The 72,089-nt window shown below is 32.5% G+C and overlaps 1 protein-coding gene and 1 pseudogene across 2 annotated transcripts; one reads left to right on the forward strand and one right to left on the reverse strand.

The window, feature by feature from the left end:
- Positions 1–22,448: 22,448 nt before the first annotated feature.
- Positions 22,449–43,023, forward strand: LOC128186210 (baculoviral IAP repeat-containing protein 7-B-like). Of its 2 annotated transcripts, none has more exons than XM_052855998.1 (10): positions 22,449–22,461; positions 30,069–30,125; positions 32,045–32,098; positions 34,102–34,155; positions 34,245–34,298; positions 34,592–34,616; positions 41,291–41,388; positions 41,542–41,628; positions 41,780–41,804; positions 42,820–43,023. In XM_052855998.1, the coding sequence occupies exons 2-10, from the start codon at positions 30,093–30,095 to the stop codon at positions 43,002–43,004; spliced, it is 615 nt and encodes a 204-aa protein (XP_052711958.1). In that variant the 5' UTR covers positions 22,449–22,461; positions 30,069–30,092; the 3' UTR covers positions 43,005–43,023. The 2 variants fall into 2 exon arrangements, with proteins under 2 accessions (XP_052711958.1, XP_052711957.1); XM_052855997.1 differs by lacking the exon at positions 22,449–22,461 and adding an exon at positions 23,067–23,144.
- Positions 43,024–63,447: 20,424 nt separating this feature from the next.
- LOC128186219 (uncharacterized) overlaps positions 63,448–72,089 on the reverse strand; it is a 9,522-nt pseudogene continuing 880 nt past the window's right edge.

The raw sequence follows: 72,089 nt of genomic DNA on the forward strand, positions 1-72,089 counted from the left end.
GAAAAACATGTCAAATTTGAACATTTTTCATTGAAATCAACTCTGTCTTCAGCTACCTGGTTGTGTTTGAATTTAATTCTAATTTAAGGCAGATGTCTAACTTGTAGGTTGTAACTTACTGTTTTAGCATGGTTAGAAGGAGACTAGAAATCAGAATAGATTAGATATTCACTAAATATGATTGTTAGCTTACTTTTTTCATTAAAACAAGAAATCACAAGCAGGACAGCTGTCTATTTGTTAATTAAAATGGTACAAATCATACAATAAACAAATAAAGATCAAATTTTAGAATCATTGATGATTGTTTTCAAATATGTGTGAGAAATTACTCAAGGAAATTGCCACACGTTTCATAAAATTAGGTAAAACATTTCAAACCATGACTTTTTATGAAAATCAAAAGATTGGGAAGGGGGGGGGGTATACATGTAAGGGTATTTCTAAGTGATGTGAGGCTTTTATCATGATTATATCATGTAGGCATATGTTGTATTGAATAAGGTTTCTTTTTAAAGGTGGTTGAACAACAGTTGACCTCTAAAAGGTCAGGTAAAGATGTTTTACTATGGAGAACCCTGTAAATCTGTGTTTACTAAAGGAAATTGGAAATGGTGGGTTCACTTAAATGGCCATATTTTTATTAAACCTCAATGGAATTGGCAATATGTGGTATTCTTTTTCTCAGAATTGCATTAGCTTTCTTATTCTAAGACAAACCGTCTTTTCATAAAAATGTTAGTGTACTAAGTTAAAGGTACAAGGAACAGTTTCGGATAAAGTACCGTCAATATTTTTGTAAAATTGAGAGTGACTGTACTTGAAGGTTTATCATTGTTGCGTAGATTCATGAAATGAATTTTAATGATTATCAATAGTTAGAGGGATGTTTCTTGTTGGAATTGGTAAGCAATATTAAGGCCCCTAATTTTAAGTACATGAGAAGCAGAAATAAATTGTGAAACTTGCGGCTATGACAGATGTGTTGACTTTACAGTGAAATTGAAGGTTACAAACGGGAGGTTATATAACATGAAATGTAGGTGGATGGGATATTATATGCCTATTTCGTATTTACTGGGTATGAGGACAATATAGCAAGTTTATTGTCCCCCAAGACAGCAACTATTTAATGAGGCAAAGCCAAGGGAAATAGTTGCTGTGGAGTGGGACAATAAATTTGCTATTGTCCGAATAGTCAGTTAATTGGTATTTCATTATACAGAAGAAAACTTTATTTGTCAGCGATGCAGAATTTCTTGATGATAAACAAATTAGAGTTAAATCAAACTTTGTATTTAATGCGGCGATCTTATTAGGTCAGAGGTGTTCCGAGTTTAAGGTGATATGGGACACTTCCATGTTGTGACGTATTGTTTATCGAAATAAACAATAAAATAAAGTGTAATTATATAAGTACATGTAGTTTCTTTTCAAAAATGGTCACCTAACTCCTTAACGCAGTGGGTTAGAGGGTTTACTAGGAACCTGTAAGTCATGAGTTCGAATCCCGCTGGGGTTTTTACAATATTTACCTTTTCAAATATTTTTAAAAGCTATTTTTTGGTTAAATATTGTAAAATTTGAAAATTCTAAACCGGTGAAAATTTTTCAATTATATAGTACTTTAATCCACATTAATATCGACAGATGTCCCATACCACCTTAAAAAGGAGGGAAATCAAATTCTGCTGATGAATGGTTTTGATGACTATTCACCAAGGGCAGATAGCATGGATACTATTTTAAATTAGATAAAAAGGCATGTTTATGCGGGCGCCTTGTAGTGATCAATTTGTCCGTCTGTCCATCCGAGATTGCTTGACTGGAGCATAGCTTCTCTCCCCTTGGCCCAATCTGGCTCATACCTCATCCACAGGGTTCCTTTGGTTGAAGGATGCGCAGTGACCTTGAACCATGTTTTTAGGTATAAGGTTAAGGTCATACATGCGCGGATCCAGAAAATTTTTCCAGGGGGGGTCCGAAGGATAATTGTGTTTGCCAGGGGGGGTCCGAGGCATATTTTCGCGATAATTTTACTATGTAAATTTAATAAATTTTCATTTTCCAGGGGGGGTCGGGACCCCCCCGACCCCCCCTCTAGATCCGCGCATGGTCATAGCAGAATTATATATATAAAATCCTTGTCTGGGGCATATCTTTTTTCCCTTTGGTCCAATCTGGCTAATACTCACAGAGTGTCTCTATGGTTTAACGATGTGCAGTGACCTTGCATGAAATTTCTAGGTAATGGGTGAAGATCATATCGGATCATGCAAAAATCCTTTTTTGAGAGCATATATAATTTCTACTAACCCCTATTTAGCTCAGACTTCACATAAGCAGAGCTTTTGAGTAAAGGGTGAAAGGGTGTGAACCTATTTTCAGTGAAAAGAAACTGTGAAGGTCATAGCAGAATTATATTTTTAAAAATCCTTGTCCGGAGTATATCTTCTCTCCCTTTGCTCCATTCAGCCTCATACTTCACCCACGTGATGCCTTTGATCAAAATATATGCAATGACCTCGAATGATATTTGTAGATGAAGAGTCAAGGTCATATCAGAACACACAAAAATCCATATTTTAAGAGCATAGATATACTCTCCTTTTAGCCCTTATTTGGCTAATATTTTACCTTTACAGAGTTTATTGGTTAATGGCGTGCAGTGACCTTGAACCAAGTCTGTCAATGTGAAGGTCATAGCAGATCTTTTTAAAATTAGTTTTAGACAGTAGATTATTTTCCAAATATGCTTAATCTTGGTCAGATTGAACAAAAATGCATGTATGTTAGGGGGAATGAAATTGAATTAAAAGTTCTATGCCAGCTGGAAAAATTTCAAGTTAAAGGTCAAGGTCAAAGCATAATTCTCTGAAATAACATAAGCGGGGCCCTTTGAAATGTTCACCATTTTAATGTTGTCTGGTTCATAGTAATTTTACATAGAAAATATTCACAGAGGTACAGTAAAGTAAACTTTACATCGATAAGTTTCTGACAATTAATGACGCAACGAGCACACAGTACGAAAGGTCAACCCTTTGAAAAGCAGTGAAGAGGAAAAGTTGCTCAGAATTATGTTTTAAACAAAATTGATTTTTTACGTAAATTTTAATTTTGCATTCTGGGTTAAGAAAAAAGATATTAGTTCAAGGTAAAGTTAACTTGTACCTAAAATGAAGTCAAATTTGTTAAGTCGTACTTAAACACATTGGTTTTTTTTGTTAAGTCGATCTTGAAATGGTTAAGGGTTTTTGGTTAAGTCGTACTTAAAACCATTCGGATTATGTTAAGTTGTACCAAAAATCATTCGGTTTTTTTAATCTTTTTGTACTTAGGTTTCTTTGTTACTAGATTAAGAACTCTGCTTCTTAGACGTACTTCTAGCGTTGCTTTCGACATTAGCGGAAAACCCACTCGTTGCTTTGCAACGAGCTTTGCTCTAGTTATTATTATTATTTTTTTCCCAGTTTTTGTCCACAAGATATCTCAGAGATGGCTGGATAGATTTACTTGAAATTTTCAGGATTGATTGAAAATGATCATATCTCTAGGCGATTTTTTCATTTTTTGAAAATTCATTTCCTGTCGTCCGTTTCCTGTCCCGCAACAAAAAGCTTGTCACATCGAGATCTCAGAAACGATAAAGATTTGAACACCCAAACTTTGAGGGATGATAGACCTATAGTTGTAGATGTGTTTAAACATTTTTGTTTTGTTCGGCGTAACTTCCGGTCGTCACCGGAAGCTCTTCAATTTTTTTTGTTTTTACGTATTTAATTTATTTTCCATAGAATAAAGATATTAGTATAGATCCTTACATATGCCATCTATACAATGTTGAATAAACAAAAAAATTCTACTTCCGGTGAGATATCTCGATTATCTCAGGAAGCTTTTTTAAAACATATTTTGTACCCGCAAGTTCTCAGGTACTGTACGTGATCAAGACACGAAACTTTTACTAAACATAGACATTTGATTGAAGATGTGTTTAAACAGTTTCATTTTGTCTTCCGTCACTTCCGGTCCACAGCGGAAGAGTTCAAACAAATCAAACTGTTTATCCGTTAAACTGTTTTAATTTGATAGTTTTAGCTACTTCGATGAATAATAATGTAAAAGAGGAAAGTAACAAGATATAAAAAATTGAAATTTCATTAAGCACTTCCGTTTGTCCGTTTCCTGTCCCGAGACAAAAAACCTTATATCGACGAGATCTCAAAAACGGTAACGACTTCAACAACCAAACTTTGTAGGATTATAGACCTGTGTATGGACACGTGTTAACACTATTTTATTTCATCCGGTGTAACTTCCGGTCTTCACAGGAAGTACACCCAATTTTGATATTTTTAAAAATATTTTGGTTATTTAGCGTCTAAGTAACATTTTATCTATAGAAATACAAAAAGTCATCTACACATGGTAAAAAAATGTTCTACTTCCGGTGAGACATCTCATATATCTCAGATAGCCTTCTTTTTTAAAAACAAAGAATAAATAAGATCTCAAAAACTATGATAGATCAAGACACAAAACTTATATATATTATATTCATTTTCTGTTTACAAGATAACTGGATTTCTTGTGCAGATTAATACATGAGGAACGGAAGACCTTTTTGTTGCTATAGCAACAAGAGTCTAGTTTATTATTATTTTTTTTTTTCCTTTTTTTGTCCACAAGATTTCTCGGAGATGGCTGGATAGATTTTTTTTGAAATTTTTTGGAATGAAAGAGAATGATAATATCTCGAGGCGTTTTTTTTATTTTTTCAAAATTCATTTCCGGTCGTCCGTTTCCTGTCCCGCGTTGAAAAAGCTTGTCACCACGAGATCTCAAAAACGGTAAAGTTTTGAACACTCAAACTTTGTGGGATGATAGACCTATAGTTGTAGATGTGTTTAAACTATTTTGTTTTGTTCGTCGTAACTTCCGGTCGTCACCGGAAGCACTTCAAAAATAATTATTTTTACGCATTGAATTACTTTTCCATAGAATAAACATAGAACTATAATTCTATACATAAGTTATCTATGCGATGTTATATCAACAAAAAAGTTCTACTTCCGGTGAGATATCTCAATTATCTCAGGTAGCTTTTTTAAAACACATTTTGTACCCGCGAGATCTCAGAAACTATAAATGATCAAATCATGAAACTTTCATGAATGATAGACATTTGATTGAAGATATGTTTAACCGGTTTTATTTTGTCTTCCGTCACTTCCGGTCCACACAGGAAGAGTTAAAAAAAATCAAGCTGTTTATAAGTTAAACGGTTTTCTTTTGATATTTTAAGTTTTTTTGATTAACAATTATGTACAAAAGGCAAGTATACAAGAAATATTTAATGCAATTTACACTGCGCACTTCCGTTTGTCCGTTTTCTGTCCCCAGACAAAAAACCTTATTTCGACGAGATCTTAAAAACGGTAACAATTTGAACAACCAAACATTGTGGGATGATAGATCTATGTATGTACATGGGTTCACATTAGTTTGTTTTATCTGGCGTAACTTCCGGTCGTCACAGGAAGTACACCCAATTTTGATTTTTTTAAAATATTTGGTTAATTAGCATGGAAGAAACATTTAAGCTATAGAAATACAAAAGTTCATATACACATTATAAATAAACAACAAAGAGTTCTACTTCCGGTGAGACATCTCAAATATCTCAGGTAGCCTTCTTTTAAAAAAACAAACTACCCCCAAGATCTCAGAAACTTTGAGAGATCAAGACACAAAACTTTTATGGATAATGGACATTTGAACGAACATGTGTTTAACGGGTTCCATTTGGTCGTACGTCACTTCCGGTTTTCACTCGAAGTGATAAAATAAAAGCAATAAAAGGTTTTTTGTTTTTAAATTCGATTTTTTTTTTAGCATATTACTCAATATGATGAACAATAACTTATCATAGGTAAATGTACTAAAATACGTATTTTCAATTTCTTAAACACTTCCGTTCGTTCCTTTCCGGTCCCGAGACAAAAACCTTTTCTCAACGAGATATTATAACTAACAAAAACTTGAACATCCAAAATTTGAGGAAATACAAGGCAATGTATGAAGATATGTTTACTATGTTTTGTATGATCCGGCGTAACTTCCGGTCGTCACAGAAAGTACTCAAAAATGAAGTTTTGTCTTTTTGTTTTGTTTATTTCTTGGGAATTCCTTTTTAGTATAAATAATATCCATTTTCTGTTTACAAGAGAAATGGATCTTTTGTACAGATTTATACATGAGGAACGGAAGACCTTTTTGTTGCTATAGCAACAAGAGTCTAGTTATTATTAAGGTCTTCCGTTTCCAACGGAAGACCTTATAGTGATTGTAAGGTTTTTTATTAAGGTCTTCCGTTTCCAACGGAAGACCTTATAGTGATTGTAATGTTTCTTTTTATTAAGGTCTTCCGTTTTCCAACGGAAGACCTTATTGTTTTCGTTCGGTTTCTTTTTCCCTATTATTATTATTTTTTTTCTTACAAAATTTGTGCAGGCGATTTCTCGAAAATGGCTCAGCCGATTTTCGTGAAACTTTCAGATCTAATAGATATTAATCCGAACTTATTATACATTTTTTTATTTTGATGACGTCATTTCCGTTCTTGAGAAAATGACGTTTTAACGATTTTCAGAGGGTCGGCTTGTCCAGGGATCTCCTCCTAAACGGTAAAAGATATTGAGTTCAAACTTTCAGGGATTGTAGACAAGAGATTGTAGATGTGCTATTTGGCGTTCATATTTGTCATGCTCAAAAGGCGTTTAAGCTCGCCTGGTCCCGAAAATTGAGACTAAAAAAACGTCGTAATTTTTAATGGTTTTCTTAGTTTATCTCTTTTCTGAAAAATATTTTGTTAACACTTGTAATGCAAAAAAGATTTATATTTACAAGACCTTTCATTTGATATCAAGAAAAAGGGGCTGGCCCCTCAAATTAAAAGACCAAAGGGCTCTAAAGTCTTTCATCTGTAGCTCTTTACTGAGTGATATTTTGTGAACAGTTATAGAAGCAAATGTGTTTATTTTACAGTTATGTATCCAATAAATATAATGATTTTATCGTGTGTTACGTAATTAGGGGTTTTTAGGGGCCAAAAGTCCAGAATTTTGATCACCCATATATCAGTAAGGAAAAATATTTTGAAATTAAGTATAGAAGTAAAGATGCTCAAAATGATATACTAAATAATATGCAATTTTCAAAATTTCGTTAAATGGCCCCTATAAGGAGTTATGGGATCGGCCCCTAAAACGTTCTTTCCCAAATATCTCAAGAACGGTAACGAATTTCTAAACACTTGTTGAACAAAATGTGTTGAGATTTAAATGACCTTTTATTTGATATCAAAAAAAAGGGGCTGGCCCCTCAAATTAAGGGACCAAAGGGCTCTAAAGTCTTTCATATGTAGCCCTTTACTGAGGTATATTTTGTGAAAGGCTATAGAAGCAAATATGTTTATCTTACAGTTATGTATCCAAGCAATGTAATGATTTTATCGTGTGTTACGTAATTAGGGGTTTTTAGGGGCCAAAAGTCCAGCATTTTGATCACCTATATCTCAGAAAGGAAATATATTTTGAAATGCAGTATAGAAGTAAAGATAGTCAAAATGATGTACTAAATGATATGCAATTTTCAAAATTTCGTTTAATGGCCCCTATAAGGAGTTATGGGATCGGCCCCTAAAACGTTCTTTCCCATATATCTCAAGAACGGTAACAAATCTCTGAACATTTGTTTCACAAAATGTGTTGAGATTTAAATGACCTTTTATTTGATATCAAGAAAAAGGGGCTGGCCGCTCAAATTAGGAGACCGAAGGGCTCTAAAGTCTTTCATTTGTACCTCTTTACTGAGGGATATTTTGTGAAAGGCTATAGAAGCAAATATGTTTATCTTACAATTATGTATCTAAGCAATGTAATGTCATGTGTTATGTAATGAGGGTTTTTTAGGGGTCGAGAGTCCAAAACTATGACAACCTATATCTCAAAAAGAAAAAAATATTTTGAAATGCAGTTTAGAAGAAAGATGCTAAAAATGATGTACTTAACAACATGCAATTTTCAAAATTTGGTTCAGCGGCTCCAATAAGGAGATAAGGGACCGGCCCCTAAAACTTTTTCTTCTAAGATATCTCAAGAACAGTGACGTTTAAACACTTGTTGAACAAAGCTCTTACACCTGTAACAAAATAGTATCTGGTCCCCTAGAATGTAGACCCTGTTTTTTATTCTAAATCATGTTTAGCTGTTAAATAGCAAAATCAAGATAGAACATATATCTTAAATTCTAAAATCAGACGGAAGACCTCCTCGTTGCTCGCAACGAGATCGTGTCTAGTTATTATTATTATTTTTTTCCCCTTTTTGTCTTATGAATTTCTCAGAGATGTCTTGATGAATTCTTATAAAATTTTCAGGAATGACTGAAAATATTAACATCTAGAGGTTTTTTGTAACAGATTTTCTAAATTTACTTCCGTTCGTCCGTTTCCTGTCCCGCGAGAAAAAGCTTGTCACATCGAGATGTCAGAAACGATAAAGACTTGAACATCCAAACTTTGAGGGATGATAGACCTATAGTTGTAGATGTGTTTAAACATTTTTGTTTTGTTCGGCGTAACTTCCGGTCGTCACCGGAAGCACTTCAATTTTTTTTGTTTTTACGTATTTAATTTATTTTCCGTAAAATAAAGATATTAGTATATATCCTTACATATGTCATCTATGCGATGTTAAATCAACAAAAAAATTCTACTTCCGGTGAGACATCTCAATCATCTCAGGTAGCTTTTTTAAAACATATTTTGTACCCGCGAGATCTCAGAAACTATAATTGATCAAGACACGAAACTTTCATGGATGATAGACATTTGATTGAAGATGTGTTTAACCGGTTTCATGTTGTCTTCCGTCACTTCCGGTCCACACCGGAAGAGTTCAAACAAATCGAGCTGTTTATCAGTTTAATTTTTTGTCTTTGATATCTGTAGTGTGCTCGATGAACAATAAAATGCAAAGGGCAAGTATACAAAAAATAACTGAAAAATTTACAATTAGCACTTCCGTTTGCCCGTTTCCTGTCCCGAGACAAAAAACCTTATTTCGATAAGATCTCAAAAACGGTGTCAACTTGAACAATAAAACTTTGTGGGATGATAGACCTATGTATGTACATATGTTTACACTATTCTGTTTTGTTCGGCGTAACTTCCGGTTGTCACCGGAAGCTCTTCAAAAATAACTATTTTTACGCATTAAATTCTTTTGCCATAGAAAAGATATATAAGTATAAATCTATACATACGTTATCAATGCAATGTTATATCAACAACAAAATTCTACTTCCGGTGAGATATCTCAAATATCTCAGGTACTTTTTTTGAAACACATTTTGTACAAACGAGTTCTCAGAAACTATAAGTGATCAAAGCGCAAAACGTTCATGGATGATAGACATTTTATTGAAGATATGTTTAACCGGTTTCATTTTGTCTTGCGTCACTTCCGGTCCATACAAGAACAGTTCAAACAAATCGAACTATTTATCAGTTTAACTGTTTTTCTTTGATATTTGTAGTGAGCCCGATGAACAATAATGTACAAAAGACAAGTATACAAGAAATATTTAATACAATTTACATTGAACACTTCTGTTTGTCCGTTTCCTGTCCCGAGACAAAAAATCTTATTTCGACGAGATCTCATAAACGATGTCGACTTGAACAATCAAACTTTGTGGGATGATAGACCTATATATGTACATTTTTTAAAACTATTTTAATTTGTTTGGCGTAACTTCCGGTTGTCACCGGAAGCACTACAAATAATATGTATTTTCTTTATTTATTTCTTTTACATGGAATGAATATATCAGTATACAATCTTAGATGTGTCATCTTTATAATGTTAAATTTTCAAATAACTTCCTTTCGGTGAGATATCTCAAATATCTCTATGTAGCTTTCCCTTTTACAAATTTGATGCCCGCAAGATTTTTGTCACTGTAAGTGAATGAGACACAAAGCTTTCATGAATGATAGACATTTGATTGATGATATGGGTTTTATTTTGTCAACTGCCACCTTCGGTTTTCACCGGAAGGATTCAAATAAATCATATTTTTAACAACCAAACTTTGTAACCTGTTTTGTTTAGTTTGGCATTACTTCCGGTCGTCACAGAGAGTACTTCAAAAATTGATTTCTTTTTCAATCTCGTTGTTTTACATGGAAGTAACGTCTGGATATATCATTTACAATACTTATCATATTAACTATTTTCTCTATGTAAGAGAAACAATGTCTACGGTTAAATTGATTCATGTATATCAAAACGGAAGACCTTTTTGTTGCTTTTGCAACAAGAGTCTAGTTTATTAAGGTCTTCCGTTTCCAACGGAAGACCTTATAGAGATTGTAATGTTTTTTATTATTATTTTTTTCCCATATTTTGTCCACAAGATATCTCAGAGATGGCTGGATAGATTTACTTCAAGTTTTCAGGAGTGATAGAAAATGATCGTATCTCGAGGCGTTTTTTTCATTTTTTCAAAATCGACTTCCTGTCGTCCGTTTCCTGTCCCGCCACAAAAAGCTTGTCACATCGAGATCTCAGAAACGATAAAGATTTAAACATCCAAACTTTGAGGGATGATAGACCTATAGTTGTATATGTGTTTAAACACTTTTGTTTTGTTCGTCGTAACTTCCGGTCGTCACCGGAAGCTCTTCAAATTTTTTTGTTTTTACGTATTTAATTTATTTTCCATAGAATAAAAATATTAGAATAGATCCTAACATATATCATCTATGCCATGTTAAATAAACAAAAAAATTCTACTTCCGGTGAGATATCTCGATTATCTCAGGAAGCTTTTTAAAAACATATTTTGTACCCGCAAGTTCTCAGGTACTGTACGTGATCAAGACATGAAACTTTCACTAATCATAGACATTTGATTGAAGATGTGTTTAAACAGTTTCATTTTGTCGTCCGTCACTTCCGGTCCACAGCGGAAGGGTTCAAACAAATCAAACTCTTTATCCGTTAAACTGTTTTAATTTGATAGTTTTAGCTACTTCGATGAATATTAATGTAAAATAAGAAAGTAAACAAGATATAAAAAATTTAAATTTCATTAAGCACTTCCGTTTGTTCGTTTCCTGTCCCGAGACAAAAAACCTTATATCGACGAGATCTCAAAAACGGTAACGACTTCAACAACCAAACTTTGTAGGATTATAGACCTGTGTATGGACACGTGTTAACACTATTTCGTTTTATCCAGCGTAACTTCCGGTCGTCACAGGAAGTACACCAAATTCTGATTTTTAAAAAATATGTTGGTTATTTAGCATGGAAGTAAATTTTAGTTACAAAAATACAGGAGGTCATCCACACATGGTAAAAAAACCCAAAAAAGTTCTACTTCCGGTGAGACATCTCAAATATCTCAGGTAGCCTTTTTTGAAAAAACAAACTACCCCCAAGATCTCAGAAACAGTGAGAGATCAAGACACAAAACTTGTATGGATAATGGACATTTGAATGAACATTTGTTTAACGGGTTCCATTTGGTCGTACGTCACTTCCGGTTTTCACTCGAAGTGTTCAAGCAATAAAAGGTTTTTTGTTTTGTTTTAACATTAGAATTTTTTTAACATTTTACTCAATGTGATGGACAATAACGTATCATAGGTAAATGTACTAAAATACGTATTTTCAATTTCTGAATCACTTCCGTTCGTTCGTTTCCGGTCCCAAGACAAAAACCTTTTCTCAACGAGATATTATAACTAACAAAAACTTGAACATCCAAACTTTGAGGAAAGACAAGGCAATGTATGAAGATATGTTTACTATGTTTTGTATGATCCGGCGTAACTTCCGGTCGTCACAGAAAGTACTCAAAAGATGACGTTTTGTCTTTTTGTTTTGTTTATTTCTTGGGAATTCCTTTACAGTATAAATTATATCCGTTTTCTGTTAACAAGAGAAATGGATCTTTTGTACAGATTTATACGTGAGGAACGGAAGACCTTTTTGTTGCTATAGCAACAAGAGTCTAGTTATTATTAAGGTCTTCCGTCTTCAGCGGAAGACCTTACTGTTTTTCTACGCGTTCTCATTAGGGTCTTCCGTTTCCAACGGAAGACCCTCTTGTTATTCTACGGTTTCTTTTTCTTTATTAGGGTCTTCCGTTTCCAACGGAAGACCCTCTTGTTATTCTATTGTTTCTTTTTATTATTATTATTATTATTATTCTTTTTCTTTATTTTTCTGACTTTTTTAAAGCTTAATATCTCAAAAAGTTTTCAACGGATTTACATGAAACTTTCAGGGATTATGGAACGTCACTGTCCCTTCAAGATGTTAAATTTTGAATTACAACGTCACTTCAGTTTTTACGTTACGTCAATTTTTAAATTTTAAAAAAGTGATTTTGTCCAGGGCGTTTTTCAAAAACGCTTGAAGATAGAGACTTGAAATTTTCTGTGTTGAAGCATTGATCGTTTTCATTTGGACATAAGGCTGGAATTTAGTTTCCGTTACTTCCGGTTCAAACCGGAAGTGTTTTAAAAATTTTGAATTTTCGAATTTTTCATTTGAATTTCAAATGTTTACGATGTTTGTAAAGTTGGTCATGCTGAATACGAAACTGAAATCCGTTTGAAAATCAGACGATGCATTACAGAGATATCGGGGTTTAAAAATTGATTTTTCCGGAAATTTTAATTCCGCGTCCTTGGTTTAAAAAATAGCGTAATGTTCAATGTAAAATTAACTCGTACCAAAAATAATTGTTAAGTCGTACTTGAACAGATTCGAATTTTTTTTGTTAAGTCGTTCTTAAAATCGCAAAGGTTTTTGTTGAGTCGTACTTAAAATCATTCGTATTTTGTTAAGTCGTACCAAGAATATTCGATTTTTTCATCTTTTTATTTTAGTTACTCTTGTTATTAGTTTAAGAGCTGTGCTTCTTACAGGAACTTCCAGCTTTACTTCCGACATTAACGGAAGACCCACTCGTTGCTTTGCAACGAGCTTTGCTCTAGTTCTTATTATTCTTTTTTTTCTTTTTCTGACTTTTTTGGAGCGTAATTTCTTAAAAATTACCCAACCGATTTGCATGAAATTTGTAGGAGTGATAGAACATCATCATCGCTACATATTATTAAATTTTTGCATGATGACGTCACTTCCGGTTTTAGATATAGACGATTTTGTAAATTTTTAAGGGTCATTTTGTCCACGCATCTCCTCCGAAACTAATCAAGATAGAAGCTTGAAATTTTCAGGGGTTGTAGATGAATGTCTGTAGATGTACCCCCATGCTTCCAATTATGAAAATTGCTCAAGGCCTCGAAGCTCGCCTGAACCTGAAAATTAGCACCAAATTTTTCCACGAAATTTTTGCACATTTTCTGTAATACCTTTCGATGTGCACATAATTTGTTGAAAGATGTAATGCAAAAGTTGTTTCAATTTTCAAGAGCTTTCCTTTGATATCAAGAAAAAGGGTCTGACCCCTCAAATTAGGGGCCAAGGAGGCTCTAAAGTCTTCTTACAATAACTCTTTACTGAACAATAATTTGTTATTAATTATATAAGCAAAACTGTTCATTGTACAGCTCTTTATCTATACAGTATCATACTCAAGTCATATGTTACGTAATTAGGGGTTTCAAGGGGCCAGAAGTTCAAAACTTTGATCATTAATATCTGAAAAAGGAGAACTATTTTTAAAAGCAATGTGGAACAAAAGTTGCTTAAAATGGTGTTATTGTAAATATGCTACCTTAAATGTTTTTGTTTATGACCCCATTTAGGAGTTAAAGGGTCGGCCCCTAAAACACATTCGTACAAATATCTCAAGAACGGTTAACATTTCATGATCACTTGTTGAACAAAATATGTTTAAATTTGCAAGACCTTAAATTTGATATCAAGAAAAAGGGGCTGGCCTCTCAAATTAGGTGCCAAAAGGGCTCTAATGTCTTTTTACAATAAATCTTTACTGAACAATATTTTGTTATTAATTATAGAAGCAAAAATGTTCATTGTACAGCTGTTCATCTATAAAGTACCATACCTAAGTCATATATTCCATAATTAAGGGTTTCAAGGGGCCAGAACTCAAAACTATGATCATTAATATCTGAAAAAAGAGAAATATTTTAAAAAGCAATGTAGAACAAAAGTTGTTCAAAATAATGTTGTGAACAATATTAAACCAAATTTTTTGTTGTTAGTGGCCCCGGTAAGGGGTTAAAGGGTCGGCCCCTAAAACACATTTGTACAGATATCTCGAGAACGGTTTACAATTCATGAACACTTGTAGAACAAAATATGTTTAAATTAGCGAGACCTTTTTTTTTATATCAAGAAAAAGGGGCTGGTCCCACAAATTAGGGGGTACAGGGGCTACTAAGTCTTTTTTATGATGACTCTTTTCTGACCAATAATTTGATATTTATTATAAAGCAACAAAGCAGCTTTTATTAAGCTTAATTAAAACTGAAATCCGTTTAAAAATCAGACGATGCATAACAGAGATATCTGGGTTAAAAAATTGATTTTTCCGGAAATTTTGTTTCCGCGTCCTTGGTTTAAAAAATAGCGTAATGTTTATAGTAAAATTAACTCGTACCAAAAATAATTGTTAAGTCGTACTTAAACACATTCGGATTTTTTTGTGAAGTCGTTCTTGAACTTTAAAAGGTTTTTGTTAAATCGTACTTAAAAACATTCGGGTTTTGTTAAGTCGTACCAGGAATAATTGGATTTATTTCATCTTTTTATTTTAGTTACTCTTGTTATTGGTTTAAGAGCTCTGCTTCTTACAGGAACTTCCAGCTTTACTTCCGACATTAACGGATGACCCACTCGTTGCTTTGCAACGAGCTTTGCTCTAGTTCTTCTATATTATTATTTTTTTTCTTGGTAGTCACCCTTAATTTCTCAGCCATTTCTCAATCGATTTTAATGTTTTTTACAGGGATGATGTCTTAGGTGAATATCTCTTTGCATCTTACTTCCTGTCTGAAAATTCACTTCCGTTTCTGAATTATCTCCTTTTTTCATGTATTTTGGAACATGATATTGTCCACGCATCTCCTCAAAAACTGTTATAGTTAGGGACTTGAAATTTATATGCAAGAAAGAGTGGTTATGGTAGATTTGCTTGCTTGTTTTAGATTTGACCAGAAGTCATCATCCTTGAAGCTCGCCCGGAACTGAAAATGTTGATGTTAAATTTTTTTGACAATTTTTACGAAATTTGAGATTTGATCACGAATATCTTTCTTCTAATCAATATTTTGCTAACACATGTAGAGCATCAAAAATTAATCTATAAAAGATCTTTCAACTGACACCAAGCAAAAGGGGCTGACCCCTCATATTAGGGGCCACGAGGGGTCTAAAGTCTTTTAACTATATCTCTTTAATGAAAAATATTTTGTAATGTATTATAGAAGCAAAAATGTTTATCTTCCAGTTATCTACCTATATTTGTTAAAAGTTTTCTGATATGTTACATAATTTGGATTTTCAAGGGGCTAGAAGTCCAATATTTTGATCATTTATTTCTTAAAAAGGAGAAATATTTTGAAATGCATTATAAAAGAGAAGATACCCAGAATAATATTCGTAATAATATTTAACCACCAAAGTTTCGTTTAATGGTCCTTATAAGCAGATAAAGGGTCAGCCCCTAAAACAATCTTTCCCTAATATCTCAAAAACAGTAACAAATTTCTAAACACTTGTTGAACAAAATGTGTTTAATATTAAGGGACCTCTCATTGATATCAAGAAAAAGGGGCTAGCCCCACAAATTACATGATAAGAGGGATCTAAATGTTTCAATCAAAGCTCTTATACATATATCAGAAACAAAACAAGGGCGAGAAGTCCAATACATTTATGATTTATTTGTAAAAGAAAAAGAGGATATAGAAATTGAAGAAAAGAGTCTGTTTAAAATCAAAGGATTTTTCATTCTATTTCCAAATCATGTTTAGCTGGTAAATAGCAAAATAAAGGTCAAGCATGTATCTCAAACTCTAGTGATATTGGGAATTTAGTATTTTCCGTTTAATATAGAAGTCACCGACCACCCCCCCCCCCCCTTCATAAAATCATTTAGTTTTTCTGGCCCGATTTTACTTGATCTTTGATCTCGGACCTTTAATTTCAACTTAGTACCATTCTAGATTACCGTACTAATTACCAGACCAGTTCGTTCATTATTAAAAGAGTTATGAACTTTTTGGCATTTGAGTTTTAATTTTCGTGTTTGACATGTACTGTAGAAACAAATTCTAACTCCCGAGCCCTTCACTCAATCCTCATGAAATTTTGTTTAAATGTACCTCGGACCTCATTCCGTTTTTTTTTGCCAAATTTGCAGAGGGTTGAACAATTAAGAAGAAATTCCCGATATCAAGCCGCGAGTATAGCCTGTATGGGGACTTAAAATTTACACAGTGCAAGGGATGTAAGCAGCCGCGTAATATTTCTGTTGCATGTATATTTCTTGTTTTCCGTTTAGTCTGTATCTACGATAGCGCGTGAACTACTTATGAATGTTAGAACTGTGGAAATTACTGTCATCCATTTTTTTATGAATAAATTTACGTGTTACTGATTTCGTTATTTCTACATTTATAAGAATTTTATCAATCCTGTTGATATAAAACAGTCAAATAATAGTAAACGACACAAAACAATCTCTACTCTGAAATACATGTCTAAAATGCATCAGTCATTGTTTTAGGACTTCCCCTAATTGTCGTTAACCGAATCCGAGATCCACACCTCAAAATTCTACTTTCGATTTATTTACGACGAAAATCAAGCTCGGTCCTTTTCATCCCCCTCCAGACACAAACACGCATTAATATTTCAAATGACCTCGCACTGTTACCAAACCTGAGTAGTGAGACATCTTACACGTTGTTTTTCATCTCATACAAAAATTCAGCTCCTGTCCCGGGCGGAAACGCCCCAAATTCAAAGAGAAAATCGGGAATTATTTCGCGTCAGCCATGTTTTGACGTGAACCTTCGATGATGAAATATAGACTGGCAATGCCTGTCTGATATGCGCGATATATATTTCGTATGATAGAGACAGAGGACCAGTCTACGATGAAATACTGTTATGACACCTGCAAAGGCTGTGTGTTCGAATCTCGCCGGAGCCAAGATTTGTTCTTTCTCTCTATTTCCTTCTCTCCATTTTTTTTTGACTTTCTTACTAAGATATTCAAAATAAAGGGGTTGTTGGACTGAAGTATAAGTTGAAAACACTCGTACATTAAGATTTAGACAAAAACATTCTTTAATTATTAGGGTCTTCCGTCTTTAGCGGAAGACCCTTCTATTATTCTATTGTTTCTTTTTAACTTTTCTTATTATTAAGGTCTTCCGTTTCCAACGGAAAACCTTATTGGTATTGCTTTGTTTTTTTCCCTATTCTTCTATATTATTATTTTTTTTTCTTACAAATTTTGTGCACCCAAGATCTCGAAAACTACTATATTGATTTTTACAAAACTTGTCGATCTTATAGATGACGATGTGAACCGTATTGCAAATTTTTTTTATTGAAGACGTCACTTCAGGTTTTGAGATATAGTCGTTTTGTCGATTTTCAGAGAGGTATTTTGTCGGCAGTACTCCTTTTAAACTATAGCAGATATACACTTGAAATTTTCAGTGATGGTAGACGGAAGACTGAAATTGTACATGAAGGTTTAAAATCATTTCGATCGCAAAAAGCGCCGAAGCTCGCCTGGACCCAAAAATTGAGATTAAACAAATATCATAATTTTTTCTGGTTTTCTTTGTTTATCTCTTTTCTGAATAATATTTTGTTAAAACATATAATGTTATTTTTTTTTTATATTTATAAGACCTTTTTTTGATATCAAGACAAAGGGGTTGGCCCCTCAAATTAGGGGACCAAAGGGCTCTCAAGTCTTTCATCTATAGCCCCTTTACTGAGATATATTTTGTGAAAGATTATAGAAGCAAATATGTTTATCTTACCGTTATGTATCCAAGCAGTGTCATGATTTTATAATGTGATACGTAATAAAGGTTTTTAAGGGTTCAAATTTCAAAAAATTGATCACCGATATCTCAGAAAGGAAAATATTTTGAAATGCAGTATAGAAGAAAAGATACTCAAAATGATCTACTAAACAATATGGATTCTCCAAAATTTCGTTAAACGACCCCTATAAGGAGATAAGGGATCGGCCCCTTAAACCTCTTTCTGAGATATCTCAAGAATGGTAACAAATTTCTATACACTTGTTGAACAAAATATCTTTAAAAGTAAATGACTTTTCATTTGATACGAGGAAAAAGAGGCTGTCCCTCGAATTAGAGATCTAAATGTTTTCAACCAAAGCTCATACATCTAAAACAAAATAGTATCTGGCCCTTAGAATGTAGACCGTTGTCTTATATTTTAAATCACGTTTAGCCGTTAAATAGCAAAATCAAGGTCGTACATGTATTTCTTGTTCTGAAACACACGGAAGACCTCCTCGTTGCTCGCAACGAGATCGTGTCTAGTTATTATTATTATTTTTTTCCCAGTTTTTGTCCACAAGATATCTCAGAGATGGCTGGATAGATTTACTTGAAATTTTCAGGATTGATAGAAAATGATCATATCTCTAGGCGATTTTTTCATTTTTGGAAAATTTTATTTCCTGTCGTCCGTTTCCTGTCCCGCGACAAAAAGCTTGTCACATCGAGATGTCAGAAACGATAAAGATTTGAACACCCAAACTTTGAGGGATGATAGACCTATAGTTGTAGATGTGTTTAAACATTTTTGTTTTGTTCGGCGTAACTTCCGGTCGTCACCGGAAGCTCTTCAAATTTTTTTGTTTTTACGTATTTAATTTTTTTTCCATAGAATAAAGATATTAGTATAGATCCTTACATATGCCATCTATACAATGTTGAATAAACAAAAAAATTCTACTTCCGGTGAGATATCTCGATTATCTCAGGAAGCTTTTTTAAAACATATTTTGTACCCGCAAGTTCTCAGGTACTGTACGTGATCAAGACACGAAACTTTTACTAAACATAGACATTTGATTGAAGATGTGTTTAAACAGTTTCATTTTGTCTTCCGTCACTTCCGGTCCACAGCGGAAGAGTTCAAACAAATCAAACTGTTTATCCGTTAAACTGTTTTAATTTGATAGTTTTAGCTACTTCGATGAATAATAATGTAAAAGAGGAAAGTAACAAGATATAAAAAATTTAAATTTCATTAAGCACTTCCGTTTGTCCGTTTCCTGTCCCGAGACAAAAAACCTTATATCGACGCGATCTCAAAAACGGTAACGACTTCAACAACCAAACTTTGTAGGATTATAGACCTGTGTATGGACACGTGTTAACACTATTTTATTTCATCCGGCGTAACTTCCGGTCTTCACAGGAAGTACACCCAATTTTGATATTTTTAAAAATATTTTGGTTATTTAGCGTATAAGTAACATTTTATCTATAGAAATACAAAAAGTCATCTACACATGGTAAAAAAATGTTCTACTTCCGGTGAGACATCTCATATATCTCAGATAGCCTTCTTTTTTAAAAACAAAGAATAAATAAGATCTCAAAAACTATGATAGATCAAGACACAAAACTTATATACATTATATTCATTTTCTGTTTACAAGATAACTGGATTTCTTGTGCAGATTAATACATGAGGAACGGAAGACCTTTTTGTTGCTATAGCAACAAGAGTCTAGTTTTCTTTTTCTTTTTTGATTATTTATACTGTGTGATATCACCTTTCACTCATTTTGGATTATATATATATATATATATATATATATATATATATATATATATATATATATATATATATATATATATATATATATTTCTTCTACCATTAATTGTTGGTCGACCGACACTTTGTATTTGTTTCAGGCTTTTATTCTATGTTTATACGTCTGCACCAGGTACCCCTACCATTAACTTGTTTATAAACCGTTTTAGCAACAACAACAAAAATTATTGATTATCAACAATATTTTTTAAGGGGGAGGGGCGTTCAATTTGTTTGCCAATTTCAATAAAACCTGTCCACAAACAGACGTCTAAATTAATGCCAAAGAATTCCTTTTGTAAACATTTCTTTTATATTTAAGAATAAGTTATATCTTATGTAAAAAGTTTGTTCAACAAATTGAGGTAAAAAACATTAGAGTTTTCATACGACACAAACATATTTATATGGATTTATTAAAATATCTTTATATTTACTTAAGACACTTTTTGGTCGACATTACTTTTTTTTCTAAATTAAACACTAATAGCGAGCGAAGCGAGCTCTAAGAACCAGTGTGCGCGGGAAAAAGAACGAGCTAAACCTACAGTTCATCAAACAAAATTTTTTGTCTACGTCCCATAATGCTCTCTAATGTTTTCACCCGTGGTGCTATGCCAAAAATGGCTGACTTTTAACTCGTAATTTACGGTGTCTTTAAGTTTGAAGACACGTTTTGAGTACCGCATATGCTTTGGCGAGACTCAAAAGATTTGTTACATGCTTCCATTCCTTCGTGTTGAGTCGAGAAACGTAAACAAAGACGAACAAAGTCATGGATGACGTCACAGTGCTCTCGCGCTATATTTCCCGCGATAAATTTAGAGGTGGATCAAACATCTGTAATGAGTGTACTATAGCTATTTAAGAAATGAACTCAATGTCTACCCAAGTTATACTCGTATAACCTGGGTTGGGGCAATTTACGCTTTATAATCCGCGAAGCGGATTATAAAAAAGCGTAAATTGCTCCAACCCAGGTTATACGAGTATAACTTGGGTAGATATTGAGTTCATTCCTTATAATTTAATTTTCTGGAATTTGCTGTACAAATTGAGTCCGTTTTACTTTTAAAAATGATATAAATCTGTTCAAAATTCAAACGTAACGTCAAGTGAATTAGTACGTTGGTGCATTGTGACGTGTCTTCTGACGTGCAAACCAGGTTATACAAATTTAACTAAATTTTTCTATCCAATCAAATGCCGCGTTACAACCAGAATTAAATTATTTCAGTATAGACTGCGATACGTGCCTCATTGACATATGATTTGTTTTTAATTCTTTTATATAGAGATTATTTAAGAAATGAACTCAATGTCTACCCAAGTTATACTCGTATAACCTGGGTTGGGGCAATTTACGCTTTATAATCTGCGAAGCAGATTATAAAAAGGCGTAAATTGCTCCAACCCAGGTTATACGAGTATAACTTGGGTAGATATTGAGTTCATTCCTTATAATTTAATTTTCTGTAATTTGCTGTACAAATTGAGTCCGTTTTACTTTTAAAAATGATATTAATCTGTTCAAAATTCAAACGTAACGTCAAGCGGATTAGTACGTTTTTGACGTTGGTGCATTGTGACGTGTCTTGTGACATGCAAACCAGGTTATACAAATTTAACTTAATTTTTCTATCCAATCAAATGCCGCGTTACAACCAGAATTAAATTATATAAATATATACTAGCAAGAGCCACACTTTACTGTCATATCGATCCATTTTTAAGATAATTGTGCATGCATGTACAGTAGGCAGATAAGTATATGAGTAGGAAGGAAATAAACAATAGGACATTTTGAACTAAATAAAAAGGAATAAAATGAAAAAATAAACAGTTAAAAATTTATGTAGATATTGCTTATAGTCAAACCATTAAATTTGAAAGTGGGAAATTACACAACCTACAAACAGGGACCTCTCTCTCTCTCTCTCTCTCTCTCTCTCTCTCTCTCTATCTCTCTCTCTCTCTCTCTCTCTCTCTCTCTCTCGGGGTAGGGGGTTGCGCTGTATGTATCCGATGATAACCATTAAAATTAGTACCTTTGGCATACTTATTGTACAGCGATACTCTCTCAAACATTCTTTGACATTCGTTGATACCTAAATAACACTAGCTTGACAATGATGCAAGGTATGTCATTGTGTAATTCTTGCTGCGCTCGCCAGAACGGTAGCACCGTAAAACATATTATTTATAGCTGTTAATAAAATCCATGTAATAAAAATAGCTAACATGTTTTATTGAAACTGAAAGTGCAGATCGTATGCATTTAGATATGATAAATAGCACACAACCGTTCATCCAGCAATTTTTTTGCGAGCTCTGCTTGCTTCTTCGTTCTTTCGTTTTGAAATTCTTTGGACTGCCTAATATTTTGTTAAGAATTTATTGATTGGCAATTGCATGTTTACAGATTTAATTAACTCAATAACGTATGAGCTTATATCCTATTAATATATCAATATTTAAAAATACAAACACCGAAACAAGGAAATTTATTTATCTATATTTAACTTATTAAACGACGCAGTTTAAAGCTTCCAAAAGTGTAAGTACTGTAGCAAGGTTTTCTATTTGATTTTTAATGAAATGTTTAAAAGAATTTGAAACCAATTGCTTAATTTCGATGATTAAGATATTGCAACAAGTTGTAAGGGAAACAATCGTTATCTACGTTAATAAAGTTCAATACGTTTTGTCGTCTAAAATTGTTCATGAAATCTCAGTTGAGATAACGATACGCAATTTGATATGTTGTAAAATTATAGCAAATTCATTCTTTTTACTCAAAAGAAACATAGGTATATTTCCTTTTTCTGACCAGTTTACTTTCTTTTTTCTTTCCTTTTCTCTTATTCTTTTTCTAAAACTTCGAACATCAATTTACAGTGATTGATCCCTCATTCTACAATTCCTTGCGCTCTCTCTCTCTCTCTCTCTCTCTCTCTCTCTCTCTCTCTCTGTGAATGTTTATGTTTTGAAGTAAGTTTACATAATGCCGTTGCAATCATTCTATTGAATCATTGGATACAAATGCATGTAACTGCTCAATTTCACAATAAAAAGAGAAAAGAATCGTTGCTTCCTTGCACATAGCGGTGTCTTCTATTGCCCACATAGAAAATTGTATTAAATATTGGCAGTATTTCAATAAAAGCTTATTTAAACAGAGAGCCAGGGAAGTTGAAGTACATCGTATTTAAACTTCATCAGTGACTAAAGAAGTTTCAGGTAAGCTTTAATCTGGTTTATATATATATATATATATATATATATATATATATATATATATATATATATATGGAAACGTGTTTTAAATGTAAATGTGAATATTAGTTTTGATTTTGGTTTTCATTGTGTGGTGTTTTTTTTTAATTTGCATTTCTGTTTGAATTCTTTACTCTTTCAGCTAAAAATACGAGCTTACAAACTCAAAATTATATATTCCTTTAGCTGTAAAATCATATTGTTAAATGATAGGTCATTAAAATAAAACATTTGTTGTTGCATGTATTAAATGTGTCAAATAAAAGTCAAAAATAGGAATGATGCAAACTAATATTGATAATAGCAAGCAAGCAGGAAGTAAAAAAAACCTTATTTACTTAGTCGATCGTTTTAATTCTTTTTATACAAAACGAAAGTGAAACATAACACAATAAACAAACACAATTAATCCTAGTGAAATTAAGTAAATCCCAATAAAATACAATTCTGTTTTCTAGAAGAAACCTCAAGTGAACTTAATACATGTTAACTGCAAAACATAATTGCAACCAAACAAAACAAAATCATAGGAGGGAAAATCGAAACCCAATTTAAAACGAAAACAAAATCATGGTTTTTAAAAAAGCTGTAGTTATTTTTTGATCTTTGAACAAAGACTCTTATACTTATGTTAATTTCAAATTGTAAACTAAAGATAAGATGCGTATTTTCACATAGCCTTCAAAATTCAAATAGTCATTAATGATTAATCAATGAAGTTTGATGTATCAACAAACAAATTCTTAACATTAAATGCTATGTTTTATGTTTCATGCGGGTACCCTGCTGGTAAGAGGATAGCAAGCACATTGCAGAAAAATTAGAAAACCAGCAGAATGTGTATTTTTGTTGCAATGACTACGCCTCTAGCCAAGTATTAAAGGAGGCGTTTACTAATCAAATTTACATTTATATCTAAATAATTTAACTAATAGTGAGTAAAATACGTAAATTATCATTGTCGACCAGGACATTGTATGGCCCCCGTGTATGTTAAGGTTACCAAAGTATATGTAACTACAACTATTAGAATTTCTTGGGTCAATTCTTGGGTCAATTCTTGCAAACTCGTGGAGTTAATGCGTTAAGCGTAGCTTTAATTTTCATCAATTAAGAAAAAATACACGCACTATGAACAAAAAAAAAGAAGAAAAAAAACAACAAGAATACACTCAATGAACCAGAACGATGTAGAGATTATTTCTTATAGCTTGATGTACTTAAATTAGAGCTGACATTTGGTTGTACTCTGACGCTTACAGGTCGTTTAACTCAGTGGCATAGATTTTTGGCTTGTCAATTTTGAACTATATGAATTCAAATCGATATGCATTAAAAATAAACGTTCGAACTGTATTTTTTTTAAAAAATTTTATTTGTTAATAGATTAAATGATTTAACAGTAATTTCTCAAAAATGTTAATATAAGATATACAGCGAATGAGCAATGGTGGCTTAAATCAATATTAAAGTGATAGGCATTCTTTGTATAATGATTTATGGCGATTTGGTTTTTATACGATACTATTTAAGAATTGTTTAAAATGGGGCAGATATTTGACCATTCCAAATATAGTCCTTTGATTAACTTTATTATACTTCGAGGGTAGCTAAACCATTATATTGATCTAAAAACAGTAATAATTATTTAATTATATGATCAGAGACGAATTTATTTAGACTTATCTCATTGATTGTTATCAAGCGACGATTTTTGTTTGAGGCCATAGCCAAACAAACTGAGAAGCGCGATATTTCATTGAACGATCTATTTTTAGTCCAATGTAGAGAAAATTAAATGTTATCAAGGTCATGTGCAGGTGAACATAACTTTCTGGGTTTTTTTTTTCTAGTTATGAGTTGGATATGAGTTTACAAGAAAACTAGGAATAAATTGCTCATATAATATTATCTTATATCCTATTAATACCTAATATCTAAAAATACAAACACGTGGACACATATGGAAATTTCTTTATCTATATTTAATTTTATCTTTAAACGACGCATTTAAAAAGCTTACAAAAGACATTCCGTTCAATTCTCAATAAATGTTATTTTTTCTAAAACAAATTGCCTTATCCGTTTTTCATTATATTATATCATAAGGTTAACAAAATATAAATATTTCGATGATAAAAATAAGTAAAGCCAACTTAATGTAGTTCAGAAAATTCAATATGTTTTGATGTTTAAAAATATTCATGAAATCTCGGTTGAGATAACGATGCAAAATTTAGTATAATGTTAAATTATATACTTAAACAAATTCATTTTTTACTAAAAAGGACACCTTCCTCTGGTGACAGTGTTAAAATTACTTTCAGTTTATTTTTGCTACTTTTCGTCTATCTTAAAGATGCACTTAAAGTTATTATGTCCAAAAAAGGTGTCTTAGGAAAGGATCTATTCATTGGAGCAAACCTTTGGAAATATCAAGGCTATGAACGCTTTTCGGAAACATATCAATCTTTAAAACATGATTTACCTTCAATCATATTTATTTCTAATAATAAAGAACGTGTATATGGCATTGTTAATCATGTATCTTTTATTAGTAAGCTTCATTTGGTATTCTTATGTCAATGTTATGTCATTAAAGCATACCATGATGCCTATATTAACGGTTGTGTCTTGAACATAACTCAAACGTTTTGACTTGGGCAATTAAGACATATCCAAATTTAAGCAACTTACCGATAAACGTATTTACCAATGAGCAACTTCACTTGATCTCTAGATCAATTTTTTTCTTTAAGTTACATAGTAACAGATAAGTTACAGATAAGGAAAGTTATTTATATCATGTTTCGTCTCATTTTATACAGGCATTGTGACTGTTGTGTAAAGCTTGAATCAAACTAGTATTAAAAAAACAACATAGCAATATCAATTATGTTAAGGTATATTTGAATTTTAAAAAAAAAACAACAACTATATAGTGATTGTCAGACAAGAAAGATTTAAAAAAAAAGCAAAATTCAGGAAATTTAAGTATTTTTGTCAAAAACTTAGATTATGTTCATATGAAGAAATAAGAAACAAAATTAGGAAAATACTTTTCTTGAGAAGAAATATGACACGCAGAAAGTCAAATCCTATAAGGAAGTAGTAATAAGAGCCGAAAGTAAATTTTAAGTAGGAAACGAAATGGTGCTTGCTTGCATTTAGTCTTTTCACTTTTTTCCGTATAGGTAATTGTATTAGATCTATCGTTATAAAGTATTGACAGTATTTCAATAATTTGCTTACTTAAACAGGCAAACAGGGAACCTGAAGTACATCGCATTAAAACTTCTAAATGGTACCTTAACTTCATCAATGAAAACACACGTTCATGTTTTGTTTTGGTTTTTTTTTTTAGATTTTTGGTAATCAGTGTGTATATAAAGACCGGAAAGCCAAAAAAAAACCCCACCCAAAACAGTTCAATTAATTAATAAAATAATATTTATTCTATAGATCTTTAATTAAACGCCAGGAATTTATATCCGCGTAAAATCGCGAGAAAAACCCTTAACAAAATTTCGCTATCTCGCCAATATTTTTTCAGAGTTGAGAACAATAAGCAAAAAGGTAAATAGTTCCGCGTCCGCGATTTAAGATTTTCATGATTTGATACAAAACAGCGGGAATTAAGTGTCTGCGTAATATAAGGAATTTACAGTATAAAGGGCAAAATATGTTAGGTTAATAGACCTCATTTTGTATTGGAATACCACTTAAAAAGAACCTAATCTCTTTTTGTTATAGTCAATTTCTTATGTCTTAAAGATTACGATTATTTTATGTCTTTCGGTTTTCAATGTGTTTTTCATTTTATTTTTTAATCATTATTGTTTCAATTGCTACTCTTTGTTCTTAAGAATTTTAAGCATGCAAAATTAACATAATCAAAGGCAATGTATGTTCTTGTTATAAAATCTTGTGGTTAAACTAGTCATAAAATGAGTAAAATATGCGCGTATTAGATGTGTCGATTTAAGTTAAGAAAACAAATGACTCAAATTAATATTGATAAGGACGTATCAAAAATGTATTTATTCAGCTTTATTTGTAAACTTTATTCGTGTTTTAAGCTAGTCTCGTTCAACCAGACGCTCGGCTGTCTCCGTAAATCTCCGACTAGCAGAGTATGTGTGCCGGTTTGAGTTTGTGTGATATACAGTTCTTAATTTTATTGCGGTTATAATTAAGGAACTTACGTCGATTTAGTCTTATACTATAGTCTCGCTTTCCAAAGACTCAGAACTTAAATTTGACGAAGCGGTGAATGTTTGTTGACAAGTTTTACACGATAGCTAGATTTTAAATTGAAATACCTTAAAACATTTACTGGTTCTACCCTATCCCATAAGGCTACACTGCAAATAAATCCTTTCCATTTATAACCGTTATTAAACTTTCCAATTGTTCCCGTCATTTTTTACATGTTAAACAGGAGGTGTGATTTTTTTCAACCAATCAAATTCAATACCAGTATTTTGGTAAGCCTCGTTTTAAGGACACAAACATTTACGTAACGCTTTACCAGCTCCTGCTCGTCGGGGATTTACGGAGACAGCCGAGCGTCTGGTTGAACGAGACTAGTTTTAAAGGCCGAACATTTTACAAACGCCCCCTTTTTTACCTGTACAAACTTCAAAAAGATGCCGCTTGTCAATCAAGTTTGAAACAATAGCACCCAGTTTGATTGACGTGATCGTCCGAGCGTGATCTTGCCAGGTCCGCGGATTTCTGCTTACTAGCAATTAACAATGTTATCTTTGATATCTTCCGTCACGTATTAAGAGGGGGATTATAAATTGAATTTTTAACATCACAAGTATCAACATTGTTTATGAAAAATAATTATTCAGTAATTGAAAATACGCAATCTATATTTCAATCATGTTGAATGCATGTGATCTAATAAATTCTACGAAGATGCATGAGCAGCTCCAAAGCACATACACTCTTCTGAGCTACTAAAGCTGTATTTACTGGTAATACACTCAACTGGAACTTGTTGCACAAAAACGTCACTCAATGGAAACGAACTCCATTAATTGTCACCGTGTAATGGCTGCCTTTACATCAGTTCCACATTCCAACTGATCGTATGGTTTTCTTATACAATTATATTTATTAAAATATCCTTCCTAAACAATGTCAAGGGCTTAACACAATGTACCGACTTATATTTTAAAGCAGAATTAATTTACTGAAGTTTTGTCAATTGTACTTTACACACGTGTGCTTAGAGAAAATTCGGACGACGCAAAACATTTCTGTATAAAATCGCTTCGTATGGTCATTAGAACAATAACATATTCAAACTATGGCCAATTCTGACTAATTGTTTATTTCCTGTGTATTAATTTGCTTCCTGTGTATAGTGATTAGCAGCGTTCACGACCGCAGGTAGACTGCAAGCCCCGGAAGCTTTCACAACTCTAGAAATTAAGCCCCGCCCTCACCTGAGATTTACCACCCGGTAAAAATGTTCGGCCTTTAAGAAAACGAAAAGGAATCGAAAGAGAAAGTAACAAACCAACCCATACGAAACGAAAACGAAACAAAACCTAATTTATTAACAAAATAAAACGAAACCTAGCAAAATGAAATGTTATTTTCATAGAGTAATAAAAAATGCATTTAATGATTCATTTAATGCGTGGTACATGTAAACTGCTAGATAAAATTGAAACCAAATGAGAAAAGAGCAGATGAAAGCAAATGAATCCCCAATTCAAATTAAAACCAAACTAAACCATACCAGACCATCACTTTGGTTATCATAACACCTTTAAACAAAAACCTTGGCAGCTTCTTGTAAACAAAAGATTAGATGCATATTTTTGCCTAACTTTCAAAATTCAAGTTATGCGTGTTTAATTAACAAGATGTCATTTATAACAAAAAAGTTAGTGAAACATGTTCAAATGTACATCGGTTTTCTATATATTGAAATGCTTTTTAAATATATCTTGTGGGAATATATTTAGCATTTATTTGCAAAAAACTCCATAACCCACGTCGGGGATGAGTATTGTTTTCTTGGAAAATGAATGATGCACCCATTTACATTTAGCCTTTATGAAATAACCATTAAACGCTTTTATATTCACAATTTTCACTTAATTACATTAATAACTACTGTGGAATCATTAAATTTCGTTGGGGCCAATTTTCGTGGATTGCTTAAATTTTACAGGTTCGTGGGGACGTAAATTCGTGCATTCTCTGAAACCTACGAAGGAACTATAACTTTATTACCCTAATTTATTAATTCATGGAGGATGTTAATTCGTGGATGAGAGGTACCCACGAATTCCACGAATTCCACGAAAATTGAGCCACCACGAAATCTAATGATTCCACAGTATTCACAAAAAGTTTTAAATATTATTTTTCTTTTCATATGGTTTTAGAGTGTTTCAGCGTGTTATTTCATTTGGTTTGTTTGGTTTCGATAAGATTCTGCACTTTCATTAATAGATCCGAGTAATTTTACTTCAGTTTCCTTTTCCTGTTTACAATTACATAGCCACCAATATACCTATTATGCATATCATTACATCATAAAACTACGATAAGAGAAAAGACTATCAAATAAAATCTCACGAAATGGTATTTCAAAATTATGAAATGAGTATGGTTTATTGTCTTAATTGCATTTAAAATTTGTTGCTTTGATTGGTATTTGTAAAATTTAGAGAAATCAAAAACTTTAAGGTGATCCAAATTTAAGAAACCAGCTGAGGGATGTGTTTCTTATATTTCCTGCTAGATTGATATTCTTTTGTCCTAATAGACAAATTACATTTAAGTGACTGTTACATATGAAAAATAAAAGGTTCCTGCTATATACATAGCTTTTCTTTATATTCGTTTATTTTATTTCAGTGGATAAACGAATCACTAGTTGGTATGGATGAAGACGCCCACCCCGGAGAACATTGTGTGAGTATACTAGTATGAAGATTAAAGCTTTCAGATTGAATTAAATTCAAAGTATTATAAGATTGAGGCAGAAAAATATATATCAGCATGCATTAAAGAAGTAATGAATACACTTCGGTATTTTCAAAGAGTATTGAGGCCCAATAGGGCAGAGAATGGTCTGATTATTTTACAGACAGAAGTTAAATTAAAGACAGGTTAATTTACCTGAGACAGCCCGATTTTGAAGGATATTAGTATTGTAACCACTTGTTACAGCCTTGTATTAAGAAGCTCACTGAATAGAACTAATATCAGTCTGACACAGGTAAAATGTTACACTGCTGGATCAAAGAAATGACATCACAGCAGTGTTTTAAGTAGAAATAAAAAAGCTTGGTATATGAAAAGCAATGTCATAAATGATATATTTTTCTTGGTAAAAAGCAATGAAAAATAGAATCTGCTGTTATATAATGATATAGGTTTAAGTATGTTATAAACTTCTTCAACTTTTGATGCCGAATATAAAGTATTTCATTAAAGATTATGTTCACCTAGACTCGTCATAAACACAACCCAAAGAATATAAAACTGGAATGACTCGGCTTTAAGCCTTAAGTGTCCTTTTAAAAGCAAAAGTATTTAAGTGCAATAAACGATTGCATTTTGTATTTGTTTCTAGATATTTGCGACCCCCCCCCCCCCCCCTTCCCCCGAAATATAAAACATTGTTGGATAACGGAAGTTTATATTATATGTAATATACAAAAACAGTTACAGATTCTTCAATTATAATATTTATTTTGGTTAAAATCTATTTATCTATCTATCTATTCAATTGTGTTTCTATTTCTATGTATTGATGCATTTTAGTTTGTCTTTTTTCATTTGGTTTGTTCTGTTTTGATAAGATGCTGTACATTAATAATAGATCTTAGTATATTTTTCACTTTTCTTTTCCTGTTTACAATTTCTTAACAATACGTGTACATGATTCAGATTTTTGCCCTTTTTATGATTTCATTATAAACAAATCATATGATCCACATATGATAAACATAAGTGACGAAGTCGCCTGTGTACACATTAATACACTATAACACTACCATAATAGAATGACCTTTTCAAAATAAAAAAATTCAAGACAGGGTTGAGAATTTCAGTTTCAAATTATAAAATAAAAATAGTTTTATGTCCTAACTGCAATAGCAATGCGTTGCTTTGTCTTGTGTTTGTGAATTTTGAAGACACCATACCCTATTGTAATCGGAATTTAAGCATAAAAAATGATGGATGTGTTTCTTATACTTCCTGCCCAATTGATATACTTTGTCCTAAAAATCTCATACACATATGCATATATATGTATTATTCATTATTAGTCACTTTAACAATTGTAAACAAGTTAATATATATGAATATATTAACGGATGTTATTTTTCCCTTCAAAAGAAGAACTCGTATTTGGAAAACCCGACACATTTTAAAGATAAGGTTGGTTGAGAGATTAGTAAAGCACATTTTTTTCCCAGATAGTAAACTATGTTTACTCTTATCTTTGTCAAATTAAAAAAAACATAGCACCATAGGTAAATCTTCTGTCATTACATTTGAAAGACGTCAGATACAAAGCAAAAGAATGAAACCAGATCAAGATTTTCATTCTCATTTTTAAAATTCATTTGACAGTACATACATGTATATGCAAACGTAACTTAATTTTAAAATGGTTTAATTTTTACTTAAATGGAAAATTCATGCGACTCTATCATTAGCGGTATTGTTAAAATCTATAAAACATGTTATATCTATTTCCTTATCTTGTTGTGATGCGTTAAGTAACTGTGTTCTTTATAGATCAGATATCTCTGCGATCATATGAAAGTATATGCAAACGTTTCTTAATTCTGTTTTTGATGATTTTTTTAATTACTTAGATGAGCAGTATATGGGACTGGATCATCAGCAGAGTTGGATATTCCAGGAAATTGGTTTGTAGATTTAGTTACATGTTATATTTAAATCTACAAGCCGTGTTAAGTGGTAATGAGATTAGTGAATGATTTTTTAAAATTTTAATTAAAATGTCCATGCGAACATATGGGAATCCAAAAAGAAGGGGTTAATGAATTGGTTTGTTGAAATTTCAATTTACAATGCTTAAAAGTCTATTTTTATCATTAACTGATTAAACATTTTATTGTTTCTAGAATTTTTAAAACATGTTACACGTATATCTATTTCCGCAAGCCTTATCTTGTTGTAGTGAGTTTAGTTACTGGTTTCTTTTTATTGAGCTATAGATCAGGGGCCCGTTTTACAAAGCATACTTAGGACTAAGTTATATCTCAGGAAAGAACTCTTCCCTAAGTTCATTACTTATCCGGTTCACTATTCAAGTCTTATCTTATGATCTTATGAAATTCCTAAGTTATGTCTTAACTTTAAGACGGGTAAATCGATGTCTTGGGAACAAACTTAACATGGCGACGGTTTATTCTATTTTGAAATGAATTAAATGCACATTAAAGTTAAACAAAGATATGAGAATACACGAATCATTAGGACTTGTTCACTTTACTTCCTAACTGAAAACGTTAGAACTATCAAAATTAACATATATTTCTTCAATTAATTTCTTTGGTGAAGACTTTTAATTTTAATATGTTTTTTTAGATTATCTGGTCGCACACGCAGCGTAGCGGGTATTGTGATAGCTAGTGCACTGATGATAATGGAATTAGTCATGCCCGAGAATCACTGATATCTTAAGTAGTTTGATAAAAACAGAAATAAATACTAAATTAAAATTCAATTGCAGAATGATTGGATGATTTGTCCTATCTCTCCTCGAAACAAGCTTTTCTTTTACGAAAGAAATGTTATATGTTTTCTTTGTGGTGGGGTCAGAGGTTACATATTTCATTTTTTTCTGGGGGGGGGGGGGAGGGTAGGAGTGACCGGGAAGTGGTTTAGGTATGTCGATGCTAAAGCATCCAAGGGAATGCTGTTTAATTCAGAAATTGTTGCCTTTTACCCTCGTTTCCTCTATAAGCCAATATGCATTTATTTGCGATGTTCCCTTTTGTTAAAAAAGTCCCATTCTTATATCAACCATAACAATAAAAAAACGCGTTACATTAAACCTAGTTTAAAATTCCACATCTTTCCATTCTAAATAGTACTTGTCACTGCATGTGATTATTGCATTCCATTTGGAATATACCGGAAGATATAGTAAAGTCATAAAATTTGGATATCTATACAAGTATTTTAAATTTAGGATTAAGCATATCTGTATATGTTAACACGGACTATTTATAATAGACCAACTATACCCAAAGAAATGCACTCAATCATTTATAAAGAATAACATAAATTCTAGCAGTGACCAATGTTTTTAATTAATTCATGTCGTCAAGAATCATATGTACATGTAGCAAAACACGAGAAAGATTCTACAATCTCTCAAATTAAAAAAATACCGTTTTCAAAGAATATACGGGTTTATTACGTTATTTTCATCTACTCGTGTATGCATGTGAAGGTAAAATATTATACAAAATTTCAGTACATGCACATTAGCACTACACTATTTACATTCTATTTACACATTTTAACTTTTTTTCTAATTTGATTCTAGGTGAATAAGGGAATAAGTTTTTTCATTAACTTAGAAAGTTTACATCCGTGCCATACTAAAAAGAATCTACATGATCCATATATGCTAGTATATGTTAACAAATTTGTTTAAAAGTGGCTTACAGTGTATCTTAAGATTATACAGTCAACTGCGTTATGCTAAGAAAGTTTTGTGAAACAGCTATGGCAAATCTTAGGAACTTCCTAAGTTATAATTAAGGCACAGCTTAAGTTCCATCTTAGAAAACATATTTAGGAAATCTTTGTGAAACGGGCCCCAGATATCCCTGCGATCATATGAAAGTATATGCAAACATTACTTAATTTTGTTTTCTGATGACTCTTTACCTAGGTGAGAAGTATATGGGACTGGATCATCAGCAGAGTTGGATTTCCCAGGAAATTGGTTTGTAGAATTAGTTACATGTTATATTTAAATCTACAAGCCGTGTTCAGTTGTGATGAAATTGGTGAATGATGTTTTTTTAATTTTAGTTAAAATGTTTCTGCAAACATATGGGAATCCAGGAAGAAGAGGGAAATGAATGGGTTTGTTGAAATTTAAAGCCTTGTTATTTTTTCTTTATTAGGACTTTTTTCTGATGTGGTCAATACATATCATCAACTTTCTTATTCAAAGAATTTATATTGGTGTACATAAAACAACTGTGCATTAGCTAATTTAATCAAACGTAACAGCAATCTACTACACGTGGAATCTGGTTCCTTATACATGTACGCTGCTTATATAGTTGCGACATAAGAGCCAATACAAACATGTTTACATTCAGAACATCAGTATAATGTGCATGATAAATTTGTATTTGTTTTTTGTCTTTCAGAATCAACCCAACGAAACTTGGAAAGGTAAAAATAAAAATTTTTCTATTGTTAAAATCTTATGTATAAGTTCAATCAACGTTGATCTCTTTTTTGTGTGTCGCAAAACGATTAATTGTATGCGGACTTCTTTTTTTTTTTTGTCGCAGAAACTTAGACCATCTAAAGATGAATTTAAAAGGGCTCTATAGTCATGGCGATCTTTTAACTAAATCAATCTCCTTGACATTTTTAAAGTTAAACTATTATTATTTTGTCTCTATGTAAAGACAGTTAACGGCTAGAGGTAACTTATCCCAAATTTTGCGGAAGATCTAACGGCCATTTTGTTCTTTAAACCTCCATAACAACCACCAATGCTTTATTATACCCGCACTTTCTAAAGAAAGTACGGGCATATTGTTGTTACCCTCTTCCGTCTGTCCGTCCGTCCGTCCGTCCGTCTGTCTGTCACGTTTTACTTTCTCAAACTGCTCTTACATGTTATGAACCAGCAAACTGAACTCTTGGAGCTTGGTTAGGGTTGTCAAGTTTTTTTGTTAAAAGGTTTCAACAATTCTCTGGTATCAATTAATTGGTAAAAAATGACGTTTTTTCCCAAGAAAACTTTTTCCTCGAACTCTCCTATATTTTCAACAATAGAAAAATCATCTCTTGGAATATGTTTTCGGGTGTCATATATATGCTCAATAAGGTTTCGGAAATTTCAATTTTGTCTTTGGGGTCTTTTGGTAGCTGAAAAATGACGGTTTTTTTTTGTTTTTTTTTTTTTTTTTTAACAAAAAAAATCTAGTTTCAAAAACGTCAACATTTTTTGCAGTAGCCAAATGATCTTCTAGAATATGATTGATTAAGGGTGTCATTTTCAAGTGTGATCAGGTTTCAGACCTTTTTTATCACGATGATTGATCGTCAACAAAAAATGATGTTTTATTGCAAAAAGTATGGTTCACAGAACTCCTCTTACATCTTTTGGAGTAGTTACGTCATCTTTTGGGATGTAATAGGGGCTGTCCTATAGATGTGCAATGTTTTGAAAATTTAAATTTCATCCAGGGAGTAAAATAATAGCAAAATATTGACGTTTATAGCTAAAAAAAAAACCTACATCTTACATGAGATATGATGAAAAGTCATATTTCTATCAGGGGATCAATAATTAATATCACCCACCCTCCCCCCCCCAAAAAAAAAATCAAACGTGGTTTTAAAGACTCATTCTTACGTGTGTATAGTAGCAAATTTTTAATAATTTCTTAGTTGCTCTTTTTCTTCCAATGTTCATTAACATTTTGGAAATTGTTAAATTTAATTTTTAAGATAAACAAAATGTTATATGCAGGTGTATTCGCCTATTTGGGGCAATTGTTAAGTCTCCTAAACAAAGCAGGATTATCATTAGGCTGGGAATGACCCACATGGTTCAAACACTACTGGCGTGCGACCAGATCTGGCCAAGTAATATTTCTCGCCAGTGCATTCTCACGTCATTTTTCGTATATTATTTTATGTATTGATAAAATGATGTAACAATGCGCTGGCGAGAAATGGTACTCAGCGAGAACTGGTCACACGCCAGTACATATGAATGAGATGAAATACTTTATAATTCCCAGTTCTAGAATATCAGAGTGTCTCCAAGGGGGCTTTACATATATACCATTTGATGCAGAATGACACAATTCAAAGAGTAAGAATAAATACGTTTTATGGATGGAAATCTCCAAAGGTATTAAAATATATAGTGTATTATCATTTCCTATTTCAGAAGGGGGTGGTGGTGGTTGAAAGACAACACCTGGGGGTTATGTTCTTCACACCATTTGATGCATCATTGTGACATTTAAAGATAGGTTGGATTTCCCTGTTTCATGGGGTCAGAACAATCCCATATGATCATGTCCTACATTGAATTTGATGCATTTTAATACATTAAAAAAGAAGGACCCCTTCCATTCTATTATATCTCATATAAACATGATAAGTCTCTATCCTTACTTACATGTAATACAAAAATTTAATACAAAATTGTCACAGGGTCAATATGGGGTCAACTCAATAGTGTAAGTCTAACAAATGAAAAAAATAACTTTTGCAATTAAAATGACAGAAACTGTACAAATGCGATAGGATAGGTAACAATGATAAGCTTATTTAAATATGCAGTTTGCTGGCAAATGGAGCTCACTTATTTAAAAATTGAACGTAATAGTTATATTCAGACCGGTTTCTCAAAATATTGTGCTACTATACATGCATTATGCTTACCTTTATAATTGTTCAACATCATAATGATAATCCAGTTAGAGCACAATATGAATCCCTTTAGCTGATCATCACAAAAGAAACGTTTATGCATGTTAACTAATCCTTTTTTGCATATGGAAAACACATACCTGCAGACCTGTGTTGTGTACGTAACTTCAGACAATTATCAGTTATTTGTAACATGCAAGTATTTTTATGACCTATTCTCCAAATCCCCTTGCACTATTTTATCAGGTAAATAACTATTTATAGCACCCATTTCAGCTTTAAGGTGGTAGAAGACACCTGCATATTGTGATGTATACTCCCTATTGAAATAAACAATGAAGTATAAATATAATATTTTACCCAAAAATTATGTTACCCAACAGTGAAGCGCAATTGGTTAGAGCGTTTATTTGTCTGTGAGAGCATTGGGAGCCGAGGTCTATTTTTGGTAATTTTACTACATTATGTATCGATATAAATGAATTTTCATTGGGGGGAGGGGGTCTGGACCCCTCACTTTCACACATCTAAATCTGTGCGCATGATGATGTACATGTAGGCACACAGATGCAAATCTAAAGCAGGCAACCGCTTATGGGAGGTGGCATAATTTAATTTTGTTTGTAATAATCATATAGACCATTATACTTTTTATGACATGAAATGTTAAGATTATTAACTGAAAAGAATTGACATGCAAACAATTCAACCCCAAATTGTACACAAAGTGCCACTTACGTGTATTTTCAAATGGTTAGGGATCTCTTCTATTCTGAAAATTATAGTTTTTAAACATATTACCGGAACTTGCATGTGGTATTCATTTTTACATAAACTGGTACAAAACAGTGCTATTTAGGGGGGCAAAAACTTGGTGCGGGTATTACTGTCTAATGACAGCATCTAGTTATCTGTGTGACAATCGTGCAAAAATGTTGTCATGTTAATTAATAATTGTAACTGATTATGCAAACTACTTTACTGGAAATAGGCATTGATGGTAACATATCAACTATCGATAAGTCTAATGATAAACGTGATGACTTCAAATTTTCTCTAGTAAACTTTACTTACTTATGTACCAATATACCTTCATCACCTGCATATGGTGTTTTTAGGAGATGTCTACAAGAGACCCCTTTTGTATTTTTACTGATTTTTGAATCTTCAGAATAAGTCTTCAACTCTGCAGTTCTAAAGCTTATTTAAGTGATTGAAAAAGGAATTGTTTTGTTCTTGTACATTGTACCTCATAACTTTTACCTCTGTATATGTTGACAACAGTTTTGGTCAGTTTTAGTTAATAACGCCAGTTCAAGAAAGGTTAATACATGTGTTTTGATTCTCTTAATTTACTGTTATCAACATCTTAAATAAGGAATAAGGAATCATTCTTTTAGTATTATGAGGTGATTATTTCGGTCGGGGCGTGATCAAACCCAATAAAGCCCGAAGGGCTTTATGATAGATTTGCTCACGCCCCGACCGAAATTATGACCTCATTATATTCTAAGAATGATTCCTTATTACTTATATTTATATTTTTTTAAGCCATCATACGATTAAATATTTAAATATAAATAAGCAAACCCCGCTGGCGCCTCAATTATGCGTCATAAGTATTATGGGTTATATAGTACAAAATCGATACGTAGTGTTATTACAGGCAAAGACACTGGCAAATGTAAATATTTGCAATGAAAAAGATCGTTGTAGATATTAGACAATTACTTATAAAGTTTGAAAGCAGGTTATGTTTGTAATAGAGTGTCAATTTCTGCAATTTGTTAGGTATTTTAATGCCTATTTAATTGTGTCAAGTTTAGGAACGAGTGAAAAAAGATTCAAGTTAACCGTAATTTTTTATCGCACATGATCTATTACTATTTAGACCATTAGAATCAACAAGTTTTAGCGCTGAATTGAATGTACATGTATACAATCTTGACTTTGTATAGTAAATCGAGGACGGGCATTCATTTCAAAGCCTTTGTTTACTGTCAGCCTTATCGTGTACAAATTTGTGGAAAAGATAAAAGATGCATTATGCATTTAGAAAAGTGAAGATAAGAAGTTTGTACAACATTAGGCTGGTACTTAAAAAGAACAAATTTATTGAAATTTCAAGGTTTTTCCTATGCCAAGCGAAAGCTATTACCTGCGTGACCCATGTTGAACTTACGTATGGAATAGATTAATTCAAATAGTCACGTTGGTTTTCTCCAGGTAGACGTTTGTCAAATATGCTCAGTGTAAAATATTGACATGGTTTAAATCGCTTTCCATCGACTGTGTATGGTCAGTAATGTTTGTTTGATCACTTTGGTAATATGCAACTTCAAAGCTTTATTCGAATTTGTTTCCAGAAATAATGCATAGAGTATAATTCAGAAAACGCGCCAATTGATCCACCAAGAGAATAATGTCGATTTAAATGTTTCCTCTCTCTGATTTAAATAGATAGCTTAGGTGCATTCGTTCTTTGCGCAGTTGAACATAAATTTTGTTGTTTGAAAGTTTATCAACGTAACCCCATTATCTTTATCCACAACATTGTGAAAATGTACCGATTAGAATAGACTTCGCAAATACAAAAACAATAACTGACAAAAAGAGGACATAATCAATATTTTACTATTGTGATTAGAAAAATATTGTGTTGAAATATATCTTTTTTTAAAATGAAAATTAGATGTTTATCAGATATTCTGACAAAGCAATCCTATCCTATCCTATATTCTGTATCCGGCATCCTATCCTGCAAATAAGCTCTATCCTAATCTATCCTATCCCACACTATCCAAATATATGAATAAAAGTTAAATAAACAAAATTTGAGAAAGAAACAATTATTTCAGCTAATATAGTACTCAAAATGATTAATTAAAACATGAAAACGAAAATTCTTAGAACAAGATAACTTATTTACCTGAACAACGGTAAAATTAAATCGTACGCGAATTGTCCACAAAAATGAAAACAAACAGGTAACCGATTAGATTTTTAACTCAGCTGAACTGAAAGCTCGAGTGTGCTTTTTTGAACACTTTTTGTCCGGCGTCCGTCTGTCTGTCTGTCAGTCCGTCTGTCTGTCTGTCCATAAACTTTTTACATTTTTGACTTCTCCAGAACTACTGAGCCGATTTCAATCAAACTTGACACAAAGGCGAATCTAAGATTGTTAAAGGGCAACCCCCACTTTCAAAGGGAGATAATTAAAATTCATTGAAAATGCTTTGGTATTTTTCAAAAATCTTCTTCTCAAAAACCATTTGGCTAGAAAAGCTGAAACGAGTGTGGAAGTATCCTCAGGTAGAGTAGATTTAAAGTTGTGAAAATCATGATCCCCGTGGGTTGGGTGGGGCCACAATGGGGGTCAAATGGGGGTCAATGGGGGTCAAATTCATAGGAATATACATGTATAGAGTAAATCTTCTTCTGTAAAACTGATCAGTCAGGAAAGCTGAAACTTGTGTGGAAGCATCCTCAGGTAATGTAGATTTAAGTTTCTTCAATCATTATCGCCAGGGGTATGGCGGGGCCGCAATGGGTGCTGAATTTTTACATAGGAATATATAGAGTTAATTATTAATTTTTTTTCTCCAAAACTGATCAGCCAGGGATGCTGAAACTTGTATGGAGGCATCCTCAGGTAGTGTAGATTTAATTTTGTTCCGATCATGATCCCTAGGATTAGAATGGAACCACAATTTGGAGTTGAATTTTTATCTAGGAATATATAGAGTAAATCTTTGAAATCATCTTCTCTGAAACTGATCAAGTCTGTTCAAATCATGATGCAGGGGTAGGTTGGGTATTCAAATGGAGGTAAGGATGTCAAATTTTTACATTGGAATATATAGGGACAATCTTCTAAAAGACAAATTGTCTAGAAAAGCTGTTACTTTAGTTAGTTCAGATAGTGTATATAAAAAATTTTCGAAATCACATTCTTCAGGAGTAAGGTTGGGCCATATGGGAAGGGGTTCAAATTTTACAAAGGAAAACATTTAAATTGTTATAATAACTAAAATGTTATAAGGAATAGACAGGTGATTTTTTTATACAGGGTTTAATATTGTACAACATTGTTCAGATATCTTGTATATGACTCCAGAAAGCTGATTTTATTATGCCTATTGTTGCTCAGGTGAGCGATATGGCCCATGAACTTCTTTTTTTTTGTGGTAAGATGTTCAGCACCGTTTTGTTAATATAATACATCAATGCCCATTCTTAATGTTTTAACTTGTAAAACAAATTAAATCAGCATTGTAAATACTTTGTTAAGTTAATTTCCGTTTTGCAAAATCACTCTTAAAATTAAGCTCGAATCTTATTGGCTACATGATGCAGGATAAGATAGGATAGGATAGAACTTTTATATTTCTGTTATGGATCGTGCATCCTGCATCCTATCCTATGCTATCTTTGTCAACTTTCAGGATGGCAGCACTGTACAGCTGAGGGCTTACAAAACTATGGCACCCTGTCAAAAAATCCTTATTTGGAATACGAGTATGAAGGATTTATCAACTTGAAAGTGAGTATTTGTTTTCTTTATTTTAATATATACTTCTATTCGAAGTTTTTGGAAAAGCTAAAGAGTTCTCTTTTCTTTGATATATATAAAGTATACAATTATAAGAAAGGATTTGAAGTATAAATGTTCTCATTGAATTTATCAAATTCACAGGACAAACAGAAAATCAATTCTGAAAAATATTCGCAACTAGCCAAGTATGCGCAAACAGCAGATCATTCTTCGCAAAGTAAACCAGGCGTAAGTATTTACTGACAATATTATAATCTGTTAAATATACCGAGGTTTTTATTCTTATATGAAATATTTAATGTGTGAGAAAGAAATATTTTAAAAAAGAAAATATTTTTTAACGCTGTCTGTAGAATCTTTTTGTATTTTTTTTTTTTAGGAAAAAGATGAATATGTTGCAAAAGGTAATTATATTTAGCTTGTTGTATTTTACTTTTGATTTTATAGTTCTTATCATTGTATAGATTTCAAAACTTAAATACCACTGACGGTAAGAAAAAGTTTTACAGACCAATTATCATAATTGCGTTGGTGTGAGCATATGTGGTATGAAAACAAACTTACTAAGTTATTACCGAATATTAATCAAAATTACCAGATTCTGGAATGAAGATCCCGCAGGGTGTATCACCCTTATTTTGATAAATATATGCATATTAAATCACATTCATTGAAAAGACTGTTCAGACTGTTTTCAGCGGGCGATGATTTTGTAATGATTTTTTAAGCAATTCCTTAAAACAGGCATTTGGAAGCTCAAAAAGGACCAATTATTCAACATTGGTTTCAACTTGCTAGTTTTTGCTTTGTTAAGAGCTAGTTTGTATCGTATAATGAATATTGTCTGCTTAATAGACCGACGTCTAAATCACATCCTTTCAGCTTACTGCAAAAAATAACTGAGATGATTGGATTTAGTAGCAGGTTACTCAAAGCGCCGGCAAGCACTTCAAACTATACAAACTATACTTGTATAAATTCGGACTGACAGCACATTGTTCTTATGAAATAAATTGAACCAAAAATGAATTTCAAGAACATCATGTTCTCAGATAATATAATGCAGAAAATGGGTGTAAGATGTTTCAAGATTTAATTAACGAATGGATAAAACATATCATAGTTCCCCATTGGAAATCCAAAAACAAATTCTCTATCGAAATATATAAATATTGCAAAAACTGTAAAATTGAAAATCGTATGGACAGTAAGTTGATAATGTATTTGTATAGATGCCGGACTGTTAAGTACGTTTTAAGTACGCCCTCTTTTGTCATTGTCCACATAAATCTGCTTGTGTCATTTCAAGAGAATACATTGTACATATTATCAGTTATAACTTTGAATACAAAGTTATTGCCTTTTAGATTTATTTTTTCCATACTCCTGACCTTAGTTTAAGTCGTCTTGTCTTTGTAGAAAACAAGCGTATGAAACCTGAACCATCCATTACATGTATTTGGTGCGAAGATAAAAGGGTTGTCCTTGCTTTCAAACCATGCCTCCATCTTGTCTGTTGTGAAGATTGCGCCCCGGCCATGAAGCATTGTCCTGTCTGTAAGAAGTACATCAAGGATATGTTCCCAGCGTACCTTGTTAACTAAACAGATAAATTGAAATAGAGAAGAATACAGAGTTGTTTTTTTTTTCAATATATGGTACATCCTAAATAGGTATTTTTATATGCTGCCGAATTAAGAAAATATCCGTCAACCCTTTAAACAAGAAACAAGAAACCAAAACAAAATTTTAGATTTTTGCAAATACATATATCTGTGTACGATTTTTTCAAGTCTAGAAAAAAACGCCAAAGGTGATCAAATTGTCCAGTCATTCGCTATCGAGTCTACAATTTGGGTCAAAACAATTACCTACAGGATTTTGTGTAAAGATTCTCCTGTTAATAATTTATGTTTAAAATGGATGACTTTAGCTCCGAAAAAATATGACAATAGATTTAAAAATTCAGTTGTATTATGAGGCACTTAATTTTAAATTTGATTTTAATTTCAGTCCAGGTTTTTTTATTAAAATTGATTCAAATATCGTATAGTAATGTTTCATCGGTATATTGTAGATGAAAAATAATTTGAATTAGTATGATTTCATTTTCAACTATGATTGAATAATAGATGATTGAACGGTATCTTATCGACCTGTTGGCTTTATCAGCAATTTTGAAAATGATCAGATGTATGCGATATAATTGGGATTCTAAAGACACATTTTGGAATTTTGTCTGTATTACCAAAATAAAAACCTTTAATAAACACATATGCTACACTACGGTCAACGCGGTTTGCGCATTTACCGTGGTACCTTAACCTGTGAAATTGATCGCGGTTAAGCACAAGTAACTCTGGTAAAAACCGCACATCCTAGTGGTACAGCTTATCCCCTTGTCCACACCGTCGAAGAAATGTGATACTTGTCCAGGTGAAAACTGTTCTTGTTTTTAACGCGAGTTACCTCCCCCAATTTCTTTTCACAACGGGAAAACTTCCATCATTGGTGTTTATAGGATAAATTATCCTCTATAAGGCTTTTATAGGATTTAAAATCCTATGAATTAGCATGTTGGAATATTTCATCCAAGAGGATAAAAATCATGTAAATATCATCTTGATAGATTGTATGTTAGGGATAACTAAACACTTATGATTCAATTTACTGATCAAATTGTTTAGTAAAAGTAATATTCAAACAATGAATGTATTGATCTATCAAATAATGTCAATATATCCATCTTATGAATTACTAACAATCGATCACATTCAAATAAATTCCTCTAACTCACCCTTATAGTAAAGCAACTCTCAATTCATCCAATATATCGTTTGGTAATTTGTCAAAAACATAAATATATGTACCATCAGTAACATATTCTTCTTGACATGACTTAGTATTGAGCTTATAGCAATGAAGTTTAACATATTCTGAGAAAATATATACCAAAAATTACCAATTCTGTTGAATATTAATGAAATTATTTCCGTTTATGTAAAACTGAGCTAACAAAGAGTTTTGTTTTAATTATTGGCCTCACACAGTTTTCAATTAAAAGGAAAGAACAAGAAGTTCAAAGGAAGAAATCTCATGGAGTGGCAGGAAGACTCATTGCAAGAGAGCCAAAATTCTTAGAAAAATACTGGTAATGGAATTTGAATATCTTGATAATTTCAAACTTTTAAAGTGGTTTACAGATATATATCGTAATTTCCCCAAGCATCAGATTGTCTTGGGCTATCGATAACAGCATTCTTTGACAATATGATCCTAAAAGTAGGATTATGAGGCATAAAGTCAGACAGACAAGTAAAAGATGAGCACAGAGCAGGAAAGCACATACCAGTGGGAAATGAGTGACTTATCAAATGACAGGCACATTTTAATTTCAACTTAAACACTTCAAAATTTACAAAAATAATGATTGATATAAGTTCAATCTGGCATATTAATAATAACAAATAAATGTTGCTTTTATAATCTTTAGCTTTCAATAAATCCCTTGAAAAAGGCCGCCTCTCTTATAAATATTGATGAATTTTTAAAAAATGCATGCACCATTAATATGAAGTTGAGAAAGATATGGTTTTTTATCTCAAAGGTACATGGTACATAAATTTATGTAACCTCTTTCTTCTCTAACTTTTACTTCCTAAGCAGAATTTATTCAAAAACTTGAACATGAAAAAAATAAATCACTGGCTGTGGCCTTCAACTCAACATTCGGGTATATCGACGACGTATTATCAATTAACAATTGTAATTTCCAATTACGTCGACTTGATACATCCAAGTGAACTTGAAATAAAAGATACCACAGGGTCTGTGTCATCTGTTTCATATTTGAATATTTTACTGGAAATAGACATTGATGGTAACCTAACAACAAAACTTTATGATAAACGCGATTACTTCAATTTTTCTATTGTTGATTTTCCTTACTTATGTAGCAATATACCTTCATCACCTGCATATGGTGTTTTTATCTCTCAGTTAATTCGATACGCAAGGGAAAGCTCTTCGTATGAACCGATTCTAGGGCAAGGCAAGCTACTGACAAACAAGTTGATTAAACAGGACTAACAACAGTCTCGTTTGAAGTCATCTTTTCATGATACAACGACCATATCAGCAAATACAATCTCCCACTGGGTCGCATGCTGACTGACGTTTTCATACTAATTGTTATACCTTAATTAATCACCTAATTGTCTACGGACTTTTCCGTTTCTTCCCAATTACAACAAAGAGCACACTGCGGGTGTGACCGGTCAGCAGAGGATGCTCACTTATCCTAGGCACCGGATCCTACCTCTATCTATATGGAGGTCCGTGTTGCTCTGCTTTTAATTTGTATTTCGTTTTAATGGATTTTTGAGATAGTTGACGGTTTGTTATTGTCATTTTTTCATCAACAGCTTAAACGAATTAGTTTATGTGGTTGATGGCGCTAGATTGAGAAATCGGAAGTTTAGAAAGACAGTGTTAGTTGAAATTAGCTTTGCGTCACTGTAGGATAAAAAATATAAATATGTGTTTTTGCGTGGAAGTAAAACTTACACAGAAAGATAGTTGGAACTCAATGCACATGCCCTGCTGAATGAATTGCATCATGGAAAAAAATTCGCATCACGTCAAAGACGGGTTGTAAAGAAAACACCAGAGAGACCACAGTCCGATCACCACGACAACAGTGATGGATAGGACTCGCGCCGGTTCATAGAACATTCACTATCCTTTTGTCATTCGAATGTGGATAGATGGACTATAAACAATTACGATCTTAGCTGGGAGTTGATCAGATATATGCGGGAATATATTGTAAGTGTTTGCAAGACGCATTTGTCAGGAGTTATGGAATTAACCTAAAACACATACACAAAGACGCTCCCAAAGCGTTTTGGGGGTGTGGGTGTTCTTATCACAACTGACATAATGAAGAAGTATAATGTGAAAGTTATGGTAAATGCATTGATGGTATATTGGGAATTCAGTTTAAAGACAAATTCACAGATTTTAAATTTCTATTGCATTTGTTTGTTATCTCCCACCAGAAATTTTACCATGGGGTAAAGATGCACTTATATTTGTTTTGCACTTATTTTCACAAATTTTTCTCAATAGAAAACAGATGCAATATTCTTGCTAGGTGAATTCAATTCTCGTCTAGGCTCTCAGAGAGTTTTTTTGTGTAAATGACAACGTCAAAGCAAGGGACATAACTCGACAAACACAAAATCTCCATGGACAATCATTTGCTGAATTTTTGTTGGACTCTAAATTATGTGTGTAGAATGGGCGATGTGGAGAAGACTCAAACAAATTCACTTCCGTTTCAGTGAAAGGAAAGAACGTTTGTGTTCCACATGATCAGCTGGGAAATTGTTATGACTTCAGAATAAAACCCTGCAGTGATGAGATAAAACTAGGGAAATTGCAAAACTTTCTTGGATCCAAATGTGTAATTCCAGACCATGATATCTTGATGTTTGACTATAAATGCAAAATTGAATACCCGGAGGAGAATTAGAAAACTCATATAGATACAAAGAAAAACTCTCATGAGTTTTCTAATTCTCCTCCGGGTATTCAATTTTGCATTTATAGTCAAACATCAAGATATCATGGTCTGGAATTACACATTTGGATCCAAGAAAGTTTTGCAATTTCCCTAGTTTTATCTCATCACTGCAGGGTTTTATTCTGAAGTCATAACAATTTCCCATATAGATACCTATAGATTCATATAGATACAAAGAAAAACTCTCAGGACTTCCGGTTTGGTGCGCGCCGAAAATGGCATGAATTTTTCGGGGGAAGAAAGGTGAGGTTTATTTCGATGACAAATATGTTTAAAACGTGTGGGACTCAACAGAAACTTTGCTAAGCAATCATAAATGACATTCCAGTGATAATTCATGGTCTTGGGGGTTCCAAAGCGTACATGTATATAGTATATTCGAAACTGGCAGAGGAAATTCGAAATGGGACGCACGAAGAGCGATAAAGAGAAGGAGAAAGACGTTAGTCCTAAGGCAGCACAGGAGGTAGATGACAGTGAGGAGGTGTCTAACAAGGACTTAAAAACGATGTTTACGAAGCTGATTAAGAAGTTGGAAACGTCCATGAATGCAAACCTCGAGTCTCTAGGGGAAAAGATATCAAATGTAAGCACGAAATTGTCAGAAGTAGAGAAAGCCCTAGATGACCAGAACCTGAGAATCACTGACCTCGAACAGATGAAGTCTGAGAAAATAGGGCCACAAGAGGAAAAAATTACAGAGTTGGAGAATCAAGTAGAAGAGCTGCAAAGATATATAGACCAACAAGAAAATCGTTCGAGGAAATATAACTTGCTGTTCTATGGCCTACCCAAAGTGGATAAAGAAGATACAACTGAAGTTGTCCTCAATTGTCTGGAGTCAACTCTTGGAGTTTCGGAAGCCAAGGATATCATAATACAGAATTCGCATAGGATTCCAAAGAACCCATCTAATACGTATAAACCGAGTGCGCCGGAGGCAATCATTGTGAAATTCGCAAAAATGGCAGACCGAAACCTGATCCTCCATCTCGCCAGGGTTACAACTCTTCCGAAAGGTATGGCAATTCGGACAGACCTCGTAAATCACCTGAAAAAAAAACGTAGCGAGCTAGCCAGCAAAGCATACAAACTGAGGAGGGAAAAAAACTTGAAGACTCGGATCATAGAAACAAAAGATGATGTTGTTCTCCAGTGCCGTAGAAAAAGTGAAGACAAATGGATCCCCTACCAAGGATGACTGAGTATAGTTAACATAGTGATAGATCATTATTATTGATGAGTCCTACAGGTACATATAGTTACATAGTATAGTTAACACAGTGATAGACCATTATTATTAATGAGTCCTACAAGTAGCCTTATTAGCCTATTTTCCATATATATGTAACACAAGAGGTTTTTTGTGGCTACACAAAGCTTACTATAAACCTACCTCACATTCTTGTTTGAAACTTTTCAATTTTTTTTTTGTTTTTTGTTTTTTGTTTTGGTGTAAGTAGATGCACAACCCGGAAGCTTTTGGTTTTTTAAGCATGAATGTTGTGTGTGTATATGTAGCATGTTCAAACACAAACTTAACAACTTTATATTATGTCATATTTTAGTATAACGTCTGTAAACTGCAGGGGGCTAAATGATAGTAAGAAAAGAAAGGATGTTTTTAATTACCTTAGAGATTTAAAATCTTCCATTTATTGTCTCCAAGATACCCATTGTACAGAGAATGAAAAGAGTTCAGTATATGCCCAGTGGGGACATGATATTTTGATGAGTGCAGGTAGAACAGATGCTAGAGGAACATTAATACTTATGAACAATAATGTAGAAGTTAAAATATCTTCAACAAAATCTGATTCCAATGGAAACTTTATTATTACCAATATGTTAGTAGATAATAAATATAATATAACTTTGGTTAATTTATATGGACCAAATAGAGATGATCAAGATTTTTACTCAAATGTTGGAAATATTATTGAAGAATTTGGTAACGAATTTGTTATTTTATGTGGAGACTGGAATGTAGTTCAAGATTTTATGTTAGATTGCCATAATTATGTCAAAGAAAACAACCCCAAAAATAGGATAGAAATACAAAATCTTTAAAATAAATTCAACCTTGTAGACCCCTGGAGAGTAAATAACCCAACTTCAAAAAAATTTACCTGGACTCGTCGAAATCCCACAAAACAAGCTCGATAAGACTATTTTCTCATATCTGAAGAGTTAATGTCAATTTTAGGAAATGTTAAGATTATTCCAGGTTATAGAACAGATCACTCAATAATTAATATTGAATTTAAGATTAATGACTTCGAACGAGGTAGAGGATTCTGGAGATTCAATAACTCTTTGTTAAGAGACAAAGAATATATATTGAAAATCAAAGAAATTATTAATGACACAGTTTTTGAATATACAAGGCCTCCGTACGTGCCAGGGCCTGATGCGGAATTATATATCCGCAAAGATTTATTCTTAGATGTATTGCTAATGAAAATCAGGAGCTTATCCATGTATTATTCATCACTTAAAGCTAAAGAAAGAAAAGATAAGAAAAAAGATTCTATCATTCAGATTAAAGCTCTACAAGAAATGTATGACATGTGCCCTTCACAACTTTATTCAGATTTATTAAATGAACTTCAAACAGAGTTGGAAGATATAAGAAAATATGAACTTAATGGACTACTAATAAGAAGTCATTGCAAATGGATAGAGGAAGGAGAAAAACCTACTAAATATTTTGCTGCACTTGAAAAAAGAAACTATATAAATAAAAACATTTCTAGGCTAATAAATGACCAAGGAGTAGAGATCAATAATCAAAATGAAATCTTACATGAAGTAAAAAATTTTTATAAGTCATTGTATGAGAATAAAGATCATTTACTTGAGGAGGTAAATCTTCAAGAAGTAATTATGGAAAAGGATGTAAAAAAAGTTACAGAAACTATGAGAAATAAATTAGAATTAGATATAACTAAAAAGGAAATATTAGAGGCACTAAAACTATTTAAAAATGATAAATCACCAGGAACAGATGGATTTACAGCAGAATTTTTTAAATTTTTTTGGTCTGATATTGGATCTTATATATTTAATTCCTTTAAATGTAGTCTTGATTCTGGTATCCTTTCTCACTCACAAACACAAGGAATCATTTCAATCCTACCAAAAGGACAAAAACCCAGAGAATATCTTAAAAATTGGAGGCCAATTTCACTTCTTAATGTAACCTATAAGTTATTATCAAGTGTCCTGGCTAGCCGTATGAAGCCCATTCTTGTTGACATAATCCACGAAAATCAAAAAGGCTTTTTGGCAGGGAGATATATCGGGGAGAATTCCAGACTACTTTATGATATTATACATTACTGCAATGAAACTAATACCCCAGGTCTAATTCTCATACTTGATTTTGAAAAGGCATTTGACTCAGTCTCTTGGAAATTTATTTCTAAAGTTTTAACATTTTTTAATTTTGGTGAGAATTTCCAAAATGCAATAAGAACTTTATTTAATAATGCAAAACTTTGTGTGATACAAAATGGTATATTTTCCGAATTTTTTAATATGGGCAGGGGATGTAGACAAGGGGACCCAATATCACCATATATTTTTATACTTTGTGCGGAAATAATGGGCCTTATGATAAGAAACAACATATTAATTGAAGGGATTAGTGTAATGAACAAAGAATATAAATTACTACAATACGCAGATGACACAGTGTTATTATTAAAAGGTTCGAAAAATTCAATTAAGACAGCACTTTCTTTAGTTAATGAATATGCAAAATACTCAGGACTAAAACCTAATTATGATAAAACTAAGTGTGTAAAAATAGGACCCTTATCAAACAAATCAAATGAATATTTCAAGGATTTTGAAAAAGTTAACTGGTCTCAGGAACCATTTACAGTTTTAGGCATTACTTATTGTGTAAACTTAGATAATACATATATGTACGAGTTAAACTTTAAACCAAAAATCAATGAAATGAAACTATCAATAAGCGCATGGTCTAGAAGAATGCTATCTACAGCAGGACGTATCACAGTAATTAAAAATTTGATTCTTCCAAAAATTACGCATCTCTTAATAAGTCTTCCTAATCCTCCAAGAAAACATATAAAGGAAATTGAAACAATTTTTTATAATTACATATGGAATTCAAAAACATCAAGAGTATCCAAAAGTAGCATTGTTCAAAGTTATGAAAAGGGTGGGCTAAGAATGATATGTCTTGACTCTTTTTGCAAAAGCTTGAAAATCACCTGGATACGCAGATTTTTTAATGATGCTTGTCAGTCAAGTTGGAAAGACTTGATAATAAGTACTTTTCCAAATATTTTAAATATGACAATTGTTGGAAGACAAATACTATATCAACTGTCAAAAACTTGTAAAAATCTATTTTGGAAAGATGTTTTTTTGTCATTTTTTGAACTTAGAAAATGTACTGACAGTGAATTATCTATTTTAAGCCCGATATGGTTTAATGAGTCTATATGTATTAATAACAAATATGTCTTTTATAAGCAATGGTTTTTAAAAGGTGTACATCAAATACTACATTTTTTCAACAATGATGGTACAATAATGAAATACGAACAATTCTGTAACCAATATGATATTAAACCTCCGTTTACACATTTTTTAGGAATTGTAGATTGTATTAAAAAGTTACGGTTAAACTATGATACAGAAATTATTCTTCAAAATATTCCATATTATCCAGAATTTTTACGGATAATTAGGAAAAATAAACAAGGCTCAAGAGACTTTTATGATATTTTTATTGATGAGAAATGGAATAAACCAAAATCAGAATTGAAATGGTAAAAGGAACTAGACATGAATGTAAATAACATATGGTGGAAAAGACAAAACTTATTATTTTTCAAAATAACTAACGACGTACAATTAAGATGGTTTCAATACAGGATTGTACATCGAATTATTGCGACTAATACTTATTTATGTAAGATAGGAATAGTTGAATCAGAGTTATGTACATTTTGTAGATGTAATGCAGAAACTATTTGTCATCTTTTTTGGGAATGTGAATATGTGAGTGAAATCTGGGATAATTTACTAGTTTGGATGAAGGACGAATTTGAATTAGATATACCATTGAACAAAATAGATGTTATATTTGGTAGATACTACAAATATTATAACATTTTCAATATAATAATATGTATTGTAAAGAGACATATATATAGAAAAAGGAGAAGAAAAGAATTACCCTCCTTTACTGGAATCAAACGTGAAATACTTTATTATTACAAATGTGAAAAATTTATTTACACGAAAAATTGTGAATTAGAGAAATTTCATGTAAGATGGGCGAGGTTGTCCTTTAATAACGATTGTTGATTTTAAGCCTTTTGCCCCTATGATCTTAGATATTACAAAGTAATTTATTTTTGTTTACTGTAAAATGCTGATTTTTTGTACTTGATTATGATGTAGAGTAATGTGCATATACATGCAACTGAATGAGTGGGTGTATGAATGATGTTATTTGTAAAAACACCCCGTTTCAAAATTTTTTTCAGTATATATAATGTTAACTTATAGACTCCAAGGCTCCCCAACCTCGGCTATAAGAATACTTCTACATGTTCTGGGGTAATAAAAACAGTTATAAAAAAAAAAAAAAAAAAGAAAAACTCTCATATACCCCCTCGAAAAAAGTTAAAGATTAAGCAAATACCGATAAAATTTGTGTGTTCTGATACCGTAAAAGAAGCTTTGCGTGAATTTAAGACAAAGCGAATTATTCGGGGGAAAACAAACTGAAATTTTCCTAACACTAAAATTGATACAATTCATGACAAACTTTGCAATGTAATAATTACTGAAATGGAAAAAGTTATACCTTTTTTTCATGAAGCCAAAAATACTCAAAAACTTATTGAATACACAAAACCCTACTGAAATCAAGAACTCTCAGACCTATGGAAGAAGTTGTACAAAACCGAAAAAAAAAACATTTCTGTAAAGTTTAATGCAGAACTGGTAAACAAGAAGCATGAATACAATTTCTAGCTACACAGAGACATTTTGATAAATGGTTTTTATGAGAGGAAATACAGACACAATTTAGCCTTAAACATTGCAACATTGAACACAGAGAATCCAAGCACATATCTTGATGTAATTTTCCACGAGCAGATGGACTTCAATACAGCGGTAGAGGTTTTAAATCTGTAGGGCAAGCATTCTGAGCGATGATTTTTTAAATTCATAACTCTAAAGATGTTGGAATAAATGCCTTTTAAAAAAAAAAATAAACTATTATATTCTTGTGTAGTACCTATTTTTAGATTATTTGTTTCGGGGTTTTGGATGAAAAACATATAAGTCCATAGAAATTGTTCAAAACCGAGCTATCCGACATAACTTACGTTTACACAGATACGCGCCGGCAATTACATCAAATAGTGATGTAGGATGGTTAGCACCAACACAGAGGCGCTGGATATGTATGTTGAAGAAATGGAACAAATTTCGTCTTACTTGGGACTGTCATTCCTGTGTTAGTTATCGTAACAACAGCACATGGTGGTCACAAGTGTAAGAAATTTAGATATTTAAATTAGATATGTGTTCCTATTTTGATTTTATCCGTATTTGTGACATAAACGAAGTGAAATTTAATTTATTTAAATAATATGAAGATGAATTTAAATTTAAAACAAGGTCTCTTCCTAAACATAGGACAATAATTAGTGACGTTTATACAAAATGTTCAATTCGAACCCTTCGTAACGATGAACATAACTAATCAGAAACGTCTTTGATGGCACAATTCAGATGTGGATTCTTTCCTCTCAGAGTCGAAACTTCTCAGAGTTGTTGCCAATATATACAACTGACAAAATTCAAATATGGGTCACATTGCTTGTAAATGTTTTAATGAAAAAAAATACAAGTACATGTATAGTAACAAAATGTATCAATATACACTACTGCAAGATATATGCACAGAATTTTCTAAATGCAATTGTTGTATTAAATTAATTGACTATATATATGACATTCTGATCTTTCCACATTTGATTACTTGTATATTAATTTCACTATAATCTTTTTAGTGTTTTTTAAATATTGTGTTTGGTGTCAAATAAGCTTTAAAGGGGCATGGTCACGATTTTGGTCAAATTTTATTTTTATGTTTTTATTATTTACAATGCTTTAGAAATGTATTTCGAATGATCAAAAAAAGTTTGGGAGTCATTCGTTGAGTTTTAAGCAATATACAGGGCTCACAATTCTTTGTCATGTAAACAAGGCTCGTGCCCTGGTTTTGTTGACATAGGTTCAATAAACCAGTAAAAAACCTTTTCCAGCTTATTTGTCTATCGGTTTCTAACGTTTAACACGTTCGTTTTGGCTTAAAACTGAAATTTTTACTTCAACGTTAAAAATCTAAACAAACGCTTTGTTCACATAGCGAATAATTTCAAGCTCTGTAACTCGCTTATTACTCAACGAATGACACTCAAAATCTCGATTGCCTATTAAAAATGCCTCTCTTAAGCGTTGTAGATATTAAAAACGGAAAAATAATTTTTGACCGAAATCGTGACCATGCCCCATTAAATGTAGCAATAAAAGTCTTTGTAGTGTGCACTATGAATTTCTTATAGATAAGTCAACTGACCAAGAAGACACATTCTGTGTATATCTAATTATTATCCTATTGTCCTAAAGCATCTACTGATTTACAACGAAATATCAACAGGTGTCAGTCTGTGTATATTATTAAGTACTCTGTTGTTCTTCAAAGAATTAAGATTTACACGTGCAAGACACCTGTGAGCAGATACCAGATTAAACAGAAACACGTGACACAGGTGAACTCGCTTGGGACTAAAACGGGATGAAGAAAATAATTTAAAATATACATGTATTTACTGCTTTTGATAGCAAAGTTATTTATCTCCGCGTGCTTTCATTACACTTCCATTTTTTGTAAACGGTGCTTTCAGATACTAAAATCAGGCTATCAAGTTGCATGATAAAATGGAGGTGTGGGACATAATAAAATAATAGTAAATCTTTGCTAGATTTATCATGCGTCGTTTTATTCATTTTTTAGGTTCTGCTTTCTTTTTATTATCATTTTTTTCAAATTCTATTTGAGTTCTGAATTGAGAAAGTTTTCACCGAACACTTATCAGGTCTTCCGTCTCCACAAAATCAAACAAATGTTTAATGACGTGAATGTGTATATTATTATCTCATGTTGTAAACTTAAATGGTTATTAGCAATATTAATGAATTATTTGATGAATTAATCTAATATCTTATGGCAGAGGATATGTACGTAAATCAATGCGATATTTAGTCATTTTAAGTAAATGACAGTTTTTTTGCCAGCAAAACATCCATGTCCCTGCATGGTTTAACGAATCTCGTTACAATGCCATCCCAGAACGAATTAAAATTATTATTCACATCTTGGCGGTCAATACAAGTGTACGTAAGTTTTAAAACATTGTTATTATCGGGCTTCTTGTCATGTATTAAACGGGATGGCACAAAATTTAGTAGATCATGAAATTAAATTATTTTGTGTAAATTCAAGTTAAATGCATCAAATGCATGACTTTAAGAATCATTTTCAAGATATAAACAAGTGCTTAGGCTATAGTTTTTTTTTCATTTGTTTCTAATTAGAATAAAAAAGCGATCATAAACTTCAAAGTTATGCTGAGCTGAGTATCAAAAAGTAAATCGAAACAAGCACTGACAAATCGCGTCTCCTTGGCATACTTTTAATTACACACAAGAGATTGTATGGAGTTAATTAAAAATGAACAGACAATGATCAATAGGTTTACATATTAACCTTATCTTCATGCACCCATAAATGCTCGGATCTAGAGAGATGGCGATAAGGGTCATGACAATAACACAACCCCCAACCCCCCACCCTTGAAAATCCAAATTTCTTTAATTTACATGAATAATTAGCAAAAAATATGGCTCGGACTTCCTGGCAACCTCAAATTCTTCCGAATCCTCCTCCCCAAGGGAAAAAAAACTTGATCCGTGCATTCCAAGCCCATAGTTCCAGTGACACAAATACGGTATATATTTTAGTATATATGTTTCTGGTAGCACTTTTACATCAAAAAGTAATTATTCCATTTTATTATTTTTATTGTTTTAAAGTACCATAACAAGGGAGGTATACTCTATATATTTCATAATAACTTGTTTCGAAGAAAAAAAAATTAGCAACACTTTTATTGAGTTTCAGTTAATTTCCAGCATAAATGAAATAGCGTTTCCTTACATTAAATAATAAAACCACTTTCGAGCGAAAGCGGGAGTGGCGCAGTGGATACGCCTACGGCTCCAAGTAGCCCTATTGTTCTAGCGTGGGATCGATTCATGCTCGCAGTGTCGATTATCCTCCTTAATAATTAAACAAATAAAATTTGAACGAAATTGCTCCCAACCTAGAGACGACTGTTATGTGATAGAAATCTAAAATCTGGTATAATAGACATATTTCATTAATTTATGACCTAATTCATTAATTTATGTGCTGTTTACAACAATGACAATGTCTTGATATGTACATACAAAAACACATGTATACAAAATATAAACTGATATACAAAGAAGATAAATACATGTAGGAAATGAGTGTACAAATATTCATGTGTATTTACTAATTAAGCAATGCGGCGTAATTGACGATGTGGTTCTTTTTTATGCACTTGACTTTATGTAATACAATTATATATTATATTTTCCTTATTATATGAGTGTTTTGTCCTATGTGGGAGAGTTTAAAATACCCATCCTTTACCAATGGTGGGATTTTTTTTCTCCCACATGGGACAATTTATCCTACAGTACTTTTTCTCCAATGGGATTTTGATGGGATTTTGGATGGGATGGAAATCCCACCATTCTCACATTGGGTTTTAGAAAATTGAGGGACAATTATAGGAAAACTTTAGCAATGAGAACATAGAGGCTGACATGAGCGGTTCTACGTTAAATATCCCACCAAAATAAATAAGCAAAAGCAAGTTATATCTAGCCGCAAGGGTAGCTGAGAGTCCGGACTGTGTCGTGCCCGGACTTAAATGCAGCAGTGGCAAATGACCTTGAACACATTCTATGAGTACTACGATTTGATTATTTTTGGTTGGGGTGTCATCAATTTAAATAAAGTCCATAAGGCATTTTAATAGATTTGATAACGCCCCGACCGAAATTATCAGCTCATAATATTCAAAGAATAATTACTTATTACTTATATTCATAAAATTTTCAGCAATTTTACGATGAAATATCTAAAAATAAATAAGCAAACTCCCGCTTGCACTCCAATTATACGCCATTTGAATTTATTGGATGTATAGTACAAAATGGATACGTAGTATTATATGCATATATATATATATATATATATATATATATATATATATATATATATATATATATATATATATATATATATATATATATATATATATATATATATATATAGGTACTTGACATGGTTTGCGGGTCATGATCCATAAACATGGGTTGTGGGACCCTGCATTTGTGGTAGGCTTATTACAAAAGGAAACACATTTTTTGGAATAGTTTTTGATGAAGAAGCCAAATATAAGATGAATATAAAGATTACTCATATTTGGTTTCAAAGTTATAGATAACGTTGTGGGTCACCACATTGTGGGTATACATACCCACAGTGATATATAGTAGATAATATATATAACATACTTGTGGGTAGGAACCCACAAACCATGTCATGGCAATATATATATAGATTCTTTATGGGATATATCCCACAAACCATGTATGGGTGCTAAAACAATGATATATAGCATACAGCTGAATATGATTTGTATAAGAGCACAAAATACAAAATATCATTTTATCAGACTTATATATATATAGGCTTTTTTAAGGGAATTTGTTTTATAAAAGTAACCGAATTACTAACGACTTGTCTCCTAATGGCAACAGTGCATAGTATGGGGCATTCCTGAAAAGGTGGCAGATTTTTTTACTACATGTAATGCATTGAACAGAGCAACCAGTGATGCACTGAAGAAATTTACTTTGTAAACCCCTTGAAATAAAAAGATTTAGATACTGTGCTTATGAATCACAGACTTATGTAATTTAACCATTTCTGTGCCACAGGGCCTATTTGGGCCTATTTGAATATCTACGTTAAGTGCCATAGGGCCTATTTGGGCCTATTTGAATATCTACGTTAAGTGCCATAGGGCCTATTTGGGCCTATGGCAATTTGAAAAAAAATATACATTAAAATTTAAAAAATATATCAAATATATTCAGGTTCTGTTTTTCATTATTGATTTTTTAAATTTGTATCAATATACATCGTATGATCTATGTGTTTAGTAAAATACTGCTGATAACGTCACAACGTAAAAAATGACATCATAATAATAACATCACTACGTCAAACAGCACCAACACGTTGTCTGCGTTTAACCATAGCTGGCGTATGGATTTTGTGAATAGATCCCCAGGACTTTTCCGTCAGAACCGGAAAATAATATCTGTCCTAATGCACAACCTTGACCAAAGGAAATGCCCCCTCCCCCACAAGAGCAAGACCAATCTTACTTTTTCCTACTCTGCCATATAAACATGGGGCTCGATTAACATATTAACTGACTTTTGACCAAAATCTATCTTAAGACTAAAATTTTTTTGTAAGATCTCATCATAGCTCATAAAATTGTCATGTCTTAGGATAATCTTGAAAACTGTCAAAATACAGGTCTTAAGTCCAACTTTAACATGGCGAAAGCTAATACTTTAGTCCACCACCGAAGGACAAGTATAATTTGAGTGTGCGCGACTTTTTTATTTTCATGCTGCAGTTAGTGCTGATTAATAAAATCAAATAAAACACATCGGTTATAACCATACGGTTTTTTAAATTTAAAACATAAATCGGATAAAAAGCTACTACATACAGCATCGATCTCTGGTATTGTATATTTATGCAAGAAATCGAGAGAATATATTTTTTACTTAGAGTTGGAATATTGACAGAGCACCAAAGGAAGCATGTACTTTATATATTATTTTTTCATTCAGAGTTAATTAATGAACGGCAATATAAACTGCGATATGCCAAATAAGGAGGAATGGGGCACTGAAAAAATTACTTTGATATGTTCCTAGAACAAAATTTTAGCCAGATGATCAACATTAAAAAAATCCATCTGGTGACATTTTACTGTAGTTTTCATGCATGTGAAAGAACAAAACTGAATCTTTGGACAGAAAAACAAGAAATACATGTAATAACTTAATAATAGGAGATAATGGTGATGCTTCTTCGACCGTGTTCGAGATCAAGACTTCAGTGCACACCCCCACGCGCTTCAAGTCCTATTGATACCTTTTTCGTCTCTTCTGTCTCTTTCTTCAGAGCATTTCAAACAGAGATATTCTTTCTTGAAACTAAATTTCAACCGTGTCTCTAAAATTGGACATCGCACATCATAGACATTTAATTTTCACATGGATGGTTCTGGCTGCAAGGACTTTTAAGTCGGTCACAAAGAGCATCTACTTTGTGTACAGGCGCAAATATAGTGGTAAACGAGGAGTGTAATATACTTTATGAAAATACTTTTTATTCTTTCAGTTTATGCATAATTTTAGTATATAAAATATATCAATGTTTTATTAACAACATTTTATCATTATTATATTTTAGACAACTCAGTTGGTCAAGCAAATTTAATCAATAAAACAAACTGTAGGGCAACAAGTTTGTAAAAAAAAAAAAACATCCTTAGCTCGAATCGAGATACAGTATCGTAAATGTTTTGCATTTCATAACTGTTATATTTCATCGTATGATGATGAACTATGTGTAATCGTTAACTTTCTTAGGTCTATATTGTTTTTTAATTCTTTGAATATTAGAACTATAATATAAATCACAATCGTAGTTGTATCGATAAATAAGAAAAGATATTAGAGAACATTAAGAACAAAATTGTACATCTTTTTCCGAGAGGTCAAACGTTTAAAAATGACGATCGTTATATCAATTTTAAAATATTACATGTATGATGTGGTAAAAGTTTTTACTTTGTATGGAATAAAATGTAAAAATTAAGATAGTGTTCACCTGTCCGAGAAAAGGCATACAAATAATTTAAAGCTATATAGTCCGATTTTTTTTTTTGCCTATGAGAGTATCAAATATTTTCCATACAGACCAAATCTGTTAGAAATATGCCTATTTACACAAGCAAAATCCGTCTCCTTTCAAAGTTTGAATTATTAGAAGTACATAAAAAAATTTCTGTATGAGAACACAAAAAACAAAAAAAAAAACAAACCAACTCCATCTTGGGAATATTTGGAAACGGAAACCGTTTGGTTTCGCTCCCGAATGATTGGTTTATTCAACCCGCATGTGATGTATCGATTGTACATGTATACAAAACACTTCTCCAAATATTAGTGAATAAAATGTACCGACGGTTATTTTTGATTTGAATTTTTTCAAAGTCGTAATACAACCATACCCGCCTTGACCTCATCAGCGAATTTTATCATGAGACGAAAGAAATCAGTACAATTTTTGCCGTTTATTTTTGTAAATAAATTAATGGACCTGGAAAACTACTGCAATGTCTATTAAGATACACATACATAGCATAGCCATCGTATAAAAGCGAACACAAAATTTTAAATGAAATCGGGCATAGCAGCTTTAAAAAATTCACGATAAGCCTATATATTATTCTATTTACGAAATCATTAATACAGTTATTTGGGGTATTTTGAATAACACTTTTTGTTCAACTTGATTGTTAAATATGTGTAAAAACGTTCGTTGTTTTGGTCCAACAGAAAGATCATACTCGTTTATGTGCGGACCTAGAAGGGGGTGCATAGACTATTCCTTCCACCTCTTGGAAAGTTCAAATTAATAAGATTACATAGCAAAATTCCCGAAATAGGCTTAAAACCCCCTATCCAACATTGGAAAACAAAATTATCCCTCGGACACCCCCTGGAAATGTTTTCTGGATCCGCGCATGTGGTAACAAACATACACTGTATCAATTTTCTCGCTTACTAAAGCAATAACATACAATGTAATGAGAAATGAATATTGAACCGCGTTTTCATCACACAAATTCCCTTTACTGAGGTTAGCGAGAAGATTTTAATCACAAAATAATTTATTAATGTATGTCATTTGTTCTTTAAACTCTCTATATATAAATCACTGGGGTCGGAAGCAAATTGAAAGTGGGGGGGGGGGGGGGGGGGGGGGGCTAGACTAATTCTCAGAAATATTGACAAGCAAAATAAAAATAAAAATATTATTTCCCAAAATCATGAAAATCCTAATCCATTGGGGGGGGGGGGGGGGGGGGGGGATCGTATACTTCCAACAAAAAAAGAATTAATTCTAATTTTTTTTGGATCATGATATTCCTTATTCGGGGGGGGGGGGGGGGGGGGGGGTAGTAGTATACCTATACTTCCCAAATATTCTTACCTACCAAATAGACTAGTATGCCTATGACTCCAATTTCTCAATGTTTTAATCATTTTAAGGTAAATTTAAGAACAATTATGTTTCCTGCGAGAAAAAGTGTGTGTGTGTGGGGGGGGGGGGGGGGGGGGGCTGAACCCTCTATGATGCTATGTGCCTAATGGTTTGGTCTAACTTTGCAAAAAAAGTGGGGTGGGAGCTAAGCCCCCCTTACCCCCCCCCCCCCCCCCCCCCCCCGATTCCGACGCCTATGTAAATAACATTGCAGGTGGTGACTATTGGAGAGTTTCATTTGTTCATGTTTTGTACATTGTTTTGTACATTGCAGAGCGATACATCAAACTTTCTACAACACGGAACGCGGGGTGATTCGAATTACCCCAAATGACTGTACGAGCATAAACTTGGATATGCGTTTATTGTAATTGCGCGATTTCATAGAAATGATTATTAAAACGAACAAGGAATTACTTACCAATCTAGCACAGTCATTCTTTGTCTGTCTGTCAGTCTGTCTGCGTATCTAACACACATTAAAAAATAATTCCTTTTTGCGAATTTCTTAAACTGCATCATGATAAACCTTTACAGCTGCAGCCAGCAATACCCGCCTCTTGACCACTAACATATTTGCGTTATACTAATTAATTAGTTTTTGAAAATTATCCGCTATTAATGATAATGATTGTAACAAAAATATGGTATTATAATAATGCATACAGGCTCTAAAACAATGTAAGTTGGTTATATAAAATTGGTGTTTTGCTTTATTACACATATAGTTTACTGTTGATCTAATATGGTTTGTACATGGTCAGTAAATCCCATACGGTGCGAGACCGAATGAAGATGTTTTAAAAATAAATGTCCACATTATTCGGGGGAAAAACTTAGTTAAAGCTATTTAGACCATATACTTTCGTGATAACTATTTGATAATCCCGCCCCATCAACTGAAGGTTTTTAGTTCCATTTTTCACAATTTGAGGGAAACTCTGGTGTGAAAAAGTTTGCATTGCATGTCATAAGGTTAGCAAAATAGAAATCCGATAATTTATATGTTTTTTTTTTATGTAAACCTACTTAAACTCTCTCTCTCTCTCTCTCTCTCTCTCTCTCTCTCTCAGGAATAAGATAAAAAAATTTATCGTGAAATTTTTGTCTCATATATATGCAAACAAAGAAATAAGAGATATATGCGTTAGATCTTATAGAATTAATTACAATTTCAATGATAAAAAATTCAGATGTATGCGTGGATTATAATAAAGGATTGACAGGATAAGAGAGTGATTATTTTAAAAACTACACGTATTTGTTAAAGCTTGGGAACATGTATCATTAATGAAGTTCTTCATATTTTTTGAAAGACGTGGTTTTCTTTACATTTCTTTTTCATTTGGCGACGCTAAAAAAAGAAAGAAAAAAAAGAATGGCGTAACGTCTTATTTGAAATGACAGATTAAAAGATAAAAAGCCATTGTTTTCGATAACATTAGAAATTATCAATTAAAAACACAAAACTGCATCCCGCAACGCTAAAAAAATGGTACGGCGCGTTGTGTCAGATTGTTACGTCAAAACATGAATTTGATAACGTCATGCTTGGCACTGAAGCGTAGTAACGTCTTTTTTGACGTGGCAGCGAAAGGGTTAAGTCAGAAGCATGCAGCATGCAAAGCATGCTTTGAAATGATCATATACTAGTACCGGTATATGTTTATGCATCTCAGGAAGAAGTTTGGTCTGTGTACCCCTTTTGATAAGATGAACATAGATCAAAACATTGTCTTTGACCGGTGTCAAAGATAAAAAAAAAATGTCTTCAAATACATTGTTTTTCTAAGTTTGGTTTCTATAATTATCTTCAAAGAGAATATGGTAACAGACCAGAAAACCTCTTCACTAAAATCATTGACACCTAAAGTGTCAAATGCCATTGGTTTGAAACTACTTGTAAAAATTAAGGTGTGAACAACTTATCTCGGTTATAGCTTAGGCCACATCAAAATGTCCTATACGCTTTTCCTTGTGACTTTGTATTAGGGTAATACCCCAAATCATTATTTTCCTTATCACCTTGTCCATGTACTACCACGTCTAGGTCATGACGAATCCCTACATGACCATGACCATCTCTGTGTCAAATAAAGGCAGCAGCAAATGCATAACCCCCACCAAAAATATTGCTATGGCATAGCAATCCATCCTCAACACTTGTAATGTAGACACAGATTAACAGACAGACAAGGTAAATCCTTTATACCATGATACCTTTATTTGCAGAGGTAAAACAACATTAATAAGGGAACACTTTTGTCAGTTAAAGATTATATATTTTATTTCTCAAAGTTAGAAAAATGTGTCATGCATGATTTCAAACACAAGACATGTATATATATGTGAACATTCTTGATAGCTGTAATAGTAGTAGCATTTGAAAATTGTTCACAGAGAGACAAACAGAAAGCTACACAAACAGATCATCGCATACACTCTTCTGGTCAATGGCCAGCAGAGCTAAAACCCACAGGTGTCATGAGAAATTGAACGTCACAGATGTCCTCTGCAAACATAAGGGGAAATATACACTACATGTAAATATTAGATATTTTAATATGATTGTCCTTTTTTAAAAACGTTAAGTATTCTAAATTACATTGTAATATACTTTTAAAATATATGCAATACATATTTCAATCATGTTCACTTGACCTTAAACATAAAAGTAACACATAAGAAATTACAACATCTTATTGCTGATATTAAGATTTTAAAACGAATAAAAACTAAACCATGAGGTTACACCACAGGTACACATGTTGCAGATGGGAAGCAGAGAGAGTAATACAGATATAACACATACACGTTCAATCTTCAATCTAAAACATGAAGCATACAGACGACTCTTGTTTATAAATAAGTCCAGGGTATTTCATGAGGAGATAATCTTCCAATTACTGTTTAAATTTAAAGGGTTTATTACAGAATCATTTGTTACTGCAAGACCAAACGTCCTAAATTTGCATCCTCATCTTCCGCCATTACGTTTAACGGGGGCTCATTGGAATCAGCGTTCGTATCTGCTGATTAAGTCTCAGCATATGTTGCATTTTACTCTTTTTCTGAAGAATACTTCTATCAGCAAGAAATTTGCATTTGTTTTTTAAGTTCAGTGCTTCTGCCTCTCTTGGTACACTTTAATCTTTAAAGTCCATATAAAATTCAAATGTCCTATTCCATTGTCCATTTTTTCATTGATGGTAATGTGGTGCATGATGGTTTATCCACTGATTCTATACCACTTGGGACATAATCCTTGTGTTCTTCAATAGAATCTGTGAATCAAATATAAGAAAGGTTCAGTGAATTAAATTCTACAATTGTACATGTAAGTTAAAATAATAGTGTACGCAACACATTTTCATAACATGCTAGTGCTTGGTATTCAATTTGTATACACACTATGCTGCAGTAAATTGTGACCACATCTTTCAGGTAATAATGCTTTAATGTTTAAAAACTAAACAATTATCTGCGATCACATATCAATGTATATATTTGCATATAAACATATGTCTAAACTTGCTATATATATATGTACGCATATGAACAGTCAAATATCTGACCTCAAAGACACAAAAAACTCATAAACAACCCACCGCAAAAATATTTGAGCAAACAATCTATGACAGTGACCAACATCCCATGTACCTGGTAATTATGTTTGCAAATAAACAGATAACTAAACTCAAAGACACAGTAATAAACTATAGGAAAAATGTTAGAACAAATAATCTCTGACAGTGACCTACAATTCATGAATAGACACAAACATTTATACATGAAAGAGATTCAAAAACCACAAGCATTCCCATACATATCTTTCATTGTACATATGTACAAACTCAATATGTATGGACGCATATATCCAGTATACAAATGTCAATTAAGTAAACTCAAAGACACAAAAACTCATGAACAATCAACTGAAAAATGTTAGAATAAGAAATATATGATGATAACCCACAATCCATGAACAGACACAAACAGGTATACATATACATGACAATGTCCCACAATCCATAAACAGACCCAAACATGTATATACAAGACAATGACCCACAATCCATGAACAGACACCAACATTTTTTTTACAGTACAATAGTTCATCAAACAAATTAGGTAAAATTTTCTCCAGCATTCTATCATACTAATATCCAAACTCTTGTGACAAAAATCAAATTAGAAATTACATTTTAATCATATATGTAAGTAATGGAAATAAAAGATTAATGTGAACAATTGAAGATCTTTATAGGAACATGGTTACAGTAACATTTTTTTCTAGACTAAATGCTCATAGTATTACATTTAATCATATGTACTAGAGTTTATAACATTACAGGTAATTTGTATATAATTTGTTATTGTTTGGATTTTACATGTTTATTAAAAACGACAGTTGAATTTTTATTGAACCTGTTATTTTCCACAGGATTCGATGTTGAGATGACATGTTAGTAGTGATTGGCTGGGATGTTCGGTAATGAAAAAAATGTAGAATACAGATAATTTATTAATCATGTAAGCCAATAAGTCATTTTTGTATACCCTTTAGATGAAGCAGCTAGGATTAACAACTAGGCAATTGTTAATAAAAAGATTTCTGCGAGTATCTTTATTTGTACATTTTTTTTTATCAAACTCTGCCATTAATTTATCACATTAATTTTGAAGATCATTTAGAGCTAATATTATATGTTTATCATGAACATCATTTATCCTTTCCTCTGGTGTATCATTCCTATCGTATCTTGCATGTACACTTTACAATGTACATGTATAACATGCGTCAATCCTATCATATCGTGCGTGGTTTCTATCCTATCATTTTATTATCAAGTTAAATTCATTGCGGATACAGTATAACAGAGAACCAAAAATTAACATAAAGATCAAATATCTAACTCAAAGTCACAAAAAAGTCGTGAACAAACTACCTGGTAAACTAAAAGGGAAAATTTTGAGCATATACCAGTCATCTATGACGGTGACCCACAATCCATTAACACATATTAACATGTATTTATGACAGCGACCAAAAAACCAGGAGTATTCACATATATATGTACTCATAAACACAAATATCTAAACTCAAAGACACAAAAACCTAATGAACAATCTACAGGAAAAATGTTTGAGCAAACATTCTATGAGAGTGACCCACATCCCATGAACAGACAAAAACATTTATATATGACAGCACTCCAAAAGCAATGAGCATTCACATATATATCTTTGAATTTACAAATGTCTGAACCCAATATGTATTAATGCATATACACAATTGACTAAACTTGAAGACACAAAAAACCCATACACAAATAACATGAAAAATGTTTAAACAAACAATATATGATAGTGACCCACAATCTATGAACAGATACAAACATATATATACCGGTATATAGTACCCGCATCAATATTTTTTACAATCTTATACTATCATATCATATCATTTGTCAGACCTATCGATCAAGCATACAGATCTATCATCATGCACAAATCCAGTAGTACCGAGTGTTAATCCTAGAAAGTTTATCATTTAACTTCACGGTTTTTCTGTTTATCCTATTATGTTAATCATATCGTTCCTTTCCATAAGCAGGTCATTTTATCATGAACAGATCGACGCCAACATGTAACATATTTAAACAATAAAACGCTTTCTATAGTGATTCATTCGGGATATGAAGGTAGCGACATTGCAGGAAAAATACATAACCCGCGTTAGCTGATCAGTCCTGTCACTTTCAGTTGCTGTAGATTTCGACCAATAGATAAATGGGGCCTGTAGATTTCAGTCTGGCTGTTTCTATAGAGCTATGAATTAACTATAACCTACCGTAAGAAATTGAGGAAATTATACTTAAAGTTTGTAGATGTAAATATACGACAATGACCCACAATCCATGGACAGATACAAACATGAATATACATGACCCACAATCCATGAACAGACACAAACATGTATATACAGTTCAATAATTCATCAAACAAATTAGATACAATTTTCTCCAGCATTCTATCATACTATAATATCAAAATGCTTGAGACCAAAATTAAATAAGAAATTACTTTGCTATGTAAACAAATCTTTTGTTTAAATTTTGAATGTTGAAGCAAAACTTCCAGCTATAGACCTAAAATGAATGTGTTAAATGTTAGGAACTGTTTATTTATTTTTAAAATGAATAAAAAGATAGACAAATCAGCTTGAAAAAGACTTGTATATTGAACCCATGTAAATAAAAAATAGGGCATAAGCCTGGTTTACATGACAAAGAATTGTGAGCTCTGTATCTTGCTTGTAACTCAATGACTGACTCTCAAATTTCATTTGATCATTAGAAATATATCCTAAAGCATTGTAAATAATGAAAACAGAAAAACAAAATTTGACCAAATTCATGACAGTGCCCCTTTAAAATAGTTGCATATATAAAAATGTCTGAACTCATAGACACAAAAAAGTCATGAACAAACTACCTGGTACAGGATCGAGAAATAATACAACAATTAACCTACGATAGTGACCCACAATCCATGAACAGACACAAACATGTATATATGACAGTGAACCACAATCCATGAACAGACACAAACATGTATTACTATAGCAACCTTAGAACTATAAGCATTCACATATATATACATATACATGTAAACACAAATAAAACTCAAAGATATGGAACACCTCAACTGCCTGTAGATAATGCCCATAATATGCTGATAGTTCAACATTTCATGCTGATCATCGATCAACATTACATGCTGATCATCGATCAACATTACATGCTGATACATCAAGTGAACTTTATATGCTGATACTTCTTCATTATATGATAATTTATCAATTATCATTACATGCTGATAGTATAACATTACATGCTGATAATTTTTTATTATATGATGATACCTATTCACTATATGCTTTCACTAATACATGCTGATATTTCATAAAATGATGGTATTACAGTATGCGGTGATTCTAAATTCGCTTTAAGCAGCAGGATGGTGATTCGGTAAAAATAAAGGGATATTACTAAGGAGAGAATAGAATAAATTCAAGCTACATTGTACCCAACAATTTAAACAAGCTTCTTTTATGCTTATTTCCTTATATAAATATGGACACCCCATTGGTTATTATCAAAACTTATATTCCCAATACTAGGGCTTGTGCCATTCAGCTGAAACTGGATGCTGGAGGGAATGGGGGCACCATCACTTTCATTATATTTGTTGGAACTTGCGCCGAAATCTCTGTGTGTCAAACAACTCCATAGTCCCCTTATTGGAACTCATCTTTGTTTAGGCGCCTTCAAATTGGATGCCAATTTTATGAGTACGTTTTATGTTGTAGGTTGATTGTTTTAATTCTGCAGGCCTTCAAATTTATTTTTACCCCCTTTGGATTGGGCATTCTACGCCATTAAATAGCGATTTTACTTTCTTTCTTAAAGAAATCAGAGCATGAGCAATCATCCATTAGATCCCAGCGCTTTGCACAAACTATCTTTTATTTAAGGGGGGGGGGGGGTGGGGGGGGGGGTGGTGGTGGCAGACCTACCCCTCAATCACAACAAGTCAACAAGTAAATATAAAATAGGAAATTGGGGGGGGGGATCCCGTATTTTACAATATTTCATCTATTGATCTACATATGATCGAATTTCCATTTTCATAAAATTATTGTAAAACTACATGCAAAGGATAGAGCATTGCGTCCTCCAGATTGCAATATCTTACATGAAGTCAGATGCTAGGGACTACGTGCGCTGTTGAAACTGATTTTAGCAGTAACTGTACTGTTGAAAAAAATTAGTGCTTACATTGCCCACTCCTTTATGTGGATCTCCAGGGAAAGCCCACCCATAAATCTGATGTAACCTGAATGACAGAAGTCTTTGTTTAGGTGCTATGAATACTTTTAGCGGTCCACTTTGACCAAGCGCCATAAACTTGGGTTCACTTCAGAATGCACATTTTTGGACAAAAAATCCCCTGGGGTACCTCGAACCCCCTGATTTGTATGCACTGATGGGGAGCGCCAATGGTTTTCCCAAGCAGGCTTTCTTTAAATATAAAATGACTCTGTTAAAGGACAACACATAATCAAGTGGTATTATTTGTTGAGTATCTTGATCTAAACTAGTCTCAGTGGACCTTAGTAATATCTGATCAATCTCCGAAACAGAGAAAAAGCCCAGTGTTAAAAACTTGTCAGGCATCAATGAATTCTGAATTTTAGTGTATTTCAATCTCAAGATGACCCTTCCCTATTTTTAGAATCACCGCAGAGTGAAGTACCATCATATAATGAAGAAGTATCAGCATGTAACAAAGAACTATCATCATATAAAGACAAAGTATCAGCATGTAATGTTAAAGTTTCAGCATGTGATGTTGAAGTATCATCATGTAAATTAATGTTGAAGTATCATCATCATCCACATAAGGTAGTTGAGGCGTTATGTACAAGGACACTAAAACCTCATGAAAAAACAATCTGTTACAATGACCCACATCCCATGAACAGACAAAAGCATGTATATATGACAGCAACCCAAAAATCATTAGCATTCACATATATATTTGCACTTAAACAAATTTCTAAACTCAAAGACACAAAATAGGCGTGAACAAACTACAGGAAAAATGTTAGAACAACCAATCCATGATAGTGATCCACATCCTATGAACAGACACAAACATGTAGATATGAGAGCAACCCAAAAACCATGAGCATTCACATATATATATCTAAACTAAATATGTATGCATGCATATGCACAAATGTCTAAACTCAAAGACATAAAAACCCATGAGCAATCCACAGAAAAAATTGCAGAACAAAAACTCTATGAAAGTGAACCACAATCCATGAACAGACACAAACGTATATATATATACAAGGGTTGTCCAAAACGTTTGTGAACACATATAATTTTATTCAAAATAGAAGCGCCATTATCAGGAAAGTATTATAATATTGTAATAAAGAGCATAATAATGTATGTGTATAAAAATCAGAGCAATGTATATTTTTGTAATGGAGTTATGAACGATATACATTGCCTAGTATGACGTTAAATTATAATGACGTAGTCCTGGGTTTATTTGAGAGTAATATGCCGCATTCACCATTTGGTCAGAAGGTACAATCGCATATTCCATCAACATATCACTTGTGCCACTTGTTGATAAGTTTCCATAATCGTTTCATTCATTTCAGTTTTTTACTTCAGTTGACACAATTTTTTTATTGCCAGCGGTCAGATGAAGTTGCTTTTTCATGCGTTTTTAAAGACATATTCTTGCCGTAATATCTTTTAAAAGTCCTCTGCTGGTTTGAAAATATTTTTAAATGATGTATGAAAATAATGTACACAATACAGCTAGACTACATCACAATAGAAGATTATGAAAACAGTAAATATTCATATCTAAAAACTCAATTACAAAGTTTGGACAATTTTTGCGCTGGGACGTGCATACTTTCTGCGAGCCTTTGATCAATACATTAAATTTTACTTTATTTCTATAGAAAACAATAAAAACCACTTTGGTTTGATCTGAAATTTTATGACAAAGATTTAGATAAACAATATGAATAAATTAACCCATTTAAAATGACAAAAACGCGATTGTCCACAAACTTATTTGGACAACCCTGGTATGTATAGTACCGGTATATATATATGACAATGACCTACAATCCATGAACAGACACAAACATGTATGTGTGACAATGACCTGCATTTAATCCATGAACAGACACATATATGAAAATGACCCACAATCCATGAACAGACACAAACATGTATATATGACAATGACCCCCATTTAATCCATGAACAGACACAAACATATACCGGTATATATATATTTATATATACATGTATATGACAATGACCCACAATCCATGAACAGACACAAACATATATATATATATATGACAATGACCCACGTTTAATCTATGAACAGACACAAATACATATATCTGACAGTGACCCAAAAACCATGAGCAATCACACAGTTATAAGTTTGCATATACACAATGTCACAAAGACACAAAAAAAATCATGAACAATCTACAGGGAAAATGTCAGAACAAACAATTCCATTTCAGAGAAAAAGCTGTCATTGTCAAAGTTAAGGATAAAGGCTGATTAAAAAGTGGTGACAAAATATAACTAAAACAGTAACGAAATTAAGAATCCTCGACACCCTGTGACTTCTACTTTTAAGACAATACGTCACATCATGGCAATTTCATCGCGATGTGAAACAGTTTATATCACCAATAATTGGTGTTTTAAATATCTCTGTGCAGCTATGGGATTACCTTCAGTCTACCAACCCACCGGTTCTGAGTGTGAATACTGAAGGAGCATTTATTTTAATGAAGAGATATGAAATTTAAAGTCCCCCCTTAAAAAAACTGATTATAGGGGGGGGGGGGGTAATTTTTAAGTCAAAACACAAGCTAAAAATCAATATCTT

The sequence above is a fragment of the Crassostrea angulata genome, chromosome 5, assembly GCF_025612915.1.
Source record: "Crassostrea angulata isolate pt1a10 chromosome 5, ASM2561291v2, whole genome shotgun sequence".
Lineage (NCBI taxonomy): Eukaryota > Metazoa > Mollusca > Bivalvia > Ostreida > Ostreidae > Magallana > Magallana angulata.

What these genes read in the sequence shown, in the direction of transcription:
- LOC128186210 (XM_052855998.1), top strand. Translation starts at nt 30,093, where the DNA reads ATGGATGAAGACGCCCACCCCGGAGAACATTGT. An exon ending in CCCACCCCGGAGAACATTGT is followed by an intron (nt 30,126 to 32,044) that starts GTGAGTATACTA and finishes TTAATTACTTAG; the next exon opens with ATGAGCAGTATATGGGACTG. An exon ending in AAGAAGAGGGAAATGAATGG is followed by an intron (nt 34,299 to 34,591) that starts GTTTGTTGAAAT and finishes TTTGTCTTTCAG; the next exon opens with AATCAACCCAACGAAACTTG.